Source organism: Schistocerca serialis, chromosome 4 (genome assembly GCF_023864345.2).
Source record: "Schistocerca serialis cubense isolate TAMUIC-IGC-003099 chromosome 4, iqSchSeri2.2, whole genome shotgun sequence".
Taxonomy (NCBI): Eukaryota; Metazoa; Arthropoda; class Insecta; order Orthoptera; family Acrididae; genus Schistocerca; species Schistocerca serialis.
This window is the reverse complement of record NC_064641.1, coordinates 953,202,632-953,274,720: the sequence shown is the minus strand read 5'-3', so window position 1 is coordinate 953,274,720 and position 72,089 is coordinate 953,202,632. Positions and strand designations below refer to the sequence as shown.

General features: G+C 44.9%; 1 protein-coding gene across 1 annotated transcript; it reads left to right on the top strand.

Moving 5' to 3' along the window:
• The first annotated feature begins 18,018 nt into the window (after positions 1-18,018).
• LOC126474853 (uncharacterized) lies at positions 18,019-40,851 on the top strand. The gene is made up of 2 exons (XM_050102333.1): positions 18,019-18,702; positions 40,774-40,851. Exons 1-2 carry the CDS (start codon positions 18,019-18,021, stop codon positions 40,849-40,851), a joined length of 762 nt encoding a protein of 253 aa, XP_049958290.1.
• Positions 40,852-72,089: the final 31,238 nt, after the last annotated feature.

The window sequence follows — 72,089 nt, the reverse complement described above, 5'->3', positions numbered from 1 at the left end:
GTTCATCAGAACTTGTGACAAGTATTAGACAAAACCAGTATTTATTATATTAACACGATATGCGAAACATGTTATGGGTTAATGCAGTCCTGTTACTTGCACTAAGATCCAGATAAACTGTTCCTGATAGCCGAAAGGTTTAGTAAAAGGAAAACAGCCAACCATCTGGACTACTTCTAACAGAACTTCTGGGTTGCCGGGATACAGTAGAGTATCCTGTTTCATGCCTCCTGTTATATAGCGCTAAAGGTTATGGGTGCCAACTCTTTTCTGACTAACACGGTTACCGGCTTTGTCAGGCTTGCTGTGAGTAGTGGTCACTGATAGTGTGCTGATCACTGATAGTTTTCTCGAGGATGGAGACTTCTCTCCACTTGTTTTAACACTTATGGGAAGTAGGAAAGCACTGGGCATAAGGACTCAGACAGCGGTCTCATCTCAAGCATATTTTTGCTCGTCCCAGTCGTCTAGTGATAGGCCCGCCTCCAGTGCTGAGCGGGGAGGTTGTTAGTTCACCGCCTAACTGCAGCGTGGACTGCTAGTTCTCAGTTTTGTTTGTGTCTTCGTGTGTGTCACACCGTGTTTTGGTCCGTAGCGTTAGTTGTTGTGTGTTTACGTTGGTAGTGACGTAATCCACTGATAATGTGGGTCATGGGTTCCATGTGCGTTCCAAGAAAACGTACAGTCCGCTTTAGTTTCGACACATCCACGAGTCCTTTGGAGATTCATGACGGATTCACTGATACAATTCATGTAACATTTGATCAAGTTCATACTGCTCATTTTGATCCTGATAACTGTGTATCACTCCTTAAGTTTCTGGATGCAATGCAAGTGGATTAGTTGCATTTGCGTCTTAGTTCTCAAGTTCCCATGAAGTATCGTGATGATGCCATAAATGTGGTGGTTCTTGCTACCGCGCAACAAGATGTTCAATTTACTCGCTTGTCTCTGCGTGGGTTTTGCACTATTTTTAATGTGGTTCCCGAATGTTCCATGTGGATAGCGTTGTTTTTTGTGAATGACACACCTAATGAAGACACTGGAGTTCTGGTTAACGGTAGAGGAATATGATTTACACCTCTTCACCTGACCTTGATTCTCCTTTTATGCACCATAGAGTACCGGAAGCACATTGGACCATTGCTGATATAATCAAGGAAGAGGAGGTTTGTTTTTCATGTAAAATTCAGAGCAATATTTTGATAGGTGATGATTTTAATGTACGTTGCATCCTGAAGGTCAGTCTCCAAATTTTAATTTCTATCGGTAGTTGCAATATTTAGTTTGTCCCTTGAAACTACAAGGAGTCTGTGTCTGTAAATATCTAGGTCTTGTCAAATTTACCTGTTTTACTGCTACGTAAAGCAGTAGGCCTGACAGATTTTATTTATTTGATTGGATACGTGCCTCACGCCCTCGTATTCACGATGGAACGCACAAATTGCGTCGCGAATCACTACATCATCCTCCAGCCGACTTCTCTCCAAGCGACTAACGGTGCCACCGTCACCTGATGAAAATTCTACTGCCAGTCAAGTCTCTTGTTTCCGACGGAAAACTGACATTTAATTGTAACCCTCACACCCTCTATTGACGACGGAACATACAAATTGCGTCGTGATTCAATACATCAGTCTCCAGCCGGCGTCTCTCAACCGGATGGACGATTGCCTGGGAGACATGTTTCTTGCTTTCGACGCAAAACTGACTTTCAGTTGTTATCCTTGCACCCTTGTAACTACGATGGAGGACACAAATTGCGTCGCGATTCAATAGATCAGTTTCCAGGGGATTTCCCTTTAAGGGTCTAACGCTACCACGCTCTCCTGGGAGTTAAGTTTCTTGTTTCCGGCGCAAAACTGAAAGCTAGTTGTAGCATTCACACCCTGGTAATTATGATCGAACACACATATTGCGTCGCAATTCAATACTTCAGTCTGCAGCCAACTTCACTCCAAGAGTCTAGCGGTGCCACGGTCACCTGATGGACGCTTTCCTGGAAGTCAAGTTTCTTGTTTCCGACGCAAAACTGACATTTAATGGTAAAACTCGTATCCTCGTAATGAAGATGGTACATACAAATTGAGTCGCGATTCAATACATCAGCCTCGATCCGACTTCTATATAAGCGCCTAACGCTGCCACTGTCACCCCATGGACGTTCTCCTGGGAGTCAAGTTTGTTGTTTCCGACGCAAAACTGACATTTAATTGTAACCGTCGCAGCATCGTAATGAGGATGGAGCACACAAATTTCGTCGCGGTTCAGTACATCAGTCTGCAGCCGACTTCTCTCCAAAGGACTAACGATGCCACTGTCACATATTGGACGTTCACCTGGGAGTCAAGTTTCCTGTTTCCGACACGAATCTGACAGTTAATTGTAACCCTCGCTCACTCGTATTAACGATGGAACACTCAAATTGCGTCGCGATTCAATACATCTCCAGTCGACCTCACTCCACGGTCACCGTATGGACGTTCTCCTAAAGAGTGTAGTTTCTTATATTCGACGCGAAACTGACATTTAATTGCTACACTTGCACCCTCGTATTGACGATGGATCCCACAAATTGCTTCGCGTTCAAAACATCAATCTCCAACCGACTTCTCTCCAAGGGCCTAACGCAACCACGGTCACTGGATGTACGTTCTCCTTGGAGTCAAGTTTGTATTTCCGATGAAAAATTGACATTTAAGTGTAGCCCTCGCAACCTCGTATTCACGATGGAACACACAAATTGAGTCGCGAGTCATTACATCATCCTCCAGCCGACTTCTCTCGAAGCGACTAACGCTGCCACGGTCACCTGATTGACATTCTACTGGGAGTCAAGTCTATTGTTTCCGACGGAAAACTGACATTTAATTGTAACCCTCGCACCCTCGTAGTGACGATGGAACATACAAATTGCGTCGTGATTCAATACATCAGTCTCCAGCCGGCCTCTCTCCACCGGATGGACGATTTCCTGGGAGTCATGTTCCTTGCTTTCGACGCAAAACTGACTTTTAATTGCTTTCCTTGCACCCTCGTAATGACGATTGAGGACACAAATTGCGTCGCGATTCAATAGATCAGTTTCCAGGCGATATCCCTTTGAGGGTCTAACGCTACCACGCTCATCTGATGGACGATCTCCTACGAGTTAAGTTTCTTATTTCCGACGCAAATTTGACATTTAATTATAACACTCGCTTCCTCATAATGAGCATGGAACACACATATTGCGTCGTGAATCATTACATCCAACTGACTTCTCTCCATAGGTTTATCGATACCACGGTCGTTCTCCTGGGAGTAATGTTTCTTGTTTCCGACGCATAAGTGACAGTTAATTATAGCCCTCCCATCCTCATAATGAGTATGGAACAAAAAAATTGCGTTGTGAATAAATTTATCAGTGTCCAGTCGACTTCTCTCCAAGGGTCTACGCAGTCATGGTCACCCGATGGACGTTGTAATGAAAATCAAGATTCGTGTTTGCGGCGCAAAACTGACATTTTATTGTAACCCTCGCACCATGGTAATAAGGATGGAATACACAAAATTCCTCGCGATTCAATACATCAGTCTGCAGCCGACTTCTCTCCAAATAACTAACGATGCCACGGACACATGATGGACGTTGCCCTGGGAGTCAAGTTTCCTCTTTCAGACAAAAAACAGATATTTAATTGTAATGACGATGGAAAATACAAATTGCGTCGAGATTCAATACTTCAGTCTGCAGCCGACTTCACTCCAGGAGTCTAACGCTGTCCCCGTCACCTGATGGACCCTATCCTGACATTTAATGGTAAAACTCGTATCCTCGTAATGAAGATAGTACGTACAAATTGCGTCGCGCTTCAATACGTCTGCCTCCAGCCGACTTCTCTCCAAGCGACTAGCGCTGGCACGGTCACCGGATAGAGGTTCTCCTGGGTGTCAAGATTCCTGTTTCTACACAAAACTGACATTTAATTGTAGCCCTCACACCATCGTATTCACGGTGGAACACACAAATTACTTCGCGATTCAATACATCAGTCTCCAGCCGAGTTCTCTCCAAGGGTCTAACGCAAACACTGTCACTGGATGGACATTCTCCTTGTAGTGAAGTTTCTATTTACGACGAAAATTTGACATTTAATTGTAAGGCTTTCACCGTCTTATTGACGATGGTACACACAAATTGCGTCGCGATTTAATACGTCAGTTTCTTGCCGACCTCTCTACAAGGGTCTAACGCAGCCACGCTCACCTGATGGTTGTTTTCCTGGGAGTCAATCTTCTTGTTTCCGACACAAAGCTGACAGATTATTGTAACCCTCCCACAGTCGTAACGTAATTTACGTTGCGATTCAATACATCAGTCTCCAGCCAACGCCTCTCCAATTGTCTAACGCAGACACTAACAGTGACAGTTATTTTTAATCCTCGCACCCCCCTGATGAGGATGGAACACACAAATTGAGTCGCGATTAAATACATCTGTCTCCAGCGGTCCTCACTCCAAGGGTCTAACGCACCAACGGTCACTGAATGGACATTCCCCTGGGAGTCAAGTTTCTTGTTTCCGACGAAAAACTGAAACGCAACCACGCTCACCGGATGTCTATTCTCCCGTGAGTCAAGTTTGTGGTTGCCGACACCGAACTGAAAGTTAATTGTAGCCCGCGCACCATCGATGTAAAACACAAATTGCGTCATGATTAATACATCAGTATCCAGCGATTTCTCTCGAAAAGTCAAACGCTGCCACATTCACCGAATGGACATTCACCTGGGAGTCAAGTTTCATGTTTCCGACGCAAAACTGACACTTAATTGTAACCATTCCACCGTTGTAATGACGATGGAACACACAATTGCGTTGCTATTCAATACGTCTCTAATTGATTTCTCTTCAAGGGCCTAACGCAACCACGGTCACTGGAAGGACGTTCTCCTTGGAGTCAGGTTTATATTTCCGACGAAAAGTTGACAGTTAAGTGTAGCCCTCGCACCGGCGTATTCACGATGGAACACACAAATTGCGTCGCATTTCAATACATCATCTTCCAGCCGACTTAACTCCAAGCGAATAACGCTGCCACGACCACCTGATGGACGTTGTACTGGAAGTCAAATCTCTTGTTCCTGACGCAATACCGACATTTAATTGTAACAATCGCACCCTAGTATTGACGGTGGAACACGCAAGTTGCGTCGCGATTCAATACATCAGCCTCCAGACGACTTCTCTCCAAGGGTCTGACGATGCCACGGTAAGCTGATGTACGTTGTCCTGGGAGTCGAGTTTCTTGTTTCCACGGAAAACTGCCGGTTAATTGTAACCCTCCCACTTTCGTAACAACGGTGGAACACTCAATCGGTGTTGCGACTCAATACATCAGTCTCCAGCCGACTTCTCTCCAAGGCTCTGGTTGCTCAGGCGGGAAGAGGTGGCCCTCACACGTCTTCGGATCGGGCACTGTCCTCTCACACATAGCTTTTTATTACGGCGGGAGAATCCTCCGTTTTGTGATGCCTGTTGTGTACACATCTCTGTCCGGCACATTTTAACAGACTGCATTTTATACCGTAATGCAAGGGCAGAAGCACAAGTTGCTGGGGATCTGCCCTGTGTTTTAGCTAACGATGAGACGTGTGTGTCTAGGGTTTTTAAGTTTTGTGATGTGTCTGGACTCTGGCCTAAACTTTTAGGCTGGAGGTTTTAGTGTATAGCAGAGTGGCTGACTCCTCCCTTTTTTCCTTGCGGTCAGCCAGCCACTTCCATCTGCTACATTGTTTTAGCTCCCTCTACCATTTTCATCCTGTGTTGTCCATGTTTTACTGCTGACGCCCTGCTTCATGCCACGCTTCGGTGTGGGTGAGCACATATTTTTCAATGATTGTTCCCCGTGTTTCATGTTCCGTTTTATATAAATGTTCTAAGTTTTTTTCTTGAGACCCGTCTCACTATGTTACTGAACGGGCGCTGAAGACCTTGCTGTCGTGCGCCCAAAAACCCCTCTACTACTACTACTACTCTCCTAGGGTCTTACGCAACCACGATCACCGGATGGACGTTCTCCTGATAGTCAAATTTTGAGTTTGCGACGCAAAACTGACAGTTAATTGCAACCCTCGAAGACTCGTGTTGACGATGGAGCACACAAATTGCGTTGTGATTGAATACGTCGTTCTGCAGCCGGTCACTCTCCACGGTCACCTGATGGACGTACTCCTGGGAGTCAAGATTCCTGGTAGAGATGCAAAACTGATATTTAACTGTAACCCTTGCACCCTCGAAATGACGATGTAAGACACAATTTCGTCGCAGTTTAATACATCAGTACTTATCTCTCCAAGGGTCTAACTTGGCCACGGTCCTCTGATGGTCGTTCTCCTGGGAGTTAAGTTTCTTATTTCCGATGCAAAGTCACATTTAATTATAGCCCTCACACCCTCGTATTCACGATGGAACACACATATTGCTTCGCCATTCAACACATCAGCGTCCAGCCGAATTCTCTCGAAATGTCTAAGCTGCCACGTTCACAGGAAGGATGTTCTCCTGGGAGTGAAGTTTCTTGTTTCCGACGCAAAACTGATAGTTATTTGTATCCCGCGCACCATCGTAATGATGATGGAAAAACAAATTTCGTCGCGATTGAATACATCACTCTCCAGCCGACTTCTGTCCAAGGGTCTAACGATGCCACGGTCACCTGATGGACGTTCTCCTGGGAGTCAAGATTTGTGTTTGCGACGTAAAACTGGCATTTAATTGTATCCCTAGCACCCACGTAATGACGATGAAACACACATTTGCGTTGCGATACCATACATCAGTCTAAAGCCGACTTCACTCCAAGGGTCTAACGGAGCCTTGGTCACCGGGCGGACGTCCTGTTGGGAATCAAGTTTCTTATTCTCGACGCAAATCTGTCATTTAATAGTAGCCCTCGCACCCTCGTATTCACGATGGAACTCACAAATTGCGCCGCGATTCAATACATCAGTCTCCAAGCGGCTAACGCTCTCCAGGGTCTCCTGGGAGTCAATTTTCTTGTTTCTGATGATAAAATGACATTTAATTGTACCCCTCGCAGTATCGTGATGACACTGAAATACACAAATTGCGTCGCGATTCAATGCATCAGTCTGTAGTCGACTTCCCTCCGTAGATCAAATGCAGCCATCTGCACCGGATGGACGTTCTCCTGGGAGTCAAGTTTCTTGCAGCCCTCGTACCCTCGTAGTGACGATGGAACACACAAATTGCGACGTGATTCAATACCTCCGCCTCCTGACCATTCCAAGCGACTAACGCTGACACGGTCATCTTTCGTTTTACAGTTGCATTAAGTAAACTAATGAAAAATACTACAAAGTATTAATGCAAATGAAGCAAAGTTTATCGTGATAATCTTACGAGAAAGCCAGCTTTATATAATATATCATCCACAAGGCGATGATGCCCAAATGGTGACGAGTTATCAGTGCATTAAGCACTTGTGGCATCTTTAATGGTCTGTGTATACGTGCTGTCCACAGTCGCACTGAAGTAACGTCACACTACTACCACGAAAGTGTTGAAATGCAGAGTTATAACGAAGCCGAATTAACAAATTCTTCACTGCCACAGTTTATTCAATGAATGTGTTTCTCGACAAAAACCTGAAAAGTTCTCTCAACAGGAGGAGAAAAATGCAGGCACTGACATCTGTGCAGTTCTGAAAGTTTCTCACCTTCAGATCTCTAGCTATGTCTCTAGCTCTGTAATGCATCAGGAAAAAATCTCGTTTCCAGCGTACTGGAAACACACACCACAATCTTCGTTCGGAAGCGCAACAGCGTCGCCAAGAGTGGCATTCAGGGCTCCGTCATTGCCACGGACGGTAATTCGTAAAGTAAAAGAGGAGGCTAGTTCAGCGTACAGAAAAAGCGAGGGGTCTCGCGAATCATGCCACCGACTGTAACCTAACAGGTCGTTTCTCAGTTACTTCGGTATCTTTCCTTAATTCGTTATGGTGGGAATACCAGACAGTAGAGCATTATTCAAGATTTGGTCACACAGACGTTCTGTGGAGATATCCTTTATAGATGGGCTATAGTACCCTAGAATTTTTTCAGCAACGCACAGAAGATGATTCGCTGTCCCTAGAAGGCACGTTAAGTGCTCGTTCCGTTTCCTATCGCTTTTCAGCATCACACATGTCTGTGTCAAACAGGACACCACTGATAATGTATTCGAACTTTTCAAGATTCTTTTTACTACTCGTTTCATCAACTAACGTTTCTCCACATGTAGAGCAGGTTTTCATTCATTCTATCAAATAAAAATTCTGTCCAAGTCATCCTGTATGTATGCTACGGTCACCCAACGACGACACTTCCCGTACAGTACAGCATTACCAGGCAACCGTCGCAGACCGCTGCTGTCAGATCGTTTATGTATATAGAGAAAGAACGACAGCGGTCCTCCTAAACTTCCCTGGGGCACTCCTGACGATCCGTTGTTTCCCACTAAGTGATGCGTTCTGTTAGTAAACGTGTCTTCGAGCTCGTCACAAATCAGAGAACGTCTTTGACTTGCGCAGACTCTCTGCAACCAAACGCATTCCGGAAATGTCGGACAAGTTGAGTTTCGCTCGAGGAATCCTTTCTAAACGTGCATTTACACTGGTCCACCTTGCGACTATTCGCGTTGCGGCTGTAGCTTCCCCCACACGGAAGTAGAGGCGGCCAGTGGGAGCACAGGTGTGAATGGAATCACTCGTGAGCACATCTTTAAGAAGAGGTATGCAACCTACGCTCGTGCCTCTACTTGCGTGTGGGGCAAGCACAGTCGCACGGCGACTACGCGCAAGGTGCACAGGTGTAAACGCACCTCGAATCTCTGTTGGTTTGTGGATACAAGCTTTACTCTCTAGAGGAAATTTATTAGATTCGAACTTACTGTATACTAAAGAATTATGCAGCAAATCGACATTGAGGATGGTGGTCTATGACTCGCGTGTCCGTTTTCTTACAAGTGTCACCAAGAGGTATATTTTCCCAATCACTTGCGACATTCCACGGCCTTGCGGCAGTGGATACACTGGTTCCCGTAAGATCACCGAAGTTAAGCGCTGTCGGGGTTGGCCGGCACTTGGATGGGTGACCATCCAGAACGCCTTGCACTGTTGCCATTTTTCGGGGTGCACTCAGCCTCGTGATACTGATTGAGGAGCTACTCCCCCGATTAGTAGCGGCTTCGGTCAAGAATACCATCCTTTTTTTACTTGCGACATTCTGCTGGGCGAGAGATTTTCGATAAATCGAAGCCAAGTAAGAGGCCAAACGGAACATAGGACTCAATTTGCACCTGGCAACTTATTTGTTTTTAAATTTGTGGTACGTTCGTGAGGGACGAAACTTCTGAGGTCATCGGTCCCTAGGCTTACACACTACTTAATCTATTTAATTTACGCTAGGGACAACACACACGCCCATGCCCGAGGGATTACTCGAACTGCCGACGGGAGGAGTCACGCAAACCGTGTCAAGGCGCCTAAGACCGCCCGGCTAACCCGTGCGGCACTTATTTGTTATCGACTCTTTCAGCCGCATCCCAACGCCAGGGTCTGCCATTCGGTAGTTTGTGCCGAGGCTAAACGATGGAATGCCAATCTAGAGTCTTAGCTTGTGAACGGCGCAGCTCGCTCTGTCAGGAAGAGAATCCCAAATTTACGCTGAAACAGCGCCGCGTATCTAAATCGGTCTGATGTAACGCGATCGCCGCGCGCTACGAGGCTGACGAGTGTCTCGCTCACCCAGCCGCTTCTCCCTCTCTCTCCCCACCTTTGTTTTTGGCCTGCGACATGGAAATAAAGCCCAGGAGCGCCTTCAGAGGCGTCACCGCCCTGAATTCCACGGTGTTGCTCTCATGGCAGCGGCACTGGGCTAACGTTTCCCTGAGTCGGCTGGCCGTGTCCCTTGTGTGAGGCCGCATTCCTTTTGCCCAGCCAGAGGGACTCCTGTCTTCGGCGTTCGTTCCTCTCTGTGGCCAGATCGTGGCGCCAAGTTGTGCTATGCGCCTCTCGGAAGACTCTCTCTGTTCTTGTCTCTGTATCCTCGCCCACTCTCCCCCTCTCTCTCTCTCTCTCAGTATGCGTGCGTGTGTGTTTAGCTGGCTTCGGCCCAGACGCGACGAAGACGGACAGCTGCGTCAGCCGGCGTGGAGTATGAGCCTCGTGTCGCCGGGTATTTTTACTTCGACACGCCTCCCTGCCGACATACTTGGAGCACGCTTGTCCCGTCTGCTGGCCTTCCTCCGTTGAGTAGACGCAACGGCATCCAAATACTGACGGCACACTATGTGGGCAAACTGACAGAAGCATCTCTTACTGGCTCAAAAGGTAATTGTTTCCGGCAGCAACATCATTTACCTTGATGCTGATTGTTGCATACACATACCGTCTCTCTTGGGTATAGCCATTTCTCCCTAGCACGAGTTACCCGTTCACGTGTGGACAGATCCATAGTGCTAGCGGTCTATTCCTAAGCTTCAAAAGTTACTCACCTCTATTGTTTCTTTCTCGTTCAACCTTTGGAGAGTGTGAGCCGTTTTTGTACCCACGTTTATAATGAAAGAAAAGAATGTTACAAAATATGGAACAGTTTGGAAAATTTCAGATAACGATGCAAAAATGGTTGCACATCTGGCGCGTATAGTAATGCCTCGACTTTGTTGTGCCTACTGCATGTTCCTCTCCTGACAGAGTGATTTAAATCATTGTATAACTACTACTGCCTAGCTTTATGCATCTTTAGATGCAGTTTATATTGCCGAAACTAATGACCTACTAACGTGTTAACACAGCGGTATTGCCAAATAGATAAACTCTTTCATGAGAAGACTACAGTATAAATTTATAGACCATCTCCTGCAGCGTCTGACCATGTCAGCTAACCACAAAAATCTGAAGTTTCGCATATACACCTCTGTGTTTTACAATAACAACAACGTAGGTAAGCTATTACTCAATAGTAAAGACACTATGGAATCATTTACTTAAGAGTGGAATCCATAAAATCAAGTGCAATCGCTGTAGAAAAGTTTATGCTGCTGAGTCAGGTAATGCTGTGGTGGCAATGGGGATGTCGAAAAGAGGAGAAAGAAAAAAATAGGAATCTGGCACAGGGAAAACCTGACTCAATTTTTGAGTTAGGTCTTTCACTGTAAGTCCACCCACACAGTGGTGATGCGGACGTCATAAATACTCTTAATAAATTCAGAAATACTTGACGTCAACAAACATTAACTTTTGAATGACAATACGGAATACAGATGTTAAGGTACAATAATAAGTTCAATGCTACTGCTATTACTTTCTTAGTGTAACGGTCTCAATGTAAAATATTAAAAAATTAATAGGCTCCTCCTCTAAACACTCTGTACCCCACCATTTTATAAATCTTCTGCAATAATCTTCTTCAGTAAGAGGTGTGTAAGCAGCACGTCAAGGGAACGTTTCCTTTAGTTTGATTTAAGTTATTTATTTCTTTTTTTTTTCATCAGACGTTTTATTTTATTTTCGCCAGGACCTCTCAATCGAGGGCGGAAGATTTGTTTTCAACGTTCCGCCGCCGACGAGGTCTTTACACTCGGAGTGCGAGAGATGTGCCCTTCCCAAACGCAGCGTTCCGTCGTCAACTGTCATTAACAGTTTAGAGAAATCATGGAGGATATAAATTGCGATGACACTTTGGGGATTTTAACTGGTGTCCTACGGAATGCGAGTGCAGTGTCTTAGGTGTGCGCCATGTCCATAGGTGTGTATCCCGATGAGATGTAAGTGTAGAGTACGTCATTTACATACACAGCTTGTTAAAAGGAAAAAAACAACGGGTAAATTAAATCCTGATCTGAAAATCACAGAAAGAACTTCAAAATAATAATAAGAAGAAGAACCTGGCAAAAAGTAATAATAAGTTGACGACACGATTGACCATATACTCAGTTGTTGCATGAAGATCGTTAACAAAGGCACCGCGCCTACTCTTCGTCACCCATATCTTCCAAATTTATCATATGTGCAGATCTTGGCGAGAAATGAAAGTGACGTTAAGTGGCAGATCCAGATAGGGAACGTTTTTTAAAGGAAAAAAAAGAGAGAAATGAAAATATAATAGCGTTTGTGTTTCAGGTCAAGGGCATCATTAACTATTTATGTTAGCACTGTGACTGAACAGCGGCCATAACAATGGTCGGGGGATCGAGCCCTTTTGAGGAATTATTGTTTCACTTTCCAACTAGCAAATCTGGTAATTGTTCGCAATTGCTAAATATACATTGGATACACGCCTGATCTACTTCCCCCTTACCTTATCTCTGTCCATCACCTCTTCCCCCTTTTCACTGTCTGTTTCCGCCTCTTTCGCCTCTCTCTGTCCATCATCTATCTCTCCTCACTCTCTATAACCTCCTTTCCCTCTCTCTCTCTCTCTCTCTCTCTCTCTCTCTCCCTCCCTCCTTCTCTGTCTCCCTCTCTCACTGACCTTGACCCTGGTTTATTGCTACTGCAAACGAAATCTCGATTGGGAACTGAATGCGTAAATGGACTCGGGTCATTGCTTATAGGGTATGACATAATCTCCAGTTTCTGAGTCTGTGAGGATAGTGGCTTCAGTGACAGTGTTTCGAATAGTTCTAATCCGCGGAGGCATAGGTATACAAACTTTCGGACGATTCAGATTCTGTAGCAGTATTGTAATCAAATGCCGATAAACCGGAAATACAACTTTCCTGTACTATGTTACAACCGACTGCGAAGAAGAAAGAAAAACACTACATAGCTGAATACACAATTTTTGTTTAAAGTTATATACAGGGTGAGTCAATAATTATTGCCACCAAGAATAACTCCGAAAGTATGATAGTAGCTGAAATTTTTCTGGGACGAAGGTTACATGGGACAATGGAGGCCATAATATGACGTTGATGTTTTGATGCTAGATCAGAGATATGAAGGTCAACTTTTTTTTTTATTAATGGGATGCTTTAGTTTGGTACTTATTTTCTAAGAGCGACTATCGAAATGAATCCAATGACGTACAACAATAAGGTCTCTGAAGATCAACGAAGGTCAAAAATGTGGCATGAACGTCCATTTACAGAAGGTGTTGGAAGTGATGACCAGTGGTATCAATGCAGTGCTTCAATCTTCGTGTCATGGATTGAGTAGCATTCCTTATCACTTCGGCACTTATCGAAGATCATGCTCTGACAATTCTCTCTCGTATATCGCCATAAATATCAACCTTACCATATCAGTCTGCACCAAGAATTAACTGGTAAGGGTTGTATACGATGCACTGAATTTTGCCAATGGGCTCAACTTCAGATTCAGAGGATGAACCATTTATTAATTTGATTTTATTTACTGACGAAGCTATATTCACAAACTTTGGAAATGTTAATTTGCATAACATGCAGTATTGGGCAACTAAAAATACCTGCTGGCTGCAGCAAGTTGCACACCAAAAACCGTGGTCGGTGAATCCATGGTGTGGGATTCTGGAGGACAGAATTATAGACCGCTATTTCGACCAAGGATATCTTAATGGTAGGAAGTACACCTCACTCCTGCAAGACACAATGGGTCTGTTATTGGAAGAAATGCCTTTAGGAACAAGGAACAGATTGTGGTATCGACACGAAGGGTGTTCGGCACATTTTTCGCTGGTGGGTAGAAATTAGTTCCCAAATCGTAGGATTGTACGTGGAGGAGATGTGTCGTAGCTGGATCGTTCGCCAGACTTGACACTTCTGGATTTTTTTTGTGGGGATTCGTAAAAGACATTTTTTATATAAAGACGTCCCAACTGCACCTGAAGATATGTGAGAGAGAGTATACGCTTGATAAGTGCCGATGTGGTAAGAAATACCTCTCAATGTATGATAAGAAGATTGCAGCATTGCATAGATGCCAATGGTCATCACTTCGAACACCTTCTGTAAATGGACGTTCATGCCACCTTTGTGACCTTTGTTGACCTTCAAAGACCTTACTGTTTCTTATCACTGGATTCGTCTCGATAGCCACTATCAGGAAATAAGTAGCAAACTATAGCATCCCATTTAAAAGAAACAAAGTTGACCTTCATATGTCTGACGCGACTCCACGGTTGGAACAACATTTTTTGGCGCATGACGTTGTTGGCGACGTGCAGAGGCGCGCGTTTTTTCTTGCCTATGTCGGTCCGGAAATATATCATCTCTTGCAGCAGTTGCACCCCGACACGGAGCCGCACGCTCTCTCGTACGAACAGTTGACTTCGAATTTGTTGGAGTATTTTGATTCTCAGGTTCACGTGGCGGCTGCCCGTCACAAGTTTTTTTGTTGTCAGAAGCTCCCCTCCCAATCTTACAGGGAGAGGATTGCCATGCTTCAAGGCCTCTCCCGGGACTGGTGGCGGGTGGTTTTCTTGTGGTGCCTCTCGTGTAAACAGTCGTATGGTTCAGCACTCATTCGGGACATGCTTCTCGCACATGCTCCGGATGACTCCTTGCGGACCAAGGATCCATCGTTGGATACTTGCTTAAATGTTGTTTGCACTCATGAGCAGTCTACTCGTCGATCGAGTTGTTTCCCCTGTGTGGGTCTTTGTTGCACACCCGTCGCGGCGCCAGTATGCCTCACAGCGGTCTCGAAGGTCCCCTCGTCCGGAGGGCCCTCCCCCATTCCCGGATCCAGGGGACGCGGCCGCTCCACCACCGGACCAGCCGCCGCGACGGCGGCGTCAGCCGCCCCAGCCACAACAGCGGCAGAGGTTGCCGTCCTGTCGGCAACGTTTCATTTCGCACCGGTGAGCTGATTGTCGGTTTCGACGTGTGACCTGTTCAGCCTGTGGAAAACAGGGCCACAAGCCGAAGGTGTGCCGGTCGTCCTCTCCGATGCTCGTGGACCACACGCCCGTCGACGCTCCTGACTCTCTGGAGGACGACTCTGTCCCTCCGCCGCAGATTTCCTTTGGGCAGTGCGTCTTTCCGCCCTCAGCGGCGGCAATCACTCTGACAGTGCAGGTTGAGGCGTCCCCCACCTGTTTCAGGTGGATACAGGGTCTTTCGCCACCATCATCGATGCTGACTCCCACCATCGTTTTGGTTCCCCACCTCTCCGGCCTTTTCATGCAGGCCTGAGGAGCTACAGTAATGATGTCATTAACCTCCAAGGGTGGTTCTCTGCTTGGGTCCAGTACCGCTCGCATGATGTTCAGACTCGGGTATTGGTCCTCTCCATACCCACGGCTACGAACCTGTTGGGCATGGATCTTTTCCCTTTATTGGGCTTGGAGGTCTATGTTTTGGAGCCAGTGGTCCAGTCTCTTTCAGTGGGTGACCACCTCCAACAACTGTTGCAAGAATTCCCTGATGTTTTCTCCACCCCATCTCCGGGTGTCTCAGGGTTTGAGGTCCACATCGAACTCCTTCCCTTGGCTGTCCCAAAATGCCATAAGGTCTGTTCGGTTCCTTTCGTCCTCCGTGACGTTACGGCAGGAGCTTCAACACCTGGAGGATGAGGGCATCCTCAGCCCCGTTCCCCAAAGCCGTTGTGCTACGCCCATCGTCTTTCTTGAGAAACCCGACAGGTCCTTACGTGTTTGTGGGGATTTTGAGGCCACCGTCAATGCTCAGTCTGTTATCGATTCTTACACCATCCCAGAGATTGAGGACTTTTTGTCGAAATTGGCTGGCGGCAAGGTGTTTGCCAAAATTGACCTAAGGGATGCATACCTCCAATTACCTTTGGATGAGCCGTCCAAAGCTGTTTTGGTCAACTCCACTCCTTTTGGGCTTTTCCGCTATAACTGCCATCCTTTTGGGTTCGCTAGCGCTACCGCCATTTTTCAGCGCTATCTGGAGTCTGTGATGAAGGATGTTCTGGGTACCGTGAACTACCTGGATGACGTCTTAGTCATGGGCACCTCTGTCCCGGACTTGTCCTGGAACCTCCGCCACCTCTTCCATGTCCTCCAGGCTGCTGGCTTACATTGCGACAAAGAGGAGACTAATAAAATTATAAACAGCCGACCAGTTGCAATGGGTAAAGAAATCTTTACCTAGGTTTCAACAAATTTAAATTTGTCTTCTTCAGAAGGTGGCCTAAGGACAATGAACATCATAGCTTACATTAAAAGGTATGAATTTATGTCAAGAATAGATTTTAACACATATTAGAGAGCTCTTGTATAGCAAAAATATGAGAAGGACGCCTGGTAACCTCAGTGGTCTATTTTCTCAGGAAGCTATGATGCACTTTCAAATCTTTAAACTCAATACCCTTTATGTAATGTGGTTTTCTCACGATGTATGGCTGCCACTACATCGGCCCTTATGTGATTTTGTCTGGCTCTAAAACGTTGGCTCCCCGAGAATATGTACTAACTGGATTGTGGACCAGGGTTCGTAATTCTGTTTTAAGAGCCATTATTGTTAATTTTAACTTCCGACATATATACGGTGTGTGTGCTTCACTAATATTGTAATGTAATTTTTATATTCTGGCTGTATATGCCACCGTACGTAACTCTCGGCGTAAGCGCCACCTGCCTTTTTGATGTATAACTACATTAATGATACCAAGGCTCCCATACTGTTATAACGGGGGTGTTAAACGCTTTCCTTCTTTTTATTGTTACTTTATCTAAGGACGCTATTAATACTGATAATTTACACGTTGCTTTTGTACGCCAATCGGCACATGGTTCGCGCCATGAGCGCCACCTGCCCTGGCCGCAGAGTAACTACGCTGGCGGATTACACTCAGTCGCTTGTGAGCTCTGCAACATCCATGTACTAGTTTATGTTTACATGACAAACCCTATTTTTAGGGCTATATTTTAATTTGGACATATGGATCTATGCAGACATTTGTAAAAACGGCGATGATACATCAGTCCATACTAATGTAAAATTGTAAGTACCAGGCGTCCTTCTCATATTTTTGCTATACAAGAGCTCTCTAATATGTGTTAAAATCTATTCTTGACTTAAATTCATACCTTTTAATGTAAGCTATGATGTTCATTGTCCTTAGGCCACCTTCTGAAGAATACAAATTTAAATTTGTTGGAACCTAGGTAAAGATTTCTTTACCCATTGCGACTGGTCGGCTGTTTATAATTTTATTACGTGGAACCGTTGCTGTTGTGCAGCTATGTTTAAAATACTGAAAAGAGGAGAGTCTTTTTTTTGTGCCTCAGGTGACCTATCCCGGCCATGTCCTCAGCGCCTCTGGCATTTGCCCCACACCACAATATATCGAGGCCATCCAGCAGCTGCCGCCTCCGTGGGACGTCTCCCACCTCAAGTCCATGTTGGACTAGCTTAACTACTACCGCCGTTTTATTCCGCACGCCGCGGCCTTAGCGGGACCTTTCAAGCATATCCTTCGGAAGAACGTTATCTGGGACTGGTCTCTGGCTTGTGATAGGGCGTTTCGCTATCTAAAGGCGGCTCTACTGACGCCAGCTTGCCTGGTTCCGTACGATCCCGCATTGCCTCTCACATTGGTTGCTGACGCGTCTGACTACGGCATCGGGGCAGTGCCGTCTCACATCATCGACGGGGTGGAGATCCCAGTGGCTTTTGTCTCGAAGACGCACTCTCCGGCTCAGCGGAACTACAGCAAGATCGAGAAGGAAGCGTTGGCGATCATATTTGGCTTCAAGAAGTTCCACGATTTCATATATGGTCGTAAGTTCACCTTGAACACCGACCACAAACCGTTGGTCTCGTTGTTCAGCTCTACGTCCGCCATCCCCTCCCAGTCTCCTCGCCGACTCCAGCACTGGGCTCTGTTCCTCTTGGGTTATTCCTATGACATCCGGTTTCGGGCCATGGCACTGCATGCCAATGCTGACCTTCTATCTCGCCTCCCAGTGGGGGCTGACCCCATTTCCGACGCCGACCCCATGGCTTGTTTCCATCTGGATGCTGCTGAAGCCGACGCCGTCGCTGCCTTGCCGTTGGATGCCAAGCTGGTGGCCCGTCGCATGGCTGAGGACCCTACCCTCCAGACTTTGCTGCACCACGTCCAACAGGGGTGGCCAATGGAAAGTGGTCACCTGTGGTCTCCGGAGTTCTGTACTTATTGGCACCGCCACCAGGACCTCACTGTCCGAGAGGCGTCTTCCCCGGCCAAAAAGCTTTACGACCGCCCTCATTCCTCCACCTTGTCCCTCCTGTATGCCCCTTCACCCTGCCCAGCACCCCCGCACTCGTCGCGGCCACGTTTATGTCCACTGGATCCAGTCTTGGCGCTCGTCTTCTTCACCCGCAACCCTTCCCGGTGGATGCTTGCCTGCATATCAGTTCTCCTCGAACACGTGATGGCAGCTGTCTTCCTCGACGATGGGTCTGTCTACAGGAAGCACATCACTCAGCTCCACCCTCGGTGTGGGACGCAGCCAGCTCCGACACCTCCACAGTTGCAGCTGGATCCCGGGGGCTTTGTCCCTCCTCCCACTGCTGGGCCCCAACCACAGCCGCCGGCGCCTCCGCCGCTTCCGACTCCGACTCCGCACCCATCACTGTCTCCACTGTCTCCTAGATCACCGTGGGCGGTCGCTCCTGTGGTGGTCCCTACACCCACGGACGTGGATGCCTCGCCCAGGCCAGGGTTCTCGTCTCCCGCTGACCCGGGGTCAGATGTCGACATGCGCCGACCGCCCACTCAGGCCGGTGGGGGCGGGGGGCGGGGGGGAGGTCTGCTGTGGCCTTCTTCACCAGACATCATGGCGCCTAGAGTATCAGCAACCAAACTGACAGCCTGCATCCGCGGGTTGCCCACTTCGCAGGCACACCGAAGCATTACACGACCAACAGGGAATATTGATAAACGGCCACAACAACAACAACAACAACACAACAAAGACACCAGCGGCCCGCAGGGGCCACTACCGGCCCACATAAACATAAGGAAGATGTAGCTGCAGATCCTGAAACTATTTTCACACATCAAACCACATGATGGAAAATAGTTCCGAGGTACTCATCCGCCGAAGCGCTATGAAGCCCGGCGCTCGGGCGCACATCGGCAGTTCATCAACCGCCATCAGACGTGGATAGCTGCCGCCCAGGCAGACCGGCTTGGATCTTCTCTTGGATCTCTGCATGAGGCTTGGTATATCGGAGAAGTCTCTGGTGGAGACTAGTAGGAAATTATTTCAGTTGTTTTCTATATTATTCTTGTATTTAGTTGTGATTCGAAGACAGATCACTGTTTTGTGTTGGTGTTATACTTGGAGAATTTGTTTTCGTTAATTGAACAGTCCAAATAAATTGTTTTCGGACTTTGATCGTTAGTTTCTTCTGCTTATGCAGACATATCACTAACGCTGCTACAGTAACCATGTGGAACCTCCCCTAGGAGTCCATTAACTTATACCCGATGCACCACTACCCATGTATTGTAACCCTCGTACCGGCACATTTACGATGCGACATATAAATTGCATTGTGATTGAAAACTACAGGCTCCATGCCCACTTCTCTCCAAGGGACTAGCGTTTCTGTGGTTACCGCAAGGAACCTGTCATGGCAGTGTAGGTGCTTATACCCAATGCACCACATTTACTGTAACCCTTACACCATTACATTGATGATGCGACACAGAAATAGCATGGCGGTTGTAAACTCCAGGCTCCATCCCGACTTCTCTCCAAGAGACTAACGAGGCTACTGTCATCACATGGAATCTCTCCTAGAAGTCCAGTAGCTTGTATCCGATGCACGACTGCCTGTCTACTGTAACCGTTGCACCCTCAAATTCGCCAATGTGTGTGCAACACACAAAATGTGTCTTGATTGACAACTACAGGCTCCATCCCGACTTCTCTCAAAGAGACTAATGTGGCTACAGTCTCCAGACGGAAACTTTCCTGTAAGTCCAGTATCTTGCATCTCCCCCTGCAGGTTTGGGGGTAAGAATAGGCCCGCGGTATTCCTGCCTGTCGTAAGAGGCGACTAAAAAGAGTCTCACATGTTTCGGACTTATGTGATGGTCCGCTCTCGGGTTTGACCTCCATCTTTCAAAATCATTCCGAAGAGCGAGCCAATTGGGGAAGGGCGCCTTACATGGTGCACTGTATCCGTCGTGCAATTAGACCTTTAGCCAGCTTTCTTGTCGTTGCAATGGCGTCCCGCTCGTTTACGGTCTCTTGGGCGAGGATGCGTCCCTGGGTGCGATTACCACACTGCACTCTGCAGTGTTTCTTTTAACTTCGACGACGACCTTGGACATTTTTGCACCTAAGATCCAGCACGGTAGCCAGTCCGTTGTGGTGCGGCCGCCATGTACCCTCTTGGTTGTAGCCCCCTGACAACACAGGGATCGCTCTACTGATGCCTGCGCCGTTAACTCCCCATGTATGCCAAGGAGTAGATGCCTATCCTACTGGGGTATCGAGACTCCCGGCAATGGCCATCCTGCCAGGTGGCCTTTGCTGTGGCTGGGTGGCGCCCGTGGGGAGGGCCCTTGGTCGGAGTTGGTGGCATCAGGGCGGATGACCCGCAATGAAGCGTGGTACATCATCTCTCGCTGGCGGCCAGCCGCCAGCAGTCTCTAAGCGTTATCGGGCTCAATTTAATGCTCAGAAGTATGATCCAAAAACGTTCCCCTCCCTGGCCACGCTGTGGGAAGAGCGTAAGTCTCAGGATGGAGGTAACAGTTATTCGACCCGATTCTTAGTTTGCACGAGAGCTGATGGGGAGTCTTTTCTCTCCACAAAGCCTCAGTTCTTCGTCGAGCATTTAGAGGACAAGTTTGGGGAGCTGGAGGGCTTGTCTAAAATGCGCTCTGGGTCAGTACTGATACAAACGGCATCCTCCACCCAGGCACGCAGGTTACTTGCTTGTGACAAGTTGGGGGATGTTAACGTTACTATTACACCACATAAGAGTTTAAATATGGTCCAGGGTGTTATTTTCCATAGGGACCTCCTTTTGCAGTCTGATGACGAGCTGCGCGCCAACTTAGAACGTAGAAGTGTTCATTTCGTCCGGCGCGTCCAACGGGGCCCGAGGGACAATCAGGTTGCTACCGGTGCCTTCATCTTGGCCTTCGAGGGTGATACATTACCGGAAAAGGTCGAGGTGATGGTCTACCAATGTGACGTCAAGCCCTATATCCCTCCCCCGATGCGGTGCTTCAAGTGCTGGAAGTTCGACCATATGTCTTCCCGCTGCACTTCCAGCCTCACATGTCGTGATTGTGGACGCCCATCTCATCCCGATACTCCATGTGCCCCGCCTCCCATCTGCGTCAACTGCGGGGAGCACCATTCACTTTGCTCGCCAGACTGCAGAGTGTTCCAGAAAGAGAGCAAAATCATGGAATATAAGACCCAGGACCGGCTGACTTATACTGAGGCCAAAAGGAAATACGACCGCTTACATCCTGTGAGAATGACATCTTCCTACGCCGCTGCTACAACACCTGTGCTCACCCCATCAGTTTCGCGACTTCCGGCCGGATCGACGAGCGGTACAACTCGTCCTGCCCCCTTGCCAGTGGAGCGCTCTACCCACTGGGTTGCTCCTGTGCCACCTCCCTCAGGAGCAACACCATCCCTCCCATCGGGGACGTCGGTCCCCGCTTCTAAGCCGGCGAAGTGTCCAACTTCTTCGGCTTCCCACGCTCGCAAGGGGTCCCTTGGGTCCCTCCCTTCCCAGGTTTCCACCAGCGGGAAGGCTGACGACCAACAGTGGCGTAAGTGCCCACAATCAGCTGGTCGACGGGCTTCACGATCCTCATCAGTCCCGGAGACTGAATCGGTGAAGCCCTCCCAGCCAGTTAAACCCAAGGAGCAGCATGAGAAATCAAAGAAGAAGAGCACTAAGTCCAAAGAACTCGCGGTGGCAGCCACCTTCCAGCTCTGCGTCTGAGGACAAGGTGGAGATTCTGGCGTCCCCTGAGGACCTCAATCTCGCCAGTCCCTCAGACGCCATGAATAGCACTAGCGCAGGTGCTCAATCGGAGGCAGCAGGTGACCAGTGGCGTAATCTGCCTTCCCTGTCCCGTCACGCCTTTCCCAGCCATGGACAATACCATCCTCCAGTGGAACTGATGCGGTTTCTTCCACCATCTAGCTGAGATCCGCCAACTTATCAGCTATCATCCTTTCCTTTGCATTGCTCTGCAGGAAACTTGGTTTCCAGCAATACGAACCCCCGCCCTCCGTGGCTATTGGGGTTATTTTAAGAGCCGGGCAGCTTATGAAAGGGTGTCTGGTCGCGTCTGCATATATGTCCTTAACTCTCTTCACAGCGAGTTTGTACCTCTAAAAACAGCTTTATGGGTGTGGACGCCACAGGCTATTACCGTCTGTAGTATTTACCTTCCACTGGATGGTGCTGTCGCGCAGCATGTCCTGGCTGCTCTCATAGCCCAACTGCCACCACCTTTCTTGTTGCTGGGCGATTTCAATGCCCACAACCCTCTATGGGGTGGGACTGTCTCCGATGACCGCGGTCGTGCCGTGGAGCATTTGTTGGCTCAGCTCGACCTTAGCCTCTTGAACACCGGTGCTCCCACGCACTTCAGTGTAGCCCATGGCTCATTCTTGGCAATCGATCTCCCTCTTTGCAGCCCCGGACTTGTCCCGTCCCTCCACTGGAGAAAGCATCCTGACCTGTGTGGTAGTGACCATTTTCCCATCTATTTGTCACTGCCCCAGTGTCATTCTTCTGGGCGCCTGCCCCGCTGGGCTCTACACAGGGCTGACTGGCCGGGTTTTACTTCCGCGGCAACCATTGAGTCTCCTCCACAGGGTGACATTGACGAGGTGGTCCGTGTGTTAACCACGTCAATCATTTCGGCGGCCGAGGCTGCCATCCCCCGCTCTTCTGGACTCCCTCGGACGAAGGCTGTACCCTGGTGGTCGCCGGAGATTGCTGAGGCTATTCACGACCGTAGGCGGGCCCTCCAGCGTCATAGGCGGCACCCTTCTCTCGAGACCCTCATCGCTTTTAAGAGGCTCCGTGCCTTCGCCCGTCGTCCTATTACACGGCGTAAGCAGGAGTGCTGGGAGCGGTATGTCTCCTGCTTGGGCTCCCGTGTCTCCCCCTCGCTTGTGTGGTCCCAGATACGGCGGATTTATGGACACCAGACCCCTACGGGTGTCCCTGGGATCTCTTTGGACGGCGCTGTCTGCACGGACGCTGCCGCCATTGCTGAACACCTTGCTGCGCACTTTGCTAAGAGCTCTGCGACTGCAACTTATCCCCCCGCCTTTCGCTCTCTCAAGGAGCGAGCCGAGCAGACGCCGTTATCGTTCTGCACGCGTTGTTCTGAAAAATACAATGCTCCTTTCAGCGAGAGGGGATTCCTCGCTGCCCTCGCCGATTGCCCTGATACAGCACCAGGACCGGACTGCATCCACGCACAGATGCTGAAGCATCTCTCCAGGGACTGCCGGAGACTCATCCGCACCATCTTTAACCGGATTTGGAGCGAGGGCGTGTTCCCGTCGCAATGGCGAGAGGGTCATATTGACCCCATCTTGAAGCCCGGTGCGGACCCACTGGCGGTGGACAGCTATCGTCCCATTACCCTCACCAACGTTTTGTGCAAATTGCTCGAACGTATGGTGAGGCGGCGTTTGTGTTGGGTCCTTGCGTCGCGCAGTCTCCTCGCTCCATCCCAGGGTGGCTTCCGTCGGGGCCGGTTTGCCACGGACAATTTGGTGCGGCTGGAATCTGCAATTCGTACGGCCTTTGCCCGACGTCAGCATCTCGTTGCTGTATTTTTCGATCTGCGGAAGGCGTATGACACCACATGGAGGCATCACATCCTCGCCACGTTGCATGAGTGGGGTCTTCGTGGTCGGCTCCCAGCTTTTCTTCAAAGCTTTTTATTGCGCCGCTCTTTCCAGGTGCAAGTCGGTGCCATCTCTAGTTCATCTTATACACAGGAAAATGGGGTCCCACAGGGCTCGGTGTTGAGCGTCTCCTTATTTCTAGTGGCCATTAATGGTTTGGCTGCAGCAGTGGGGTCGTCAATGTCTCCTTCTTTGTATGCCGACGACTTCTGCATCTCATTTAGCTCCACAACTACGGGAGTTGCCGAACGCAGGCTGCAAGTCGCCGTTCGCAAGGCTGCATCATAGGCTCTGACATGGTTTTCAGTTCTCTGCAGCCAAGACTCGAATTATGCACTTCTGCAGGCGTCGGACGGTCCACCCTCATCCTGAACTTTACCTCGACGGCCACCTGCTTGAAGTGATGGACACTTGCCGCTTCTTGGGACTCGTGTTTGATGCCCGGCTCACATGGGTTCCTCATATTACTCAGCTGAAGCGCAAATGCTGGCGGCACCTCAACACCCTCCGCTGCCTTAGCCACACGTCTTGGTGTGCAGATCGCTGCACGCTGCTGCGATTGTACAGAGCCCTTGTGCAGTCCCGGCTTGATTATGGGAGCCTGGCCTATGGGTCTGCATCACCCTCAGTGTTGAAGTTGTTAGACCCCATACACCACTGTGGGGTTCGGGTTGCAACTCGCGCTTTCCGTACGAGCCCCGTGGATAATCTACTGGCGGAGGCCGGGGTTCCCCTGCTGCGGATTCGCCGTCACCGACTGCTCGCCGACTATGCTGTCCACGTGCATTGGCCATCCCAATTATCGCCTGCTTTTCCCTGCCGTGGTCCTCCATGTGCCCAAACGGCGACCTAGGTCTGGGCTTTCCATCGCTGTCCGCATCCAGTCCCTGCTGTCGGATCTGGGCTCATTCCCTCTTCTGCCTCCGTTCCGGGTCCGTGCACCTACGCCTCCCTGGTGTTTGCCCCAGCCGTCCATCCGTCTGGACTTGGCACAGGGACCCAAGGACTCGGTTCCGCCTGTGGCCCTCCGTCGCCGTTTTCTTGCGCTCCTCGCCTCATTTCCGGACTGTGAGCCTGTCTACACTGATGGTTGATGGTCGCACTGCCTACACTTTTGCTCACGCTGCCCATGTTGAGCAGCACTTCTTGCCGGCTGGCTGCAGTATTTTTACTGCAGAGCTGGTGGCCATATTGCGCGCTCTTGAGCATATGCGTTCCTGCTCAGTTACGTCCATCGTCATCTGCAGTGACTCCCTGAGCAGCCTCCAGGCCATCGACCACTGCTATCCCTCTGCTCCCCTGGTGTCCTCTATTCGGGAGTCTGTTTCCACCATTACCCGCTCTGGTCGTTCGGTGGTCTTTGTTTGGACGCCAGGTCACATTGGCATCCCGGGGAACGAACGTGTTGACAGGCTGGCCAAAGGGGCGATCGACGCCCCAGCTTTGGAGATCGGCCTCACGGCTCGCGATCAGCAGCTGCTGTTGCTCCGTAAGGTGCTTGGGATGTGGTCTGCTGAGTGGCGAGGCAAGACAGCCATTAATAAACTGCGGGCTGTCAAGGAGACGACCGATGTGTGGCGCTCCTCCCAGCGGTCTTCTCGCAGGGACTCTGTCGTCCTGTGTCGGCTCCGCATCGGCCATACCTACCTGATGCACGGCCATCTTTTGCGTCAGGAGGATCCCCCCCTGTGTCGGTGTGGGTCCCGGCTGACGGTCGCCCGCATCTTGTTAGAGTGTCCCCGACTGCACACCCTCCGGCAGTCTTTTAATCTCCCGGGCACTTTGCCTTTGGTTTTATGTGACAATGCCTCCATGGCTGACGATGTTTTAAATTTTATGCGTGGTAGTCCTTTTTATGGTTCCATTTAGGGAGGGCCTGCACCTTTCCCTTTGTGTGTCTCTTGTCCTCGAGCCTCTCATATTTGGTTGCAGATTTTAGTGTGTAGTCGGTTCGTTGACACTTTCCCTTTTTTGTTGTCGTGGTCAGTCAACCAGTCTCCGGTCATCTTCTTTTGTTCTGTTTCCTTTTGTCTGGTGTCTTCGTGTCTGTAGTGTTCATTACCGCATTTGTGTTCTTTTAGGGCCTGGGGGGAGTCTCCTTCCCCTTGGTGTTTTACCTGCTTCGTGCATTTAAGTCTCGCCTGTTTTTGGAATGGGGGACTGATGACCTTAGCTGTTTAGTCCCCCTTAAACATCCCAACAACCACCACCACCTATCTTGCATCCGATGCACCAATGCCTGTGTACTGTAACCTTACTCTGGAGCAGAAGCACCCCGACACCACAATTGTGGAAAAAAGGAAAGTGTGGACCACTGGCATTGCCATCCCAGGTTACAGCAGAATCGACGAGAAGCAAAATAAAAAACTTGCCAGATACGAGACTATAAAAAGTGAACTACAGCGACGCTGGCGTAAAGCTGTGGAAGTGGGGCCAGTGGTCCTCGGGATACCAGGAACGGCACAGAAAGATCTCGGCACGCTCTGGAAAATCATTGGTATTCATAAAATATCCGTCGGCCAACTATATAAAGCCACTGTAGTATAATTGCACGAATTAAGCTCCAATACAACACGCAGTCTCGGAAAGTGTCCGACTCGTGGTAAGATACAAATTGGCCGGCCGCGGTGGTCTCGCGGTTAAGGCGCTCAGTCCGTAACCACGTGACTGCTACGGTCGCAGGTTCGAATCCTGCCTCGGGCATGGATGTCTGTGATGTCCTTAGGTTAGTTAGGTTTAAGTAGTTCTAAGTTCTAGGGGACTGATGACCACAGAAGTTAAATCCCATAGTGCTCAGAGCCTTTTGAACAATTTTTAAGATATAAGTTCCTGCATAGTGAACTCGTGTGCTGTGTTTTTTCTATAGTGATAATAATATTGATAATAATCATGACAATAATCTAGAATGAAGGAAGAACTAGAGGGTACAGAGATAAATTTCCGTAAGAAACAATATGAAAATTAAAAGAGAATATGTGAAAGATCTTCCACGGCACAATCAAGTAAGCATCAAAATCCGTAACCGGCTACGACCGTCCATTTCTCACTCTCAGATTATCAATAGATAATAAGAAGAGACAAGGAATGAATTTAGAATCAACAAAATCATCGCAATAGCTGTATCCGTAGCTATAAAAAGAAATATAACCATATCTCAACGTGTGTGAGGCATGCGGTTCCTGTTATGTTCTTCACAAAACCGAAAGCAACAGGAACCGCTGCAGGGAGTGTTCGTGCTGTACTATACTGAAGCGCCAAGGAAACTGCTATAACCTGCGTATTCAAATACAGAGATATGTAACAGGCCCAGCGGTCGGTAACGCCTATGTAGGACGACAAGAGTGTGACGCAGTTGTTAGATCAGTTACTGCTGTTACGATGGCAGGTTATCAGGATTTAAATGAGTTTGAATGTGGTTTTATAGTCGGCGCACTAGCTATGTGACAAAACATCTCCGAGGTAGCGATGAAATGGGGATTTTCCCGTACGACTATTTCGCGAGTGTACCATGAATACGAGGAATCCAGTCAAATGTCAAGTCTCTGACGTCGCTGTGACCGCAAAAAGTTCCTGCAAGACAACGACAATGAAGAGAATCGTCCACCCTGAGGCAAGTGCAACCTTTCCGCAGATTACCGCAAATTTCACTGCTGGGCCGATTGGAAGTGTCAGCCTGCGAACGATTCAACAAAATATCACCGATATGGGCTTTCGGAACCGAAGGTCCTATCGTGTATCCTTTAAGACTGCACGACACATAGCTTTATGCCTCACCTGGGCCCGTCAACACCGACATTGAACTCTTGATGACTGGAAACATGTTGCCTGGTGAGACGAGTCTGGGGTCAAATTGTATCGAGCAGACAGCTTTGTAGGGGTATGGGGACATCCTCATGCATCCATGGACTTTGCATGCCAGCAGGGACTGCTCAAGTAGGTGGATGCTTTGTAATGGTGTGGGGCGCGTCCAGTTGGAGCTATATAGGACCCCTGATACTCCTATATACGACTGAAACAGGTGAAACGTACGTAAGCATTCTGTCTGATCACCTGCATCCATTCATGTCCATTTAGCATTCCGACGGCCTTGAATAATTCTAGCAGGACAATGGACCAGCACACACGTCTGCAACTGCTACAGAGTGGCTCCATGGACACTCTTCCGAGTTTAAACGCTTACCACCAAACTCCCGAGACATAAATATTTTTGAACATATCTGGGATGCCTAGCAACGTGTTCTTCAGAAGAGATCTCCATCCCCTTGCAATATTACGGATTTATGGACTGCCCTCCAGCATTAATTCACACATTAGTCGCGTCCATCCCACGTCGTGCTGCGGCACTTTTGCATGCTCGTCGGCTGCTACACGATATTATGCAGGTGTACCAGTTTGTTTGGCTCTTCAGTGTAGATCAGTTCAACTGATCTTGAACAGCCTCTTGCAACATCACCCTTGAAACGTTTCTAATTGTAGCATTTCCGTCTTCCCCATCATCTATACGCTACTCCCAAGCGACTAATCGCACAATCAGTTCTTCGTCTGATCTACTAAATTTCAGTGCAAGCTGAATTCTCTTATTAGTCGAGTACGGTCGGCCGGCAGATGAATCTGTCATGTGTGCGTGATCCTCCAGACAATAACAGTAGGCAGGATTCTGGTGTCACTGCACTGCACTGCACTATAATTTAGACTCACGAGCAGTGACAACAGCTGTCCGTATTTCGAGTAGAGTAGCATTGTCTTACTGAAAAATTTATTCTCGTCGGCAACCATATCTGAGGTATTCCAGAAGCCGTATGGATAGATCAAGTTGTACATTATTGTCATTCACGGCAAGACCTGTTACACTAGGAGCTATACAAGCCCGTCAAAATGGACAGCATCTATCGCGTCGTCCTGAGGCAAATGTCTTCGTGAATGAGTTAATGTTTGTAAGGTGTAATTACATGAAATGCGACTTCATCGCCAATGCAACACAAGCCGAAATTAAGCTCAAAATTTCAGTACAAATCATGTTATGACGAAGCTGAAACACAATGAAGTTGCTCGATGCTTCCTTCCAGTGAAGAATTTTGCTGATATGTCCCGCTCTAGCCTGTCAGCTAAAGTTACTTACGTAGGCATAAATAAGCAACTATGTCACTAGAGTGACATTAGGAAAATTGTTGACGGTGGACTGTTTTTAGTTTTATCGGGTGGCGTAAATATACCTGAGTCGGGCAAAAAAAAGTGACTTACTGCTTTGTCATAAAGTGCTGCTAAATATACCTCCTCCTAGTAAATTTAGAGATGATTGCGAGAGAAAACCGGACTTTGGCTGATATTTAACGTGAGAAAGAACAAACTTCTTTAATGTACGTCCGTCGGCAATTATTAAAACTGCCATGTCTCTCCACATATGAAATAATTCGCTAGAATATGGGAAGAGGAAGGCGACATAAGTCTAAGAGAAAATTATCACCGTGATAGATTCTACATGTACACGTCTCGCTGCTATGAAACTCAGATTTATAACGGTGTTACTTAGCAAATTCGCCAGTAATATTCAACAGAAAACATGGCGAATAATATTTTGAGCTGGTTCTCAAGAGGCAAAAACAAATTAAAAAGCTTTTGTTATAACCTAATGAGTACGTAATATCCTACTGCTGGCAGGTTATTTGTTAAGATTTTCTTATTGTAATGGCTGGCGGCAAATGACTCCTTGTGTTTATAAATTTGACAATGCGTAAAATGAAGATGGAGTTTCGTAGCGAACTTGCAGGTGAAACTCTTTAATTTGAACCAAGTAGCAGAGGCGTCAGATATAAAGAAAGGAAACGACTACGAAATCTGTTCTTGACAACCTATTTAAAACGAAAAGGAAGTAAATTAAAAACAGAAAGCCCTTAAGGACACCATACAAGGTCAACAGAATTTCTTCGCAGAAAATGGTGAAATTACAAGCTTGAATTTCATTATGTCCTCTATGAACTAGAAACTTAGATGTCGCTTTTTGTCGTGTAGTATAGACTACATGCAGTCGTACCGTACCGCTTCTACATTTACATTTAGATCTGCATCTACACCTACACTCTGCAAGCCACTGATAAGTAGACGGCAATGGGTACTTCCTACTGTGCGATTTATTAGTGCTTTCCCCGTTCCATCCACCTGCGGAGTATGGGAAGAACGATTGTTTGAATGCTTCGGTAAGCCCTCTAACTAAAATCGTCCTATCCTCAAGATCCTTACGTGAGCCACAAGTAGGGATTTTTAGTTTATTCCTAGATTTATCAGTTAAGTCTGATTCTTGAAACTTTTTAACTAAATTTTCTAAGGATGGCTTCCGCTATTTTCAAGAGCCTGCAGTTCAGTTTCTTCAGCATCTCTGTGACCCTGTCCCACAGGTCAGTCGAACTTTTGAGCATTCACGCCACCCTTCTGCCTATAACTTAAATAACCCGTATCACCCCTGTTCGGTATGGGTCCCACACACTTAATCAATATTGGTGGATGGGCCGCGTGAGTGACTGACAGGCAGTGTCCTTCACAGAATGCTTGTACTTCCACTTGCAGGTCCCTAGTATTCTACCAACGAGCTGAAGCCTTCTGCCTACTTTATTGACGACTGCGGCGAAGTGATCGTTCCAATTCATATCCCTACAAAGTGTTTCACCCAGAAAGTTCTGTGAATTGGCCTATTGCAATTGACTCGTTGATGATATAGACATAGGATATTACGTTCTTTCGTGTTCTGAAATGCACAGTTTTACATTTCCGAACATTTAAAGCACGTTGCACCACTTTCAAATCTTCTCATCAGTGAATCTTTGTGCAGCATTTCTTCAGACGGTACTTCATTATAGATAACTGCATCATCTTCGAAAAATCTGAGATTACTACGAATATCGTCTGCAAGGTCATTAACGTAGAACATGAACAGCAAGGGTCCCAAGACACTTTCGCTGAGCACACCCGAAGTTACTTCTACATCTGTCGATGACTCACCATCCAAGATAACTTGCTGCGTTCTCCCTACCAAAAGATCCTTAATACAATCACAAATTTCTCTTCATACCTCATGTGATGTCAATTTTGACAGTAAGTGTAGATGTGGTATCGTGTCAAATGCTTTTCGAAAATCGAAAAATACTGCAATTACCTCACTGCCTTGATCCATAGCTTTCAGGATGTCACGTAAATAAAGTGCGAGCTAGGTTTCATATATTTGCTGTTTCCGGAATCTACTCTCGATGCCATGAAGGAGGCCATTCTGCGTGGTATTTGTTACTGCGCTTGAGCTCAGATTAAGTTATAGGATTCTACAACAAGTGGATGTCAGGCTATAATCGTACAGTTTAATAGATGCCTTGTTTTGTGACATGTGCTGTCTTCCAAGTATTGGGCACGATTTTTTATCCGAGGACACTGTGGTAGATTATAGTTAAGGGACGGATTAACTCAGCCCCCAATTCTGATGGATCTTGCATCGGGCCCTGGAGCTCTGTTGAATTTAAACGATTGCAGCAATTTCTCAACACCACTGACATTAATATTTACATCACTCATGTGGTGTGACAAATTGGAGCAACGCCCCTGGGTATTCATATACATATAACATTTGAAAATGGATTTGAGCGCTTCTGCTTTTGCTTTGTGAGCATTAGTTTCATCCCTGTCTCCTCCATTAGTGAATGGATGCTAACTTTGGTGTCACTAACAGTCTTTACATACGAGCAGAGTTTCTTTGAGTTTTCTGAGAGATGTGCCGATTCACGTATTGTTTTCTTGACAGCATATTCCTATCTGTACCCCAATGCTTTTCTTTGCCCATGTTATGCACTAGTATCAGCTACTTTAGAAGTTTCTTTGCATTGTCATACTATGGAAGATCCCTCCCATCACAAAGTGTTCTGCTAGGCAGATATCTATCAAGTGCATGGTCAACTTCAGTTTCCTCTCCCACACGTACGTTTGTGCACAGGATCCTACAGTACATACTACGCTATGGATTTTCTGGAAGAAAGTAAGCTCCTCTGAAAGAATCAGCACGAATTCATGGAAAACCACCCTTATGGAACACAGTTGTATCTATCCACGCACAACACCTCTAAAACAACAAATTTTCGAATATTGGACATTTTCTGTCCATCTTCGACGGAAGTTCCTTTCCTAAATTACCCCTTCCTTCAGGCATCGTCATGTCAAGTTTACTCTTTTATCACCTTTTACTTTTATTCTTTATGGTTTGCCTTCGAAGGTTTGTCTATCTGTCCTGTCAACGGTAAAAGGAGATACACAAAAACTATCACATCATTCTCTCATCAATCAAGAAAAAACTCGTATAAACTGGCGTAGTGTTGCTTCATCTGCTATTCTCACATCACCGTGATCCTTCATGCCTGCCAAATCCTCACAGTGCAGCATTCCTTCATATCTGCTACCCTCAACGTCGCCATCTCATAACTACATAACGTCACTCACATAAACTCAAATTATTAACTCTATGGCTTCTTCCTTAGTGCTCCTTCGCATCTGGCAAACACATAAAAAAAAATAAACCAAAACCAATACACACATCTCCATCAGCGGGCAATTACAGCCAATGATTTGTTTAATGCTTCTCTTGTTAGTACCTCCCAAACTGTCTTCCTGACTTCTCCTGTTGTCACTTCCATCCCGTGTGAAAACACTCTTTCTCGACCTCGTGGCTCGTCTGCTTTTACATGGAAGTACTTCGCATTCTTATTACATTTTCATACAACAGAACTGAGACAGGACGTCATGTGTCTACTCATTTCTTATTCTTCTCATTCTCTAAATATCTTCATATGAGAAATGTTGTAATTTATAGTTAATTTCCAGCTTCGTAACGTCTCTGATTCTACGACATTGTGTGTAAAGTTTTCTGCACACGGTAAGGTCTCCAAAATACATAAAAGAATTTCCTATTTAAATATCAACTCTTCCCTGATCATTTCTATGATCTTAATTTAAGTTTGTTGCTCACTATAAGCTACATCTATCTTATTGGTAACAGGTGGGCAGTCTACAATTTGTCTTATTCAATAACCTTCTTTATTTAATCTTTCTCAATTCTTTCTACACAATTTTAATTTAGAATGACCTTAGTAAGTTTCTTCACCTTCCTGAAATTCCCAATGTGTATTTGCTATGTAATTACCCCATCGAAGAGGTTATCCCACAGATCGTCTCCATAATAGACATCTGCTACCTCTTCATTGTCCTTTCCCTTCTCTGTTCCCAGCAGGAGCACATCTGACCATTTTCCAGCGTCAACCTCCCTCGTGTCCTCTTCCTTTTCTGTTGCATCTAATAGAGCGTCACCAAATCCTCTCAAGTTAAGAAAGGCGCTGTTAACCTCGTAGTTGAGGGCCCAGAAGCTCCAACGACACACACACACACACACACACACACACACACACTCAAGTTAAAAGCTGGATAAGCCTCTTCTGTTACGTTGCATCCTATGTACACTTTCCGTTCCTCTCCTGATCAACTGGTCCACATTCTTCGTCATCTCCATCATCTTCTGAATTATCTGTGATCGAAGCTAGAGTCACATCCTCCATCAAAACACCTGTTTCAACCGCCTCACAAAATGTTCATTTGGACTTAATATCGCCTACTGATTCTCCCACTTGTTACTCTTTGTTGCCTAACGTCATTCCCTCATCTTTTTCAGTGGTAACCTAAATTTCTGCATTATCTACAAATTTAATTTGATCTCCTCGTACTTTAAACTCACCTGTGCACACTTTTTCTTTAAATTTAGCACGACATGGTAACATTCTAGTAAATCAAATACATCACAATCAAAAATTTTGCACTAAATACATGTGACCGACTCAGAATCTGCTTTCACTTGCCTCTTAACCTCTGGACTTTTGTCGTTCATTGCACATCGTATTCTCGTATCCTGCATTTTAAATAATGGCCACTTCTTCTGCGTATAACATAGCTCATAGAGCTCCTTGCCTAACGCTGACACTTGGCTACCTGAATCACGCACTGCTCTTGTTTTTCTTCCATGTTCACACCTATGATCGGATATGCAACGTCCTCTGCCCTATTGTCAAGTTTCTGAATTCCTGAAGCTAACATTTACTTCAACTAAGTATAATTTATAGTGCTCCTGATAGACTGGCCTTAACTAACTGTGATGCCAGAACATGTATTGCTACTCAGCTTCTTGGCGTATTCCCTTGTTCTTCATTCGTCTGGTTGTGTCTTCGTCCCACAATTTCGACTCTTCCTTCTTGTCTAACGTCCTGTCTTCAGTTATCTTGCCACTTATCACGTTCCTAGTCTTTTTCGCTATTATTTGGCCAATACTGAGGTCCCTATCGTCTGTGTTCATTTCACCTACGCATCCATTTCAGTTTACTTGAGGTGCGTGTCTCGCTCTTCAATTTTGGCGGCCCGCTTGCTGATTTTCAGGTAGAAAGTGTGTCTGAATAAAGCGCACAGACTCCACTGCTTCTGATCTTCGGCTGTAAACCCGCAGTAATTGTTGGAAACCCGTACGTCATGCATGTTACTACTGACGATTATAATTTCTCTCTGTAGTTGACGCGGAAGTTTCATCAGACAAACACGTATCAGCTCTGCTGGCTCATCAGATCTGCTTCACAATTGGTTCCACTACTTGAAATACTGTATTAATCTTGCCACATAGAAACAGCATAATTTTCGATCATCAATATCCCTACTTTTACTTGATCTTCTTTTGTCTTCGACCAGTACTCATGAAGGACAGCATGCTTGACTTCTTCGTACATCTTACACATTCCTTAATTACTCCCATTTTCGCTACTGCCTCTTCTCTCTAAATTGAGCGCATAAAAAATCAATCTTCAGAAAGCGTGGACACGAACTCCGTAAAGCTTCTCAGCACCAGTCAGTCGAAATATTCAGTGTGACTGTTTTTATGCATCTGGAAATGATGAATGTTTGTGCACTATTATAATCTGTTTCCTGATTTCTTTTTCATCTACATTGCACTACAATATTTCGATGGTTGATGCGATGGTTACTGGCGGAGCTGGACGTGCCGGTACTACTCTCATATGACATATCCTGTCTGTAAGCTTCTTCCTCTCCATTGTCCTGTTCTTCACTTTGGTTCAGTATATTTTCTCTCATTACTGCTCTTATTTCTACTGCTCTCCTTCTCTTTCATTAGCACATCTAACATATCTCTGGTCTTCCGGTTAATATGGATCTTTGTTTCCTCGAACTGCATCAAATCTCAGATTTCTTCGTTGTCATATTTGCTTCCTGGTGATATCCTATCGGATGTGCTTTCGTTGTATGTTGACAACTACTCGACGGCAGTGGTCAGTACTTCGACTATGGCTGTTACATTTACTGCTGTATTCTTCTGTAATTTGTCGTACTCCTCTTCCTGGGACGACTGCCTAAATGTCTTTCTTTAGCCAGTTTGTAGTCCTGTTTGAATTCTGTGTCAGTGTGTCTACTTTCGTATTAAAGTCTTGTGCCTGCTCATCGAACTTCTTCGAGACTTGAATGCAGAGTCTCGCGGCGATAACATTGAGTAAAATGTTCTCGGGTTTCCAACCGCGTCAATTGCTTAAAACTACACGAGCTTTCGTCCAAGCACTCCTTGGCCGAAAGCTCGTGAGGGTTTAAGCAACCCGAGAACATGATATTCTTCGTGACTTGTTTCTTTACCTCGGTAACCTGCCTCAGTTATCCTGACTAGCGATTTAAGTTGCTATTTGAGTTTCTTCACGTGTTCGTCAAGTTTCTTCTTCAAGACCCCAACCTGCCCTTCTACATTCTTTTTTTTTTTTTTTTTTTTTTTTTTTTTTTTTTTTTAATAATCTCATTGCACCTGAGTCGCTCTCGCTGTTTTTAGAAATGTGCGTCCCTTTTTCGTTTGCTTTTCTTAAATGTTGCTTCAATTTTCCCGAACTTCACGTCATTTCCCTTTTTGCTTTTCTTTCATATTTCATCGCATTTCTGAATTATTCAGCGTGGCGATTTTGCAGATCGAATGGTGCCGGTGGGTAAGGTGTGGACTCACGAGTGCCACAATTCTGTGCTGCACTTTCGTGGCCTGTTATTTCGGAAGTTTCCGGTACGTGTGAAACCCTCAACTTCTGTCATTTCATCGTTACTGACTTTGCTTGTTCCCCATATAAGATTCATGAATATTGTCCTGCGGCAGCTCCATGTCTGAACCATTTGTGAATTAACTGCGAGTTCTTTGTCGAAATAGCTCACTCTCTTTAAACTCACTCTCTTTAAACTTCTAGCTCGTGTCCTTGTCAACTTCGTTATGCCCTAACAGAATCTCTGAACTTCAACACACCTAACGTTTAAATAATACCACCAAAACCTACAACAAACTGCTCAGATTCTAATTACACGCCATATTTCAATCCCCTCTTAACACAAAACACACAACGTCCACAGAAAACAAATAAAATTTCCTCCAGAAGTTCAACGATGATCTTCAGCTGACAACAATCGACGTACACCATCCTCACCTTCCTGATATGAAAACATAAAATGGTTATGCGCCAGCAACGTAAAATAATTTATTTAGTCATTATTGATATGCCAAATGCAAATCCTTCTTCAAAATTAGACTTTAAACTGGAAAAATATCTCGGGACTGGGGACTCAGGAGTTCGCAAGTAAACGGATCTTGAACAGAGTTACCAAATTGTAAGCTATCAGCTTCAGATTTAATGGTGGTGGTGGTTTAAAAATTTGAATCTTTAGTTGAATATACTAAAACGGCCTTCTGTTTCTGATACAATTAATTTTATGACCCATCAAAAGAGTTATTTACAAAATTAAATAAGGATATCAGTTAATTCAGATTAGTACAGGAAAACGGAAAAGAAATTGTTTAACAGTCACTGACGATAATAAGCAAACATCTTGGAAAATCTTATCATGAGATCTGAGATGAGACTTATTTGAACATGTATCTGGATAAAGCATTTACATTCATGGAAGTCGAAGGCGATTTGCATCTATGGCCGGAACTGAAAACGTGTTGGCCCTCTAGCTGCAAGAAACTTTTTAGAGTGTAGATTGATTACCGAACATTGTTAGAGATGACTCGACTTTTTCAACATTTCACCTCATTGGATCTCACCACATTCCTGCTAGTGGCGTCTGAAGTGGCTGCGAGATCAGTCATTGGCTCAGTATCAACAACTTGCGTCTAAGTTCAGCTCCGCCGAATGAGAGCCTCTTGTAGCCAAAGGCGGAGCGTGGGCGAAGGCTAACTTTCTGCAGTCTGCTCCCGACAAGGAAAACTTGGATGTCTGTCTTCTCTGGCGTCATGTAATTGTGATTAGCTGAATCATAAATGTTATGAGTGCCGACCAGTGAGAAGCTGTCTTAAAATACTTTGGTTTGTTTCTCTTACTCTCATTCCAGGTGTTAACGAGTTACAGAATTTGTTATACTTGACTCTACCAAACTGTGTCCGGCTATCTCTCTCTCGCTGTCTGCGTTCGGGTGTCGGCATGTGAGTTTTGGGTGTTTTTGCATGCAGTTTTGGGCGTTTTAGAATCTTTATACTTCCAGCTTGGTAATGAATTTATTCTCAAGTTGCTTTTGAATGCTCTGTAGACACACACTAAATTGTTTTGCTTCAACTTCAATTCTACAGTTATCAACTGATCTATAAGATGCTGGAATTTAACCCTATTAGAAAATTTTTGTATTGCTTCACTGGTTTCTATAAACGATTTTCAATTCTTATCATTTTTATTTGAATTCCAAATATCTTAGGCTCTCTTTTTCAGGACTAGTTCATCGCACTTATAATTTCACCTGGGGTGTTTGCGTTTCCTTTTGAGGAATATGGTAGCTTTTGTTACTCGTATTACGTTCTTGCCACTTTTCGCAATTTATTTTCCTAGTAGGTTTTTAAAATTATTTTCCTTCGTTAAGCTGTGTGTGTCAAAGTTCTTAGATTGTTACTGTTTCCTTGTCCTACTTGTGGGCCTAGTTTTGAACTTTATTAAAGGGATATAATGGTCTGTATCCAAGTCGCCACTTTTAAGGAGATTAACAATACATATTTCCAATCCAGAGTGTTTGCTTGCAGCCATGTGTTCAAGTTGTTTCCCATCACAAATTACATTCAGTGACATTCATATAGTTTGCTTCCGAGGAAGCTTCTTAAACAATGTAGATTTTAGTACTGTACCGTTTTCTTCACGTAGGCAAGTAAGTCGTTCTCTCTTTTGCATTAATAATTCTATTTCTACATCTGCCTCCTGTTAGGCCTGTTACGATTTTCTTTGTCAGTGTGTTCGTTAAAATCTCCTTGTAGTATTACTGAGTCTCTTGATGGAGTTCCCTCTGCTGTCACATTAATCACTTGTGTGTTTTCATATATCTTCTCTGCTGTTTCCTGTTCCTCTTCATGTACGGTTTTCAGCTTCATCTATACCTGACCACCTCTTTCGCTTTGGGACAGGCAGGTCACCAGCAAATGCTAGTCTCTTGCGACCTGCCCTCATGCCTGTTGCACCACCTTTTACTGTACTGAAATTATGGGGCCTGTTTGTTGCCCATGCAGTTTGCTCATCTGTCAGTTGTCTTACCAACTGCTCAAGAGGACTTGTCCTTTCTCTAGATAGGTTTAGTACAATGTCATTAACACCTCATTGAATCACTTTCTAAATACACAGACACTCAGTCTGCAGTCATCAGACTCAGATCTCCCGCTACCACACTTTTATTCTTCTTTTGTGTGTGTGTGTGTGTGAAATCTTATGGGACTTAACTGCTAAGCTCATCAGTCCCACGCGGCTACCACACATTCATGAATGAAAACTTTACACAGGAAATTTACATTGAAATATTTTCGATAATGGAGAATGTTATCAAAGCATTTTCTTGTCTATTTTGTGAATTAAAAAACCATCACAATTGTTTGTATGACAAATCTAAAAATTTCTTACTGTTTTGAAAAATGCTGTTTTGTCTAAAACTGACATAGCAATCCCGTGTCTGTGTACAGTTAATGTTGGATGATTCTTACAAAGAAGAAGACAGCAACCAGCCACTATTAATAATGCTGTTTATTTAAGTAAATTGCGCCGTAACCGGTTTCGAACTGGCTGATTCATCATCAGGTATCTTTCACATTCTTACTGCCTAGCTGCCGGCGCCATCTCAGTTTATCTGAGAGCCCGCGGCCCACCGAACGTTGGCTGGGGTGAGGAAGAATGCTTCTGACGTTTGAGCTAAGTACAGCTATTGACATGGTGCATAGTTACCGTTTATTTTACATTTTATGCGAGTCTTTTGCCTTTTTTGGCGTTCTGTGTTAATGTTGGACCATGCCTCTTTAGACAGTTCGTAGTTTTAGTGTGTTCTGAAGAAGGCGTGGCTATCCTCGCCGAAACCTAGTTCAACATACGGTTTCTATTTGCAGTCGAGGCGGATTCCTTACAATCATCAAATTAAAACCATTCAAGGAGGAGGGAAGAATAAAACTCTCATAAATACGTACACTTACTGTAATTTCACTGAAGCTGGAATTTATACCATTGATCAAATAGTTCGTATGTACTGCTGCAAGAGGGGAACAAAGAGATAGCCCCTACCTGCATCTTACTCTCTCATCGAAATCAGTGCTATCGTAGCAGCCGCCATATTCACCCAGCAATATCCAAAATGGAATGAGAAGAAACACAAGAAACAGCAATTTTTGCCTCTGCAAGATGGGTTCGATGTAGTGAAACGAATGTAAGAGGATTGTTTAAATAAAGTGTTCAGTGAATCGAAAATCAAGGGAGTAACAACACATGCAAGTCGTCCTCGTGCAAGGAAAGATCAGTGCTACGTATGTGGCAAAAAGGCTAAAACGAAGAAGCAGAAGTGCAACAATCTAAGTTCATCAAAACAGTATTTTGGATTGTGTCATGATCATACATGCAGAAAAAAAAATGTGAAATGTGTCATCTGTACTGAAGTTGTGGACTCAGCGTGGACTGTGAAATATATCAACACATTTGAAATTTTTAGTGCAATATTCCAACTTTTTACTGACTCACTATTAACAACGGTTATAAATTACTGCCCTAGTTCAAATATTGAGTTCATCGAACCCTCCCCTGCCCTCCCCCCTCTTCGGCAATCATGACACAAAAAACGTAAGGCCTCCTAGGGTTAAGCAAGACGAAAAGTAAATGTAACTATTTTACATCATATATGAATAAATGCAAGCACTTTAGCGTATTTTTGCTAATGAAACCACTTATAAAGTGGCAGCAAATATAGAAGTATTCTTGCTGCAGTGTGGGAGTAGACGTTATGTTAGTCAAAATATCTGTATAACTCAAAATATTAACCATCTGAAGATGGGCTTGAAACCGGTTATCTAAGTAAAATAAAACATTTAACCAAATTCTGCCTGACTTAATTTTCTCTTCTGAATTTTACAAATCAGATATTTATTTGTTCGTTGTCATTAGTGAAACGTACTACAACATGTTAAACAAAAAGGTAATTAATAATTTAAGCAAAAGAGTGTGTAACATACATGTCACACAAAGCAAACAGTACATTTTAACTGAAATACATGACAGTGAATAAAATAAAGCGGTGCATGTCATTTACATTATGTTTAGGGAACAGCATTCATTTTCTGTGAAACGGTACAAAACATTCTATGCACAAACCAACATCACATTTGCAGCACATTGTTCGTGTAGTTCCTCTGTAGCTTTTGCAGCACAGCGCCTCCTTTTTTTCTGTAGCACCATAGCTACCCATGGCTGGTTGAAGCAATTGTTACTGCAGAATTATCTAGCCATCTGCTAATAACCATTCCACTGTCCTAGCTGCTCATGTAATCAAAATATTCTCCCTTATTCCTGTTGGACATTGTCTTAGAGGTTGTAAGTTGACATTCTTTAGGTAGAAGACTCTCACGGATACTGCCAGCTGCACCATAACCTTGTTCCTTTAGGTGAACCAACAATGTTGGTGACGTAAACACATTATCAAAGTAAAGCCTGTAGGGCATATTTTTACTTTCATCAGGAACTGAGTCAATCATTTGAACCAGAGGTGCATCAAATTTTCCAAATTCTATCTCGTACACCATTCTTTTGTAGGTCAGTTCCTTGGTAACTTAAAAATAGATAAATCCACGCTTGTATTTAAACGCTGTGCTTTGGAACCAAATCTGTTGGGTTTACCTTTAAGAAATTGTTTGCGTCCACACCTCAAAAGTACTTTATCATGCTCTCATCATAATTCAAATCATGCTCAGACTGACAAATAGAGAGAAAGCATTTTTCTTGACACATTTGTTAATGGCCAAAGTTTCCTCATTTTATCGTTTACATTGATTTATGTGTTGTCACGTGAGTGAATGAATCTCATAATTATTTCAAATCTAGCCGGCCGAAGTGGCCGTGCGGTTAAAGGCGCTGCAGTCTGGAACCGCAAGACCGCTACGGTCGCAGGTTCGAGTCCTGCCTCGGGCATGGATGTTTGTGATGTCCTTAGGTTAGTTAGATTTAACTAGTTCTAAGTTCTAGGGGACTAATGACCTCAGCAGTTGAGTCCCATAGTGCTCAGAGCCATTTGAACCATTTTTTATTTCAAATCTGTCTTTTCTTATCATGTTGTGCACCAGTCATTTCTCATATCCAACCCTGAATCCCAGTAACCTCTTCTGTTAGGTAGAGAACTATAGCCCGAGAGATTTAGAATTTCTAGAAAACCTTTTATCATTTCATGTGTTATTTTGGGATTGGGCAGTTCTTGAAACAAGCTAGATTCAGTATTGAGAATTTTAATTATTTAGTCATTCCAAAACAGTTCAAAGCACTGAACTGGAGACAAGCTTCTGTATTTACACAGATCATTCTCAGGAAATAAAGTATTATCACTCTGCACAACCTTATCTAATCTCTTCTTACAGTTTTTGAGATCTGTAGCTTTTCTGTTTCATCTGAACTAGCATTTCTTGATATGTCTTCATGAGAGCAGTCAATCTCAAGTTCACCACATAACCTGTTTTTGTTGATCAATATCGCTTCTGAAGCAGCATGGAGTTGCCTTGGTCCAAGATTATCTATATCTCCACCCCCATCTTCTTCACCAGAATCTTCATCCAACTCTTCACTAACTTCAGGAGGCTCAATAAATATATCCATTGGGTCTTCTTGCTCCTCCTAAAGAACAGCTAGGATTTTATATACGAGCAGGCCTCTAACAAAGACGGAATCATTATATTGACTGTTCTGCCTAGCGTGACATACGCACAACACAATAAAAACTGGATTTGGAACGATAATAATAATTACATTTTGTGACAAATCTACAATATAAACTTCAGCTCCTTTAACATTCTAATTAAGCAAAAGTTTTGAAAATTTTGAAGTATGTTGCTTTATAAAATAGTACTTACTTCTTATTCCACGACATAATCTTATTCTGAAAAAGTCTTCGCTGAACGAACAACCAGACACTGTCTTCTTTCTGCTTTCTACAGTCAAAAACTCACTTAAATATTAACTGAGCTTCCTTAACTGAGAGACTTATTACAATAGGCATTTTAAATGCATGCATTGTTGACAGAAAGAGATTACAATGGTAGAATGTTTCTTGACATATATGTGTTGCGAGGCAGAAATGGGTTAAAAAGTATTTGTGGATGGTTGTATCATTCACCAACTCATATTAGTCGTTTATTTACTTATTTGTTTAATTCTTGTAGCACTACACCTGAAATACAATGACAAATACAAAAAGGAAATGACATAAATACAACTGATACATTTAACTAACAAAATATTGCTATGTCCTGATGTCCGGTCTCACTATCCATCAATCACAAATGCAGACTCTCGATTTACACTCGTTAACTGTGCTGTGTGGCCTGGTTCGGTGCTCCACAATCACAGCTTAGACTAAACTGCTTACTCCATTTGTACAGACTGTATGCACAAACTCCATATCATGTTCAGTTCCATTTTGAATTATACTTCTCATGCTGTCGGAGGTCAAACCCTTGCGTCTCTGTAGAGGGTAAATAACATGTAGGACTCTAGGCGGGCATCAATCGTTCAGGTTTCATGCCGTTTATTGCCAATGGCGAAGTTGCTACCAGCAAGCTTTCGGGGGACTCACGAGGGTGGATTTCTGGAGCGAAGTCGGTTTCTTGTCAATCTGGGAACATCTTCATAAATGGTAAATGAAATGTTATTCACTATTTTGGACCCTTCTTTCACAACGGCTTCTTGTTTCTCAGCAGAGGAGTGGCTGTGTGGCTGAGTGTTGAAAGTCAGTGTTGTGTCGTAGTTCTTAGGAACTCAGGGATGATTCTCATGGTTTCATTGAAACAGGTGCCTATCTTTTTAACGCGTGGGCTGTTGATTCACAAAGGGACAGTATATGCAGCCATATAAAACATTAAACTGACGCAGAGTTTCGAAGCGTATCTGCTCCTGCTCTCCATTTAGCAGGGCAGAGTACCTGGAATACCGTTGTTTCACATGTCCATTATTTTCCAAGAAGTTGTTTGAAGATGCTTCCTGAAAGACAGCTTCACATCGAGAGTCATTAAATTTGGGTAAGTCTAATAAATAAGCACCGCGCCATTCACAGGAATCTCCATTCTAGAGTGTGGTTGATTAATGATCTCCTGGGGATAGTCCATCCTTCTGAGAAACCCCCACACTCCCCCTGTCCCTTCTCCTCCCCCACCACTCGGGGACAACCCCTTGTCGATAAAAGCATGTTTTTGATACCAAATTAATTAAATCGATCACTTAATTAATCTCTTCCTCTGTGGTAAATCCGCAAGCCACAACCCCTTCACCAGCTAGAAATTCAGTCTGTGTTGGAAAGGAAGGATCTCATGACATGAAATTCAAGGATATACTGTTTATTTAAGTTTTCTGGGGTTGAATCTCTTTATTTGCCACCAAAAGTTTACATCCAACAAGCACATATCAAAATTACATAATTTCACTACTGCAGATTGGATGTGTTGTCTTGTTCGAAAATTGTCGTGTGTAGCCTCACCTTGACATGCTGGGACCGACTGAGCTAGTTCACAGTGCCACCACCCAACCCTCGACACCTACCTCGCTACACCTTCTAGAAAACATTTGCGGGAAAGGAACTCACTCTGTGCTGTAGAGGATAGATCTCATGAAATTCAATTCAGTGTTAATAATATATGGATGCATATTCTCTGTTTAACCAGATTGTGGGAGACAGGTCACACTACTTTCGTAGAGCTCATGTCTCCACACCCCACCCCCTTCCCACGACGTAATAACTGTAAGCACCGAGGAACGGAAAGAAGTATTGTAGATTAGCCGGTGTTTGTGGTCTCCCGTGCGTGTTTCTGTGTTTTAGGCGCCGCCATGAAGGCCAAAAACTACCCAGTGTCCTACTTACCTCCCACGATACTAAATGCAATTGACCATGGACTAGATGCTGCCCTCCTCTGATCTTGTGACCTAGAACAAAGCTTCAGGTGGCAGCAGCTCTTTCGTATTCATAGCTGAGAAATTCCTTTCGAAACACATATTCCCGCTCTCTCTCTCTCTCTCTCTCTCTCTCTCTCTCTCTCTCTCTCTCTCTGTGTGTGTGTGTGTGTGTGTGTGTGTGTGTGTGTCAAGTGCCTACTTCTAGCCCAGCGAGCAGTATGAAAATGTTTCATAATGCTGCAAACTCTTCCAGTTTCCATATGTTGCAATGTCCTCCACATTTTTGTCAATAAGAAACACCTTTTATATCAACCATCCTGTATGTTGTGGAAGCAGCATAGTTTACGCAATGCAATGTACTGCTTTCTGTGAGAGCCAATGGATCGAAAGTTCGGTTTAGCACCTGACGCACATCTCGAAAACGTGGTGGAAAAACAAAATGTATGGCAGTGTACAAAGCTGTAGTCATATACTGATGGGATGTGTTACAGCAGAAAAATAATGTATCAAAGTGATTATGAAAGAACGACAAAGGAACTATCTGTTGTAACTGATAGTCTGTGGGATATGCAGTACAGGTGACCAAACTTTACGCTGGTCCAGTCAAGCGACTTCGATCATTAGCCAGTTGCTGCAGTCCATGTGTTTGATAAGGTGGCCACATATGCTCGGTGTCATTAGGTAGATGGTATTTGTTTTCGACATAACGCAAGATAGGTACATGGTAATAACTGTATGAGTTCTCTATCAGATGTTGTTAGCGAAATTTTAATAAAATGGTTCAAATGGCTCTGAGCACTATGGGACTTAACAGCTGTGGTCATCAGTCCCCTAGAACTTAGAACTACTTAAACCTAACTAACCTAAGGACATCACACACATCCATGCTCGAAGCAGGATTCGAACCTGCGACCGTAGCAGTCACGCGGTTCCAGACTGAAGCGCCTAGAACCGCACGGCCACGAAATTTTAATAGTTCGTAGTTTTTCTCTCTGAATGGTACAAAATATCAAGGACAGAGAGAATGTTTGAGTGTGAGACATGATACACCCTGAGAGATACAAATCTGCTTCTGACTGCTGTACATGTTTGCAGTTTCGAAACACACTAAGAGAAATGAACAAGATATCGTTGCCACAAAATCTGATAAAGGTAACAGTACTGTACTTTTCAGCAAATGTGATTACGTGGATAAAGTTAATGATTTTCTGAGTACCACATGTTTCCAAGTCTTTGCTAAAGTCTTTACTAAATTATTCAAATATGATGTCTACGTTTTTCCTGTTTACTGTCTCTGTATGTATTTAGTCTTTAACTTTTTACATTTCACATTGCGTTACCACCATACTGTCTAAAATGGTATTTACTGCATGTTTCTACTTCGAATTCCTTTGCAATGTCGTTTACAAACATTGTAACTTCTTTGGCGACATTAGTCAGTGAATGTCAGGAGACGGCCTTGCAAGCCGAAAGCCAGTTAACACAATAAAAGTAATGCTGTAGAACAAAAGCAGACTAGCGTTTTTCATTTATTATAATGTTGTTATACCAAGACCCGACGGAAGATTTAGTTAACTCGAGTTGTAGGAGTTCGTTGTGTAAGCGTGGTGCTAACTGCTGATCAAATTGCTGGTGCCGATGCAATATGACGCGCTGAACCCATACGCCGAACACGACGGTCCGTCTCGGTAGTGTCACGTGGCCGTCCGAAGCCTGGTCTTCCTGTGACCGCGCATTTTCGTGACTACCGCTGCCAGAAATCGTTTACAGTGGGCCGCGCGGGACTAGCCGAGCGGTCTCAGGTGCTGCTGTCACGGACTGTGCGGCTGGTCCCGGCGGAGGTTCGAGTCCTCCCTCGGGCATGGGCGTGTGTGTTTGTCCTTAGGATACTTTACGTTAAGTAGTGTGTAAGCTTAGGGACTGATGACCTTAGCAATTAAGTCCCATAAGATTTCTTACGCATTTGAAAAAAATGGTTCAAATGGCTCTGAGCACTATGGGTCTTAACTTAAAGGTCATCAGGCCCCTAGAACTTAGAACTACTTACGCGTAACTAACCTAGGGACATTACACACTGTATCTAGGCTGTTTATGTTTTTATGTTGGCACCGCCACGTAGCGCTCTGTATGAAAATCACTGGCTGTGCTGTGTGCAGTCTGTGGGTGGTTAGCATTGTTGTAATATTCGCTATTGTAGTGTTGGGCAGTTGGCTGTTAACAGCGCGTAGTGTTGCACAGTTGGAGGTGAGCCGCCAGCAGTGCTGGATGTGGGGAGAGAGATGGCGGAGTTTTGAGACCGGACGGTCTGGACGTGTGTCCATCAGAGACAGTAAATTTGTAAGACTGGATGTCATGAACTGAAATATATATTATGACTTTTGAACACTATTAAGGTAAATACATTGTTTGTTCTCTACCAAAATCTTTCATTTGCTAACTATGCCTATCAGTAGTTAGTGCCTTCAGTAGTTAGAATCTTTTATTCAGCTGGCAGTATTGGCGCACGCTGTATTCCATATTCCAGTAGTTTGAGTAACAAATATTTTTGTGAAGTAAGTGGTTCATGAAAGGTATAGGTTATTGTTAGTCAGGGCCATTCTTTTGTAGGGAGTATTGAAAGTCAGATTGCGTTGCACTAAAAATATTGTGTGTCAGTTTAGTGTTGATCAGAATAGGTAAAGCTGTTTGAAAAGCAAATAATGTAAGAGGGTTATCAGCACAGTAATTCATTAATTTTTCTAGGGGGACGTTTCAACACATGCATGCCCGAGGCAGGATTCGAACCTGCGGCCGTAACGGTCGCGCGGCTCCAGACTGTAGCGCCTAGAACCGCTCGGTCACGCAGGCCGGACACACATTTGAAAATTTTGTTTACATTGGCTACATTCCTGCGAAACGTGTATGTAGTTCTGCAGACAAATCATCAAGGTTTTCGTAGCCCAATTACGCGACTTTGTTTACTGATGTGTCGATAATGACGTCTTTGTGGCCTAAAAGGCATTCTAGACTAACTTCAACTCAGCACGTGCAGTGTCAAAGGTAACTAACGCTCACGACCGCTACACCGTGCATTTAAAGGTAACATGGTTTGTGTTTTGGTTGGCAGGAGAGCCAACACCGGGTTACTAGAGGAGGCCGAAAGGCACGCGTTTTAGCTCACGCAGGCTGGCGTGAGGTCTGGAACAGGACAAGGAAATTAGAATTTAGAAAAACGGACGTAGCTGGTGGAATACTTAACTTTAATCCGTTAATGAAGAACGTCGGTCTGGCCGGTGCAAGATTCACAAGATCAATAGTAACTGATAATGGCGCCTTGCTAGGTCGTAGCAAATGACGTAGCTGAAGGCTATGCTAACTATCGTCTCGGCAAATGAGAGCGTATTTTGTCAGTGAACCATCGCTAGCAAAGTCGGTTGTACAACTGGGGCGAGTGCTAGGACGTCTCTCTAGACCTGCCGTGTGGCGGCGCTCGGTCTGCAATCACTGATAGTGGCGACACGCGGGTCCGACGTATACTAACGGACCGCGGCCGATTTAAAGGCTACCACCTAGCAAGTGTGGTGTCTGGCGGTGACACCACAATTTGTATCCACACAGTGACGCTTCTAGCGTGACCGGCGCGAACCTAGAATAGGCATCATATTTTAGCTGTAGAAACACGCCTAACAAGTTTCATTTATGTGGCACAACTCCTTCTTGGTGCGTCGGTGTAGGATTACAGCGGATTTACCGTAGATGACGGGAAGTATCTGGAACATTTTATACTTCTGAAGACGAGCTGGGTCTTTCCACGGCACGGACGGCCGCGTATCCGGTTTACCTGTACAGCGGGTCATAAATATTGGTGGAGAGCTGACGCAAAGCCCGTCACACCAGGGGAGGGGGAGCCGATACAAATGGGCGGGAAGCGTCACGCCGGTTATCCGAGATCAACAGTTTAGGGCTGGAGACGCAGAGCGAGGATGCACGGCCGGGTGCTCGCTACCTGGTCGCCCCGCTTCCGGTGCGCCGAGCGCCGCGTCGAAATAGCTCCAGAGCGTCGCCACCGGAGAGCCTCCCTCCCTTCCGCGCCGCGGCGCTCCGCTGCAGCGTGGCGGCTCGAGGTTGGCGACATGCGTCTGTACACTGTACCTGCGCTCCTCTTCTGTCTACAAAACGTGGGACGAATTTTCGTTCCGAAATCGCATCAGCGATTGTGGTTCGTGTGGCCAAACCAGTAAGCGAGTAAAAATGTAACTAGTCGCTGTCAGGAGACAAGGTTTCACAGAGGAAGACTGCACTGTAGTTCCTTCCCTAGATTGCCGCACAGATGACAAAATGGTAGATATCGAAATAGACGACAGAGGGATAGAGAAACAATTAAAATCGCTCAAAAGAGGAAAAGCCGCTGGACCTGATGGGATACCAGCTCGATTTTACACAGAGTAAGCGAAGCAACTTGCCCCCCTTCTTGCAGCGGTGTACCGTAGGTCTCTAGAAGAGCGTAGCGTTCCAAAGGATTGGAAAAGGGCAAAGGTCATCCCCGTTTTCAGGAAGGGACGTCGAACAGATGCGCAGAACTATAGACCTATATCTCTAACGTCGATCAGTTGTAGAATTTTGGAACATGTATTATGTTCGAGTAAAATGACTTTTCTGGAAACTAGAAATCTACTCTGTAGGAATCAGGTAGGGTTTAGAAAAAGACGGTCGTGTGAAACCCAGCTCGAACTATTCGTCCACGAGACTCACAGGGCCATAGACACGGGTTCCCAGGTAGATGCCGTGTTTCTTGACTTCCGCAAGGCGTTGGATACAGTTCCCCACAGTCGTTTAATGAACAAAGTAAGAGCATATGGACTATCAGACCAATTCTGTGATTGGATTGAAGAGTTGCTAGATAACAGAACGCAGCATGTCATTCTCAATGGAGAGAAGTCTTCCGAAGTAAGAGTGATTTCAGGTGTGCCGCAGCGGAGTGTCGTTGGACCGTTGCTATTCACAATATACATAAATGACCTTGTGGATGACATCGGAAGTTCACTGAGGCTTTTTGCGGATAATGCTGTGGTATATCGAGAGGTTGTAACAATGGAAAATTGTACTGAAATGCTGGAGGATCTGCAGCGAATTGACACATGGTGCAGGGAATGGCAATTAAATCTCAACGTAGACAAGTGTAATGTGCTGCGAATACATGGAAAGAAAGATCCCTTATCATTTAGCTACAATATAGCAGGTCAGAAACTGGAAGCAGTTTATTCCATAAATTATCTGGGAGTAAGCATTAGGAGTGATTTAAAATGGAATGATCATATAAAGTTGATCGTCGGTAAAGCAGATGCCAGACTGAGATTCATTGGAAGAATCCTAAGGAAATACAATCCGAAAACAAAGGAAGTAGGTTACAGTACACTTCTTCGCCCACTGCTTGAATACTGCTCAGCAGTGTGGGATCCGTACCAGATAGGGTTGATAAAAGAGATAGAGAAGATCCAACTTCCGGCATAAGAAGTCAGCCTCATTCTGCCAACGGCCTTGTCAAAGAGGGCGGAGGAGCGGATAGAGATTCAGGGTCGGAAATTGCCCCCAACGACATGAGGATGCAGAAGGCAATGGAAACCACTGCATTAAAGACACGTAACGTGTATCCACAGGACATGTGGCCTGTAATTGAAGAAGTGTCATGATGATCTCTCCATTGGCAAAAGATTCCGGAGTAGTTCCCCTTTCGGATCTCCGGGAGGGGACTGCCAAGGGGGAGGTTACCATGAGAAAGAGATTGAATAATCAACGAAAGGATAACGTTCTACTATTCGGGGCGTGGAATGTCAGAAGCTTGAACGTGGTAGGGAAACTAGAAAATCTGAAAAGGGAAATGCAAAGGCTCAATCTACATATAGTAGGGGTCAGTGAAGTGAAGTGGAAGACAAGGATTTCTGGTCAGATGAGTATCGGGTAATATCAACAGCAGCAGAAAATGGTATAACAGGTGTAGGATTCGTTATGAATAGGAAGGTAGGGCAGAGGGTGTGTTACTGTGAACAGTTCAGTGACCGGGTTGTTCTAATCAGAATCGACAGCAGACCAACACCGGCAACGATAGTTCAGGTATACATGCCGACGTCGCAAGCTGAAGATAAACAGATAGAGAAAGTGTATGAGGATATTGAAAGGGCAATGCAGTTTGTAAAAGAGGACGAAAATCTAATAGCCATGGGCGACTGGAATGCAGTTGTAGGGGAAGGAGTAGAAGAAAAAGTTACAGGAGAATATGGGCTTGGGACAAGGAAGGAAGAGGAGAAAGACTAATTGAGTTCCGTAACAAGTTTGAGCTAGTAATAGCGAATACCCTGTTCAAGAATCACAAGAGGAGGAGGTATACTTGGAAAAGGCCGGGAGATACGGGAAGATTTCAATTAGATTACATCATGGTCAGACAGAGATTCCGAAATCAGATACTGGATTGTAAGGCGTAATCAGGAGCAGATATAGACTCAGATCACAGTATAGTAGTGATGAAGAGTAGGCTGAAGTTCAAGACATTAGTCAGGAAGAATCAATACGCAAAGAAGTGGGATACGGAAGTACTAAGGAATGACGAGATACGTTTGAAGCTCTCTAACACTATAGATACAGCAATAAGGAATAGCGCAGCAGGCAGTACAGTTGAAGAGGAATGGACATCTCTAAAAAGTGCCATCACAGAAGTTGGGAAAGAAAACATAGGTACAAAGAAGGTAGCTGCGAAGAAACCATGGGTAACAGAAGAAATACTTCAGTTGATTGATGAAAGGAGGAAGTACAAACATGTTCCGGGAAAATCAGGAATACAGAAATACAAGACACTGAGGAATGAAATAAACAGGAAGTGCAGGGAAGCTAAGACGAAATGGCTGCAGGAAAAATGTGAAGACATCGAAAATGATATGATTGTCGGAAGGACGGACTCAGCATACAGGAAAGTCAAAACAAATTTTGGTGACATTAAAAGCAACGGGAATTCCATTGTTAAATGCAGAGGAGAGAGCAGATAGGTGGAAAGAATACATTGAAAGCCTCTATGAGGGTGAATATTTGTCTGATGTGATAGAAGAAGAAACAGGAGTCGATTTAGAAGAGATAGGGGATCCAGTATTAGAATCGGAATTTAAAAGAGCTTTGGGGGACTTACGGTCAAATAAGGCAGAAAAGATAGATAACATTCCTTCAGAATTTCTAAAATCATTGGGGGAAGTGGCAACAAAACGACTATTCACGTTGGTGTGTAGAATATACGAGTCTGGCGACATACCATCTGACTTTCGGAAAAGCATCATCCACACAATTCCGAAGACGGCAAGAGTTGACAAGTGCGAGAATTATCGCACAATCAGCTTAACAGCTCATGCATCGAAGCTGCTTACAAGAATAATATACAGAAGAATGGAAAAGAATATTGAGAATGCGCTAGGTGACGATCAGTTTGGCTTTAGAAAAGTAAAGGGACGAGAGAGGCAAATCTGACGTTACGGCTAATAATGGAAGCAAGGCTAAAGAAAAATCAAGACACTTTCATAGGATTTGTCGACCTGGAAACAGCGTTCGACAATATAAAATGGTGCAAGCTGTTCGAGATTCTGGTAAAAGTAGGGGTAAGCTACAGGGAGAGACGGGTCATATACAATATGTACAACAACCAATAGGGAATAATAAGAGTGGACGATCAAGAACGAAGTGCTCTTATTAAGAAGGGTGTAAGAAAAGGCTGTAGCCTTTCGCCCCTACTCTTCAATCTATACATCGAGGAAGCAATGATGGAAATAAAAGAAAGGTTCAGGAGTGGAATTAAAATACAAGGTGAAAGGATATCAATGATACGATTCGCTGATGACATTGCTATCCTGAGTGAAAGTGAAGAAGAATTAAATGATCTGCTGAACGGAATGAACAGTCTAATGAGTACACAGTATGGTTTGAGAGTAAATCGGAGAAAGACGAAGGTAATGAGAAGTAGTAGAAATGAGAGCAGCGAGAAACTTAACATTAGGATTGATGGTCACGAAGTCAATGAAGTTAAGAGATTCTGCAACCTAGGCAGTAAAATAACCAATGACGGACGGAGCAAGGAGGACATCAAAAGCAGACTCGCTAAAGCAAAAAAGGCATTTCTGGCCAAGAGAAGTCTACTAATATCAAATACCGCCATTAATTTGATGAAGAAATTTCTGAGGATGTAAATCTGGAGTATAGCATTGTATGGTAGTGAAACATGGACTGTGGGAAAACCGGAACAGAAGAGAATCGAAGCATTTGAGATGTGGTGCTATAGACGAATGTTGAAAATTAGGTGGACTGATAACGTAAGGAATGAGGAGGTTCTACGCAGAATCGGAGAGGAAAGGAATATGTGGAAAACACTGATAAGGAGAAGGGACAAGATGATAGGACATCTGCTAAGACATGAGGAATGACTTTCATGGTACTAGTGGGAGCTGTAGAGGGCAAAAGCTGTAGAGAAAGACAGAGATTGGAATACGTCAAGCAAATAATTGAGGATGTAGGCTGCAAGTGCTACTCTGAGATGAAGAGGTTAGCACAGGAAAGGCATTCTCGGCGGGCCGCATCAAACCAGTCAGTAGCCTGATGACAAAAAAAAAAAAAAAAAAAAAAAAAAAAAAAAAAAAAAAAAGGAAGGAAATATCTACACGAAATTCTTAATGAACACACAGATTTTAAACAGAATTACCGCCTAGAAAGTTTTAGTCACATTTCAGAATATGAAAAGGAAGCCGGCCGTTGTGGCCGACCGGTTCTAGGCGCTTCTCTCTGGAACCGCGCAGGTTCGAATCCTGCCTCGGGCATGGATGTGTGTGATGTCCTTAGGTTAGTTAGGTTTAAGTAGTTCCAAGTTCAAGGGAACTGATGACCTCAGATGTTTAGTCCCATAGTGCTCAGAGCCATTTGAACAATTTTTTTATGAAAAGGAATAGTCATATGGTAAACAAAACTTCCATAGACCATAGATAAAATTTAATGGCAAATAAGAACAACGAAATGTAGCATCATCTCTCGTAAGCTGTACATTCTTTGTAAACGTATAGCATCGTAGAAAAATGGGTCAAAACTGAACTGTCAAAATATGTGATAAAATGTATTTATACGCTTCATAACTAGAAAAAGCATTATACTTACCAAGACACGACAAAAGAAGTTATTATAGTTGTAATATGGTCGTCAAACCTAACTACAAGTAAGCACTAATGCGAAAGTGAACATGTAACAACCACGATTCACGTATACGTTATCTTACCAGTGCTATTTTCGGAGATCACTTGATAATGGCAGTTAAGCTGATATGGGCCTGAGGCGCAAAATATTTTTTTAACAAAATATAGTACTTTGATGTAGCTAGTTTTCTAGTGTGCATTTTCATTATGTCTTATAATGTCGTATTTTATGCTGTAGGCCCAGGAGAACGTAAAATATTTTAGTATTAGTTGTGAGATATGAATACATTAGTGCTTAACACAATCGTATGTCGAGATACAGTGATTGCTACCTCTGTTACACTTTCTGGTCCTGGTGTTTTGCCGGCCGCGGTGTTCCTGCGGTTCTAGGAGCGCAGTCCGGAACCGTGTGACTGCTACGGTCGCAGGTTCGAATCCTGCCTCGGCATGGATGTGTGTGATGTCCTTAAGTTAGTTAGGTTTAAGTAGTTCTAAGTTCTAGGGGACTGATGACCACAGCTGTTACGTCCCATAGTGCTCAAAGCCATTTGAACCATTTTTCCTGGTGTTTTCAAGCCAATGTGCCTGCAACGGCATGTTGTATTTTGATTTTAGTCGTTAGTGTAGTACACACAGAGCCCACATTCATTAATTTTAAGAATGTAAACCTGGGAAACTCGGGTTTATGGAGCCTTTCGTTATGAGTTGCACAGTACCACGATCCTTAAAGCCAGTGTCATTACTTTGGAAGCGTCTGTACTTCTACAGGAACCGTCCACAGTCGACTGGGGTAGCCTACACACCAGTGTCTCAAGTACTAAAAAATATGGGAAATTTAAGTGCATTTTATTTCAAGAATATTTTGGCATCAGAGTGAAAAATAACTTGAGTATACTATCTTTTACTATGCCTCATTTTTACACGGTAAATAACACTTTATTCAAATCATTAAATGGCGTATAAACCACGAACTCGGCGTGTATGCAAGGAGTCGCCTAAGGTGAACGAAAATCGTTATCTGTGACTTCTATGTGCGTGAAAGGTATGTGAAATTGATTGATTTTGTTTCATTTCGTTATATCAACCTGTTTCTTATGTATTATAATCAAAACCTTATGCATATTGCTTTTAAACAATAAAATCTTTCCATATTTTGATAATAACAGAATAATCATTTTTTCACAATAAGCCTCCCTTTTATTTTTCGGAATAAATATTTTTTCTAGATACTTCAGCGATGCACCTTTTTTCTTACTTCTCATTTAAAGTTTTTACGATTTATAGGAAAACACCAGAAAGTTTTAATATTAAAAGAATAAAAACAGCACTGTTTTCCAATTATTCCGATATCTGAAATTTTTTATTCTTACTTTTTGGCTTACATGACACACATAACTTCAAAAAGTAAGCTTTCGAGAACTTATCGATGCTTTTAAAGTAACAATGTCCAGTAGATTATTTCTTATAACAATTGTTGTCACTGGGATGCAAGCCACACCATGGCACGCCACACCACGTACCTCCAAGAACTGTGCCAGGTGAAGATTAACATACTTTAGCAAAACTCGATTGACTAAAGATCAGACGGACTATGATCGACATAAAATACAAAATGAACAAAGTGAATCAGCCTTCTGTCCGATCAAGCCAGTTCATAAAAGCTCACTGTTCCTCGGTATATTGGATGCTGCAGACCTCGCCTAATTGTAGAACCCGACTGATCAAATCTCGCACAACACCCTACTCATATAATTAACCGCTGGAAACGTATCGTCCAAATATCTCTTCGCTTCACAGTCCTTAAGGACGCTAACATGAAAGAAATTAGTGCACAAGTGATTTAGTTGCCACAAACTTAAGAGGGGTACGAATTTTTCGAGCTTCAGTTTGTACATAACAGGATATGGGCAATGATTAAAGGGGGAAAGATAAAATACTATAATTTCAATGCTTGGTATTGCGTGCTAACGTAATATTCCGAAGCAACTCAATTAGAGAGAGGTATTTTGTTGTAAAACAAGCACATCTTTCCAACCTCCACCACACCCAGCGAACTGTTCAAGTTTCTAACATTTCCATCTCTTGGAGCCATAGCTTCATTCTCACATTTCACCTCTCAATCGACTGAAGATACGGTAGCTGAAGCATGCCCTCAAGTGAAGCGAGGTGGGAACGGCGGACACTACTACCCAGACGCAGATCTAGTGGCAAGCTGCGGCAGCTGTGTGGACGGTCATCTGAGTCGCTCAAGTAACAAAACATGGGGACATTAGTGACCGGCCAAAGCGCCAAAACTCTTGGCAATGACTAGTTTGTGCTAAATTAACGTTTTACTATGGCGGAAAGATTATTCTCCGAAATATTGTGGAACTTCCACGATCGCATCCGGCTGGACACCATACAGTGAAGCGCCAAAGAAACTGGTATAGGCATGCGTATAAAAATACAGAGCTATGGAAATGCAAAATACGATGCCGCGGTCGGCAACGCCTATGTAAGACAACACGTCTCTGGGGCATTTGTTAGATTGGTTACTGCTGCTACAGTGGCAGGTTATCATGATTTAAGTAAGTTTAAACTTGGTGTTATAGCCGGCGTACAAGCGATGGGTCACAGCATCTCCGAGGTAACGATGAAGTGGGGATTTTCCTGTAAGACCACTTCACGAGTGTATAGTGAGTATCAGGTATCCGGTAAAAGATCGAATCTCCGACACCGTTGAGGCCGGAAAAAGAACGAGACCACGACGACTGAAGGGTCTCTACATGACAGAAGTGCAACCCTTCCGCAAATTGCTGCAGATTTCAATGCTGGGCCATCGGCAAGTATCAGCGTGCGATCAAATCAACGAAATATCATCTATATGGGCTTTCGGAACCGAAGACCCACTCGTGTACCCTCGATGACTGCACGACACAAAGTTTTATGCCTCGCCTGGGACCGTCAACACCGATATTGGACTGTTGATGACTGGAAACATGTTGCCTGGTCGGAAGACTTTCGTTCAAATTGTATCGAGCAGATGGATGTATATGGGTATGGAGACAACCTCATGAGTCAATGGACTTTTCATGTCATCAGGGGACTGTTCAAGCTGGTGGAGGTTCTGTTATGGTGTGGGGCGTGTGCAGTTGGTGTGATATGGGACCCCTGATACAACTTGATACGACTATGAGAGATGACTGGTACGTAAGCATCCCGTAAGATCAGCTGCATCCGTTCATGTTCATTGTGCTTTCTGACGTACTTGGACAATTCCCGTACGACAATGCGATATTCCACACGTCCAGAATTGCAACAGAGTGGCTCCAGGAACACTGTTCTGAGTTTAAACACTTCCACTGAGCGTGCAACTTCCCAGACATGAACATTATTGAGCATATCTGGGAAGCTTTGCAGCGTGATCTTCAGAAGAGCACTCCACCCCCTCGCACTCTTACGGATTTATGGACAGCCCTGCAGGATTCATGGTGTCGATTACCTCCAGCAGTACTTCAGACGTTAGACGAGTCCATGCCACCTCATGATGCGGCACTTCTTCGTGCTCATGGGGGCCCTACACGATGTTAAACAGGTGTACCACTTTCTTTGGCTTTTCAGTGTATATACTCCGCAACCAACACTACATGGATAGAGGAGTAACTTCGTACAAAAGTTATCGATTTTCTGTCCCATAGTGTTTGCGTGTTGTGCCGGGTATTTGACTATTACAGATACAAACCGATGGGACGAATGAATGGTAATGAAACAAGTAAGTACAACTAATAAACATAACTTTCGAAACCAGTGGGTTCTCCGATACGACGTAATATGCCTGAGTACATGAAGACCTTACAACAAAGTCCCCAAGCAATTTAACTCCAGATATGCAATTACGGACAAACTCATTAGCACGTGTTGATGTATCGGCGATTCATATGAAGCCAGAAGATCTCTTCATTGATGTCAGTACACATTCAAAAACGTCAGTTATGTTGGGAATGCATTGACTCTCATCCACAGTGCATTCCCGGTGTTCATAGTCACTACTAACGGAGCTGGAATACAACGGAGCGTTCAAATATCCCCATAAAAAGACAGGCATACAGCTGAAGTCAGGCGACCTGAGAGGACATGGTATTCGAGAGCCACCACCTGTACAGTGGCTGTTGGAAATTCGTGCTACATATTCCCCAACAGCCACATGACAGTGTGCTGGTGCAACATCATGCATATACCACATAACCAACCTGACACCATAAGGTACGGCCAGAACTTGCATGCTTGTACACGATGTAGGCATAAGTGTCCCTCACGTGTTATCCACTACACGGTGCAGGGCTAAAAGGTTTCTGCTGCATCAGTCCTTCTGATACCTGTGCCCGGCCTGTCGTCCAGTTATGTATTACACGCTTCTTCATTCGTGATGTCTACATCGACAAATTGGAAACATTGGTGTAGCAACACAATGTTGTGGAAGACACCAAAATCGAAATGAACGTACGTATCGACCTACACTCATTTGCTACATTCATGGAAATTGTGTGAGTCGAGCACAGTATTACAACACCAATGAAATAAGGAAGTGGAGCTTTGGAACTCATCTGCTCTCAGAGCAGTTTTTTCCCGGGGCAGAGCTTTCTCGTCTGCATACCACACGTGGGGTGAGGCAAGTGTTTCAACGTAGGGTGATTTTGATACTCTAAGAACAATGAAGAGGCAAAAAAACTTATACATCGCCTGATGTCATGTAGGGTCCCCGCGAACGCGCAAAAGTGCCACAACACGACGTGGCATGGGCTCGACTAGTGTCTCAAGTTGTGCTGGAGGGAAAAGACACCATGAATCCTGAAGTGTTGTAAGAGTACGAGGGGTGGCGATCTCTTCTGAACAGCACGTTGCAACGCATCTCAGATACGCTCAGTAATGTTTATGTTGGGGGGTTGGTGGCCAGCGGAAGTGTTTAAATTTAGAAGAGTGTTTCTGGAGTAAGTCTATAGCAATTCTGGACGTGTGGGGTGCTGCATTGTCCTGCTGGAATTGTCCAAGTCGGTCGGAATACACAACGGAGATCAATGGATGCAGTTGATCAGATAGGATGCTTACGTACGTGCCAGCGGTCAGAGTCGCATCTAGACGTATCAGGGGTCCCACATCACTCCAGCTGCACTCGCACCACACCATTACAGAACCTCCATCATCTTGGACAGTCCCCTGTTGATATGTAGGGTCCATGGATTCATGAAGTTGTATCCATAATTGTACACGTCCATACGCTCGATACAATTTGAATCGAGACTCGTCCGACCAGGCAACATGTTTCAAGTTATCAACAACCTAATGTCGGTGTTGACAGGCCCAGGCGAGACATAAAGCTTTGTGTCGTGCAGTCTTCAAGAGTACACGAGTGGGGCTTCGGCTCTGAAAGCCCATATCAATGACATTTTGTTGAATGGTTCGCACGCTGACGCTTGTTGATTTCCCAGCACTGTAAACAGCAGCAATTTGCGGAGGGGTTGCTCTTCAGTCGCCGTTGTCCCGTTCTTGCAGGATCGTTTCCCGGCCGCAGCGATGTCGGAGATTTGATGTTTTACCGGATTCCTGATATTCAGAGGACACTCGTGAAGTTATCGTACGGGAAAATCCTCACTCCATCGCTACCTCGGAGATGCTGTGTCCCATCGCTCGTGTGCCGACAGTAATACAACTTTAAAACTCAGTTAAAGTTTGGTAACCTGCCATTGCAGCAGCAGTAACCGATCTAATAACGGCGCCAGACACTTGTTGTCTTATATAGACGTTGCCGACCGCAGCGTCGTATTCTTCCTGTTTACATGTCACTGTATTTGTATTCGCATGCCTATAGCAGTTTCTTTGGCACTTCAGTTTACGAGGGGTGACCAAAAATTTGCTTTTGTGGGCATTACTGTAACGTGTATGCAAATGTAGCGTGACTCCGATGTTGGCATGACAATTAGTGTGGCATATGTGTCTCTCTAGCGTGCGTGCGGTAAATGCAAGAACGTGAACTATGGCGACCTTATCACCAAATGCGTCCAAACACGTCCAACGTGATATTCTTTTCCTGGATGCCGAAAGTGAAAGACCAGTAGACATCCATCAGAGAGTGAAGAATTCGTGTGGGGAAACACTTCTGTCGAAAACCACGATTGTGTAACGGTGTGTCAAGCGCTGCTGCTGCTGCTTCTTGATTACGCACGCACTGATGTTGGAAATGCTGAAACGCGGTAGCTACCCGAGATCAAGTGGAAGACACTCGGGCACCTTTCATACAGACCTGATCTGTACCTATACGATTACCCTGCCTTTGGCCCCTTAGAAATGCTCTTGAAGTTTGGACGATTCCTATCGCACGAGGACGTACAACTGGCAGTTAAGGACTTCTTCACACAGCAGGACATGATGGTTTACCAAACTGGTATCTTCAACGTGGTGCGTTGGTGGAATGTTTCAATGCTCACGTTCACTTTACCTGATTGGCACAGCGATTCAGAACTCTACGACCTTCGAACGAAAAGGTTTTTGATTGCTACATGTATATTGATTACTTATATAGACAAGAATAAGTTGTAAGGTGGCAGATTTTGTACCTTACATTGGTTTCGAAGCGCACTATGACATCGAATTAGGTTGTATTTTGATGTCATTAGATAGCAGCAGGGCCGTTTTATTATGAAAACAGAATGTGACTGAGATAGGCAAGTACATCTTGGCTCTAACAATTGCATCTCACTTGCATGTTGGGTGATCGGTCTTAAACGTAGAGTTGTGTGAGGAGCTCGGTAGAGGGACGGGGTTGGGGCACCTTGGCCGGAGTGCGGCCAGAAGTGGGAGAACAGGGGAGACTGCAGCGACTCAGCCACCGTCACACCGTATCAGGAGGTGTCTAGGGATGCAACAGTGGCATGGCTATTGTAAGCGAGTACTCGCCGAGCCGAAGACGCCAATGGCGCCAGCATTGACGAGCATGCGAGACCAGGTGGCGTTCAATGACGGCCGGAAAATTGTTTGGACAATGCAGAAGTCGACTGGAATGTGTGGGGCAGTTGACCAGCGCCACCAGCCGTTAGATCAGAATTTTATGAAGCCAAGGGACATGAAATTTGTTCCAAAAGGTTTGACGGGAGAAACCAAACTTGCGTTTGCAGCTGGGCGAAGCTATTTTAGAGTGAGGGGAGTACGAACAGAGGCTATGATTCATCCGCTCCTACTTAGGAGAGTAGAAACCAGAGGTGAAATGGAGAGTCAGCAGTTTCTAGAAAAAGAAAGATCTCTCTGAGCCACCGAGCTGTGCAGACTTCTGTCACAGCCCTTGTGGTGAATAGAACTATCGTTACAGGCGGTAGCTCATGTAGAGAGCTTTTTTGTTTGTTTAAGACGAGTTTGAATCTGGTGTCTTTGGGTGGGAGTTCCCGTCTTGCGTCATGCATAAAGTTTTCTGGGGAGCTCTTTCTCTATTATTCAGTTACGATCAAGACGTTTCTAAATTTTGCGTCTTTGGCTGGGATTTCACGTCTTAAGTTGGCTGTTGGGAGTGAAACTATTTTGACAGAACATGGACTTAGCAGTTTCTGGGCAGTAATAGTAGTAGACCAAAAAGGATGCCAGTGCATTTTGTTAGTGCGGGTTGCCTACACCAGAGGCAGGTACGCACTCAGGGGCAAACTTATTTTTCTCCTTTGATTGACAGGTCTACAACGTATTGATCCGTTAAGTGGCTTTTCCCTGTCATTGTACTTAACCTATTGCCCTCCCCCCACCCTATCCAATCCCCCTCCCCTCTAAGGAAACCCTCCACCCTTCACTGGTACAGGTACACTTTCAGGTCTGAGTTAACCTATTATTCTGTTAAGTGCTTTCCATGTCACCACCATTCCCTTTGATTGACAGGCACTTAACCTATTGTTCCCCCCCTGCCCCCTCTCCCTCCCCAACCCCCTCCCCCCTCGCTACACCAGGTACACTTTCAGGTCTGAGTTATTGTAATACGCTCCCCCTCTCACACTTATCAATTTGATTGGCTGCTTAATTAAATTGATCAATTAATTAACCTCTCTGGTGGGAAAGTGCCATGTTCTCCTGCCACACCCCCTGGTGGGAAGTTCAAATTCCATCAGGACAATGCAACTTACCAAGGCTACCTCCACTCACCTAAGAAAATGGCGGAAAGAAAGGCACTTGGGCTACCTCCACTAACCTAAATCATCTGACCACCACCTCTTCCTAGGAATTGGCTGGAAAAGGACTCAGCCTGTGCTGCATAGGATGGACATATGTCTTACTTACCCTATTGTTCTGTTAAGTAGTATTTTATGTCACCCACATTTCCTTAATCTACTGCACTGCCTTTCATACCAAATTAAGTAATTAGTTATGTCACCCCACAATTTTCTGGCACACTTTTCGAATTTCACATACTTATGAATGCCATTTCTGGCGCATTCCTCTTTGTCACCCACCCCCTTAAATTACTGTACTGCATTTTACATATAAATTATTCAAATTAACTTAGTGTTCTGCACTTAACCTGCTGTTCTGCTCTATGTCACACACACACACACACCCTCCTCTTAACTATTGTGCCACTAACAACACATTGATATAAATAATTTATGCAAATTAGTTAAATCGATATTTTTCACATGTGGTTTCTTTAATTCGCATCATCCTGTTGGTTGGTGACATCGATGGAATACACTTTAAACAAAAGATCGCTAGTAAAAAACACATCCTGTCGCCCAACGCCGACACCGTACTCGGGGTTGCACCGATGGTCCCTGCGAAGCAACAACACGACCACTCAGGTCCCGCAAGCATGGGAGCAGCAGGCACCTGATCATGTCCAATTCCAAAGATATATAACAGACATATCTAAAATAATATCTCCTGTACTTGAAGAAAACCACAGACATAGCATCTGGTTAAAAAACTGTACACTGAGACAGTGGGAGCAGGGCTGAGGAAAAAGAACATAGAGGTTGTGAGGTAAAAATTCGTTTATTTCTCATCTAAAATAGTTCAAATGGTTCTGAACACTATGGGTCTTAACATCTGAGGTCATCAGTCCCCTAGAACTTGGAACTACTTAAACCTATCTAACCTAAGGACATCACACACCCCATGCCCAAGGCAGGATTCGATCCTGCGACCGTAGCAGTCGCGCGGTTCCAGACAGTAGCACCTAGAACCGCTTGGCCACACTGGCCAGCTATTCCTCATCCGACTTAAAAGTAATTTTACATTTTCATAAGCAGATACAGCACCACTTTTTTGATACATGTTCTTGAGTCGATGGAGAGAAGGACACCCATAGAATTCCAGGTCTTGAATAGCAGTAAGCTTAAAGATTCGACGCGTCCATGAGATCTTTTCCTTCCCCTTCATGTAGACAATGGTATCCGCGTGATCGAATAATTTAAGCGCCGTCACCACATCTTTATAGTATATGCCAGGATCATCAAAGTGAATTCCATAGCAGGTATGCGTTAACCACTTTGCACTTTCCGTGTCTTAGTACTTCTTCACGCACTTGAAAGACGTCGATAATGCAATGTTTGCTGAGAATGACTCTATTTTCCAGCATCTTCTGTGTACGCTACAAAGGCAACATCTTTGAATATGTACTGTCTGTGCTCATCATCATAGAAACCCAGAGTGTCCCCAATGATGTTCACACCATGAGACACAACTGTGAAATGCTGTAGGTATGGTGCAGCACCTATTCATATATATACAGCTCGTTGCACAACATTGGTGGGCAGGCAGTGGTTGATCACATGGTCATGCAGAACTAAAGCATACGCAGCAGTGTGTTCTGGGAAATTTGTCGAAGATTCTAATTCAATTCGCACATCTATACGTCCAGACTTAATTATCTCGTTCTGTTTCGAGCAGTCTGTTATAATGATCGATGAAATCTCCATGAACTTACGTGCATTGAGTAGACACACTCCTCCCTCTCCTTCAGCAATGTCACAGTAAGAAGCACGAAGTCTTTCATACATGTCATAAGCTTGACTGTATACATTTTGATTCCCCTGCAGATGTAAATTGTCATATGGGTAGAATTCTGAATAGAGGTAGACTTTGGCATTAGTGAACTTAGAGTTGTCGAACACGTTGGAATCATTAGCAATATTACCTTTTCTATCAGTCTGAACCGCAGGTATGATGAATCTAGGTGTCTCTAGCTGGAAAGAGGTTTTAATAGGTCACGTTTGCCTGCTCACAGTCGGTAACATTGGGTACTCGAAAACCTCCCATGAGCGAAACATCGGTGACAGAAATGTACCAGAATTCAGAACTTTTAAGAGCTTCAAACGCTCCTCGTCGGATACACTGATGTGAGGCATTTTCCATATTATGTTTCTGATTGTGATCATTTTCTCCTCTTGAGCTCCTTGAATGTATGTCGCAATTCGCGCCAGAATGAGCACCTGTTTAGTGTTCATAATAACCTGTGTCGTGTCCTCAAAGTACACCATAAGCATTTTTAGAGGTATACATGTAGTAAATTGCTTGTACTCTGCAACTGTTCTATCCTCCGGATCGTCTATGAACCATCCCGCATTTTCTAAACTATGCAAATATATTGAGTGAGGACGTCATCGTGCGGTTTCAAGCCAACTGATCTTAAGAAACTCGTAGTTCGCACATGTTATCACTTTGCTGTTTGGTAGCAAGGTGACATGCTGTGGACTGCGTGCACTTGTTTTATACCGTACGCCCTTCCCGCCTTAGATGCAATGATCTACTCACCACGAAAGTCAACAAGTTGGTTATTCTGGTCCACAGTGCACAGCTCCAAATAATGCAATGTCTGAGCTGTCACTGCAAAGTATATTGGTAGGGTCTCAACAATCTTATGCCCCGTTTGCAACTGAGGGGAAGAATCCGTAAATAGTATCAATCAGACTAACATTGAGACAGGAGTTAGTTACAATATTACACGCGAGTCGGATTGTGCTGACGGAAAGTATGTCCACAGAGTGATCTGACTTGTAAAATTTCCTTGGATCCTTCTTCAAAACCCGCCCTTTTGTGAAACCCAGCTGGCCCCCTATTGGACCTTTTTGGCTAAAGTGAATCGTTGCATTTGCAGTCCTTATTCCAGATTTAAGTGTATTGATGTTTGCATGAAGTCAATACGTTTTCCAGACTGTTTTCAGACCTCGTTTAAATCGTCTATATCGTATGCACCCAGTTCTGTTTCCACAATATATTTTTCACCATTAATATCGTGTTGTAGCTTGTTGTTAGTCTCAGAGATATTTGGGATGCTGTTGTACGTCTCCTGTCCAATCAATGCAACACTCCATTAACCAGAGCTCAAATCAATTGACTGGAAGTAATTTGCACGCAGTACAGATGATCGTTCTTTTAACGTCAAAGTGTACGACATTACACCTGAGCCTCAACTGATGAAGGAAAGTTTAAAGCTCCTCCTTATACAGCATGCTTCATCTTCTTTGCGAGCGTCAAGAGAAACATGATGAATAGGTGTCCACAGAGGTAAGTATTAAAGTCCTGATAGCGTCGATAGTTGTAGAACACACGTCTTCTGTGAGTGAAGTGTCGTTGTAATTCTTCTGGGGGTTGTAGGTCACCAAATGAGTCGAAATAGTTGACGGTATCCGCATCTTTCATAACATATTGATATCCAGTGGGTGCCGGGGCTACAGAAACATCTAAATTCAGAATGCCAAACTCCACATAGTCTTCGGTAATGTATCCCGTAAACACACTACGGAATCTTGGTATGTTTAATTTGTTTCTAACAAACTTAAGAAGATCAGTATTTGTGAGTGGTCGATCTGGTAGGACCACTAATGGCCTTTTTTTATTTATGAATAGACCGAGCCCTTTCTTGTACGGCTTCAAGTATAGTCCTTTTCCGATGCCTGCAGCTTTCATCATGCGGTTATGTGTTCTTGCCTCTTCTAACTGCGCTTAGGAGTTTTGCGCGTTCTTGACCGTTCGAGCGATAGCTGCAGCACCACCAGCGAGGGAACCTACCGCCGAAAGCGCGGAGAAGGCCGGGATGAGAAATGGAAGAAAACTGGCAGATGTCTTGGGTATTGGTAGGACTCGAGGTGCTTTAACCGATCCTCTTTTTCTCGCATCTTTCTGCTTCAGTGCGTTTCTAGCTGCATACATCGCTGTCAAGATACAGTTCTTCAAACAGCTCTGATTCCCGCCATTGTCCTTTTTCTTCTTCTTCAGTGTACAACGAGCAGCCGTCATAGCTCGCTTGAAATTCATCACTCCAAAACTCAACTTAATTTTTCCTCGCATGGTTTTATCAATGGCAAATGTCGGGATGCGTTGACCTATACCAATATCCTTTCTTCTCCGTATCGCCTTAGCCTTGTCAGCTAAAATCATGTCTGCAATGTGACGACTTGATAGATCTTTATTTGCAGCATATGCAATGTCGTGCTCCATACACGCTTCGTCAAGCAGATTAATCCTCTTATCACCTCGTGCCAAGCGTTTCTGAAGCTTTGTCCCAGGCCCTCAGTAGGGATGTGTAATTCCACTGGCAGACTGACTAGAATACCACCACCTCCTCTAATGCGTCTCCCAGCACGCATGTTATGCTACTGCGTTGGTTGTAAAGTATGAGTCCCCATTATGTAGCAAATTGTCGGCATCAATCCAGCTCTTTTGTGTAAAGGAAAACCAAGCCATTTGACTAGTGCTTTATTTCCACGACATCTTATTACTCTCTCCACGAAAATAACATCTGGGTCTGAGCTTTTCTGCAACGCCTCGGTATAGAAGCAGCCTGCAGTTTCTTGACCTTTACTATCCTTCAATATATAAGTTCTAGGATTTGTTCTTTGCTCCTTTGAATCTGTAAATATCTCTGTTGACCAGTTTGGTACATATAATTTCTCAAATGCCGTCTTGTGTTTTGAGATACGCACCAAATCACCTACATTAAATTTCTGTTTGCGTGGATCCAATATTTTAATGTGATAGTACACCGTATCCATGAGCCCATTATCAAGAACATCGATTGGTCTCATTTATATTGTGGTATGTTTGGTTCGATTATACTGAGCAATTATTTCTGGGAGGATATCTACCCATTTGTATGAACCGCGAAGGTTAATACGCATCCACATTCGACCTTTTATTGTTTTGTTCAGATGCTCCACCATACTTGCCTTCCGGTGAGAGAATGTTGAGTAGTGATGTATTCCATACCGCTGCATCACGATCTTGAAATACCTATTGTAAAACTCTCCGACGTGATCGGTTTGGAGGTTGTGTGGGCATCGATTCGTTTCTGTTTGTAGCAAAAGTTCAAAAATATCTGCGACATTTGTACCCGTTTTGGTTTTAACAGGTAATGCCCAAGTAAAACTGGAGTATGTATCAATAACCATTAAAATATATTTGAATTCATTATTCTCATATCTACAAGATCAGCTTGCCATACGTCATGCAAACCTTTAATCATAACATCCATACGAGGGTACGTTTTTCATGCTGGTCTGTGCAGTTCTCCAACTACTGTCTCCATACTTATTCGATAGCTCAGAGGTTATTGAAACAACCTCATTCGAGTGACCTGTATCACCTGCAGCAGCTAATGTCATGAGCAGCCGTAGTCGATCTGTTAGCCCTTTGGGGGTCGTCATAATAAGAATATATACTGGCGGGATTCGATTGTTCACTGCTTTATGCTCAATGTCAATACCATTATCGCTGCTGTTGTTGTTGTTTTTGTTGCCGTTATTTTCGCCTTCAAGTACTGGTTTTATAATGGAAATGGAAATGTCGTGTGGCTAGGGCCTCCCGTCGGGTAGACCGTTCGCCTGGTGCAAGTCTTTCGAGTTGACGCCACTTCGGCGACCTGCGCGTCGATGGGGATGAAATGATGATAATTAGGACAACACAACACCCAGTCTCTGAGCGGAGAAAAACCTTCGACCCAGCCGGGAATCGAACCCGGGCCCTTAGGATTGACAGTCTGTCACGTTGACCACTCAGCTACCGGGGCGGACGGTTTTATAATTGTTTTATATTTCTTGTTGCTCAGGCTTTTCACGATCTTATGTACATTAGTCACGTGCAGTATTTCACGGTACGTTTCCCTATCGTTAACTGAATAACTTATAGGTTTTTTGGTAGTTCTCAGGCAAATAAGACTCATTAAGCCAGGTGTTCTCTCAAGCCGTCTATCATCAATCTGCATTGTGTCATCAGCTACAGTTAGAGGATGCGTACCCAATATGTACGGTCTTTTCCTCCTAACGCCGAATGTTATATCTATCTTACCAGGGGCGTGACGGCTAATGAATTCGTCAATGGCAACACCATCGTTATTGTGTGTTTTTGTTTTTGCTGAGAGCTGACGGAGAGATTCAGTAAGCGGTTTAAAGGTCTCCCTTATTGTTTGCTGTCGATCAATATGCCCTAAACTCAGCAACTGTAATTTTTCAGAAACTGCTTTCCGCGCTTGAATCTCTTTCTGCTTCGTTCACATCTCGATGTAGACTAATCAGGAATCTCCGCAGCGTTAGGCTTTATATATCCGCTCATTTTCTTCATTCTCTTACTATGTACCTGGTCCCCCTTCTCAACAACAAGGAATTCTCCATATATTTTTCCCTCAATAGCCTCGACATTTTCAGTTAAGTAGGCTACATTCTTACCCACTTTATTAACTAACTCATTTAACGCATTGTTGTGGGTTCAGTGAAGAACCCATTAGCCCAAATTGGAGAGTGAGCGGACGATTTGGATGGGATTCGGTTAATGAAAAGGGGACGTACAATTCATCGTTTATTTCCTCAAAACTGTGGCTTACAAATTAAAGTGAACAAACAAATCAAGCTGCTTACAATATGAGGTAATAAAAATGTTATATGCCACAGGTGAACAGAGAAACTTATTTGTGTCGTTTGAATCACAGCCAGACAAAACTGTTTACAATTCGATACATTAACAAATAATCATTGTGCATTAAACTACATACTTTCACCTAATACAGTTAAATTTTGTAATATGAAGCACAAATGTATAATTAACAATTAAATTTTCAGTCAAAGTCCTATGCCTTCTTTAAAAGAGTGATAAAATTTCCAAAAGGTATATCAATTAAAAATGCCCTAAAACCCTTCACACAACAACACGTACATGACTAAAGTTTGCTGATTTCAACAGCGCAGGCGACATTCAAACTCTAGCCAATATGGGCCACTTGCCGGTCAAAACATGTTACGACTGCGGCAGCGGGCAAACTTACATAGGTAATAAAAGAACACAGGCCACCTAGCAATCTTATGAAAATCAGTTTACACGAAGCAGGAAGAGGGGGTGGGGGGAAACATAATAAATACCATACGCAAGTGCACTTGCCAAACCTACTACTAGAAGTACAGTATAAAAAGATCTCAATTAATGACAAAATCCGGGATAGGCCCGGCAATATTGCACCTGAGCGCTAGTAGCCAAAATAAGGTTGACAGATACCAAGGTCTGACATCATGTTAGGGCTAACTGGCACAACAAATAAATAAGAGTAAAAGAACAAGCAAATGGCAATGCCCAAGAATTTAAATAGGATTAAGTACACACGAGGCTAAAATCAATTGCTACCACCTTGGACATCGTCTTAGGCTTAATTGACATTACAAATAAATAAAGATAAAGGAACAGACAAATGACAATGCCCAGCAATTTAAATAAAAATAAGTAAGAACAAGGCTAAAATAAATTGCTAGCAACTTAACAAGCACACATAAAAATATCAGACTGCTGCCAGATCACAAACGGAACAGGCGCGCGCGCAGTCCCCAGCAAGCCAGAAAATTAATAACACACACTCCAGCCTGCCCGACCACAGTAATTTCAATTCAGAATCAGGGCGCGTGAGCACACTGGGTCCACGCAAAACACACACTGCCAAATAATTCCCATCAACAGATACGGCTTCCCCCCGCGCGGGAAAACGGGGGCGACGACCGGGTACACACCAGCAGAAAACTCGAGACCTGGACTCCGACCAAAACTGAATCACGCAGAAAATATAAACAAAACTGAAGTAAGGTGAAACGAACCCCGTCACGCAGACCGGACAGAGCAAACACGCAGAAAGCATGCCCTGCAGTCCTTACAACTCCTGGGTGCGAAAACCCAAGCGATATCGTGGCACCCTTTTCAGAGGCGGAGAACCCCGAGCGATCGCGTGTGGGGATCCATCAGTTGCCCACTACAGCACGTCACCAACACGCCACTCCGCCCAACGGCCAAATCAACGATGCCCGCCAACAACGAGACCACACCTCCGTGCCGCGGCGGAAGACAGAATACCGCCAGCTCGGTGCGAGTCCAACTGCCGAGCCCAGCGCGCGCGGCCCCCCGCGAAAAACGCTCCAGAGGGCAGCAGCCGCCTCAGCGCCTGCGCAGGCCGAACCAGACGGAAACAGAAATAAAAGTCGCTATCGATAGTGGCGGATACGCAACGTGCCAGAGAAATGGCACAGAGAACTGATGTCGGGACACACTGTTCCGTATGTCATCAGGCCGAGCAAGTTCAAGATCGTCAAGGGGCAGTGAAGAGTGATACAGCGGTATTCGATAACATTTCTTTATTCAACTAATTTACAGTACTCGATGGTGAAGCGCAGTGTCGGCGTGCCGCCCGCTGATGTCCCACGAGTCCAGCCAGCTCAACAGACTCCTGGTATGCCAGCGCCGCTGCCATCATCATCAATACCTCCCGCCGCTCTCCCGGACGCCGCCTGCCGATGCGTTGCGACTTGCTCCGCGCTGCTGCCCGCGATCACAGAGACTGCTACAGTCCCTGGTCCTCGCCGCCCTCCACCCCCTTTGGCCTGCTCTGTCCAACCATGGGATGAAGGTGGACGTACTGGTCACCTGTGGCCCTCGGACCGCCCCTGCTTCAAGGTCAGAACCGGACTCGAAGCCGCGCCCTCCTGGATGCTCTGCTGCAGTTTGACGCCTGTGGTGCTCCTAGGATGGCAGTCACCATCTCTGGCGCTGTCGGAGAGTTGTTGCGCCTCCCACAGTCTATGCCCGTCCGAACCCATGTATGACAGGTGGGAAGCAAACGTGGACTGGACCCGAGTCACTCCTGGACCCGCTGCAGACCGCTGTCACTGCCCTCTTTCAGGTAGACCGTGCGATCTCCAAGTTCCAGGCTGCCGTTCCATCTCACCACAGTATTGTGTTCCCGAAGGCGGAATATAGCCCGAACAAGTTTTTTTTTATTTTTCATCAGTCTACAGACTGGTTTGATGCGGCCCGCCACGAATTTTTTTCCTGTGCTAACCTCTTCATCTCAGAGTAGCACTTGCAACCTACGTCCTCAATTATTTACAACAAGTACAAAGAAACAAAGTACAAGTTTATGCCGAATAATAATAGCATTGTTGCCAGACTGGCCCCTATAAGTGTCCGTCCCGATGCTCAACTGACCTGGCAGACACTGTCAAGCTAAAATTGCTTGTCTGTTTATATTGGTTTCTCCCTCGCTTCTGAGGTAGTGTCAGAGAGAGACAGAAACTAAGGCAGGGATAAGTTTCCACACATGAGCCGTTTACAAATCGCCACTCCTGGCTCTGGCCTAGTGCCCCGACTCATACATCGCAGTAGCTTAAAGCAACGACTCGTTGTTGCTCCACTCAAAGCAAACCACTACCACCGTCGCAACTCTGAGCCCGCAAGTGCCATGTTTACCTTGCCTGGCCTTCTGGCTGTCGTCTGTTACCACAATCTGTCAGCAGCCCCAGGTTTCATCGCCCAACCGCGAATTCATTGAATTTTGATAAAATTTTCCTTTCCCTCGACTACGAACGACACTTTTGTAGCAGCATTCACCATTCTCAGAAGAGGCTGGTAATACGTCTCTAGTTCCCTGCAAATACCTCCAACTTCATGCACAATAGCCTAAATTTTCGTATCCATGTACAGGGAATGTGTACACCCGTTCTATGGCGTTTAGAGCTAGACTTGGGTGCGAATTTGTCCATGGTCCAGCGTATACTGATGTACTATCCTCTCTTACCGTGCTATATATGCAGAAACTCTTGAAACATTCATCTGTACCCAACATCACTCAGTCTTCTTCTTTTATCAAGAACGAGAAACCCATACTGTGAATGATTAAAGCAATCAGAACGTATTTTTACAAAATCATTGAACGACATGTCAGTTCCGTACATGTGCCTGGTAAATGTGTTTTAAATTCAGATTGTCTTGTTTCAAGGCTATAATGAGGTTTGCATTATCCCTAACAAACTGTTTCGGGATTCTGGAATATGTTTGGCTTAGATAAAATACATCAGCACCCATACGACGACTGAAACAGAAATATGTACGAATTTGGTCTTGGTTTTAAACAGCTACTTACTCAAATATAAAGACAGTGTTTGGCTTTGCATTTGCAGGTGGACGGATGTCACCTCTTTCACCGAGTGTCGTGTGTGGAATACCATCTGGACCGCGCAGTATCTCCTCTAACAGCTGATACTTGGGTGGAAACAGTGCTTTTGAGAGTACACAAACATATTCAAATCTGACTCCATCTACATTTGTTAGCAGCGTCTTGAGGACA

Bases quoted from the DNA above. Each gene is read 5' to 3' on its own strand.
- LOC126474853 (XM_050102333.1), top strand. From the start codon at position 18,019: ATGGCTGAGGACCCTACCCTCCAGACTTTGCTGCACCACGTCCAACAG. The intron at 18,703-40,773 runs GCCGGTGGGGGC...GACATTCTTTAG, and splicing joins TGCGCCGACCGCCCACTCAG to GTAGAAGACTCTCACGGATA.